At 40.2% G+C, this 72089-nt stretch overlaps 1 protein-coding gene, 1 long non-coding RNA gene and 1 pseudogene across 3 annotated transcripts in view; 2 read left to right on the top strand and 1 right to left on the bottom strand.

Moving 5' to 3' along the window:
- LOC118709521 overlaps nt 1–9257 on the top strand; it is a 10219-nt gene extending 962 nt beyond the window's left edge. Inside the window, exons 2-3 of the long non-coding RNA XR_004985030.1 lie at nt 8101–8106; nt 9247–9257. This is a non-coding gene — a long non-coding RNA (uncharacterized LOC118709521). The remainder of the gene's footprint in view (nt 1–8100; nt 8107–9246) is intronic.
- A 23622-nt stretch (nt 9258–32879) lies between these two features.
- Nucleotides 32880–60788, bottom strand: INSIG2 (insulin induced gene 2). 2 transcript variants are annotated; one of them, XM_036421508.2, is made up of 6 exons: nt 60721–60788; nt 50948–51336; nt 41299–41423; nt 36370–36536; nt 36106–36205; nt 32880–35040 (listed from the first exon to the last, which is right to left on the bottom strand). In XM_036421508.2, the coding sequence occupies exons 2-6, from the start codon at nt 51189–51191 to the stop codon at nt 34999–35001; spliced, it is 678 nt and encodes a 225-aa protein (XP_036277401.1). In that variant the 5' UTR covers nt 51192–51336; nt 60721–60788; the 3' UTR covers nt 32880–34998. The 2 variants fall into 2 exon arrangements, with proteins under 2 accessions (XP_036277401.1, XP_036277402.1); XM_036421509.2 differs by lacking the exon at nt 60721–60788 and adding an exon at nt 60525–60546.
- Nucleotides 43546–43643, top strand: LOC118710066 (annotated as a pseudogene).
- Nucleotides 60789–72089: the final 11301 nt, after the last annotated feature.

The raw sequence follows: 72089 nt of genomic DNA, 5'->3' as shown, positions 1-72089 counted from the left end.
GAGGGAAGTCATATAATCTATTGGCATAATATACCTTTTCAAGAGAAGTATTCCATTTTAATAAAAAAGTGTGCCACCATATTTAATCAATCAGGCTGATTGACAACAGCAATATGCAGCAGATGCTTCTGCTACCTCATTCTTATTCCAGTTTCATTTCTCAATCAAATCCATGTGTAAAAAACATAATGTGCTGCCAACACAATGTAATAAAACCTCAACTGAAATACACACCAGCACGACAGAAACTGATAACTCCAAGTATGGGAAAAGTTAACTTCAGAAAAATCACTTCTGACACCCAAGTATTCAAGTTTTATGGACAAGTGATGCATCGTCTCACTATAGCTAACATTAAGGGGCCAAATTCATGGGTTTGTCCTGAAACAGAAAATAATAATCTCCAAAGCAACCTTTTCCAAAAGCTGGCAGAAGAAGCCTTTTTAAAAGCCCAGAAATCATCCTAAAATTGGCTGAGTTTGTTTGAGATGCACCATTTGTGTCACGGAGCAATAAATTAGTACTTGAACAGTATTTTTTCATGGTGATGCACACTGGTTAAAGATGATGTATCACTGGTTGTCACGGGTCGAACCAGCAGTTTTTAAAGTTAATGACTCAGAGAGGAATAAAGGTAACCTAATTATAGCAGTACCAGGGACAGAACCCAGTTACTGTACTCACATTCTGAACTCCTCCAAATTTCAGACTTGGGGAATTGTAGGCACCTCTGTGGGACTTTATTCTTAGAAAGGCCCCAGTTAGGGAGCAGAAATAGGGGTGCCTGGAAAAGGAAATGGATCCAAAATCTCGCAAACTGTAAGCTCAATGGGTTGACTAGTGTACCCCCCAAATTCCTATCCACCCAGAACCTCCACATGTGACATTATTTGGAAATAGGGTCTTTGCAGATGTAATTAATTAAGAAGAGGTCAGACTGTATTAGAATGGGCTCTAGCTACATCCAATAACTGGTGCCCTCGTGGAAAAGTCATGTGAAAATATAGATGACACACACAGAGGAAGACAGACATGTGAAGATAGAGGCAGAAATTAGAATGATTCAGCTACAAGCCAAGTAATGCCAAGAATTCCCAACAACTATTGGAAGCTAGAAAGAAGCAAAAAATGAATTACACAATGCAATCATGCCAACATTTGAGCAATCACGTGGAAGAATTCCCTTCGAGGAGATCATTCATAATTGGGCTCAGAATGGTCAAATCATCCATGTTGCAAAAGGATTTGGCATCACAGAGTGGCTATAGGCACAGATAACATTTGGCAATGAAATACAGGAAGTCTTCAGGGGGGAAAAAAATATTTTTTAGTAATGATTGGAGATTTATAAGGTGGCACTCAACACAGGAGTTGCTCCAGCCAAAAGTAAGGAGAAGCCACAAAATTATTGCAGCAGGCCATGCACAGAAAGACCCTGTGTAGACAGTGATGCAGGCAGCTGCAAAGAAGATTCATTCAGCTCCACATATGCCTAGTGGGGCAATCACAGCAAATGCTCCAGGACACGGCTGTCCGCGAGGCACTCTCTATCCCCATCTCAAGCACTTGCAGCTGGGTGAGGAGCCTGTGCAGTCAGCATATAAACTTTTATGGAGGCCATGACCAGCCCATTGTGAACTGACCTGATTCCACATGGGACGATGTATTGTAGAAGAAAATTCAGGGGACGCACACTAAGAGTTATACAGGATTGAGTGAGATTCAGCGGCAGTTAACACCTGCTGTAGTCACTTTTGCATCCAGTCACTGCACATGTGTACTGTCTAAAGCCCATTGTTAGCAAGTTAGCCAGGGGTTTGTCTCCACTCAATATTTCTCTTAAGTTTATGAAGTCCTCAGAAAAGAAGCCTTTTAAATGTGGTGAAAGAAAAACAACTGGCCCGCAGTCCAGATGATAACCACCGTCAAGACACCCATGGTTCAAGCAAGCAGACCTTTGAATAGTGTGAGGAGTATAGGTGTTAGTTTCTCTTTGAATTTTTGCTAAAACTTCCCTATGAAGCCGTCTGGACCCTGGCTTTTGTTTGCTAGGAGTTTTGTTTTTGTTTTTGTTTTTTAACTGCTCTATTTCATCAGTTGATATTGGCCTATTCAGGTTTTCTGATTCTTCCTGATTCAGTTTTGGGAGATTGTATTTTTCTAGGAATTTGACCATTTCATCTACATTATCCAGCTCGTTGGCATATAATTGTTCATAGCATTTTCTTACAATCCTTGTATTTCTGTGATGTCAGTGGTTATTTCTCTGTTTTCGTTTCTGATTTTATTTATTTAGGTCCTCTCTCTTTGTTTATTGATGAGTATGGCTAACCATTCTTCAATCTTGTTTATCCTTTCAAAGAACCAGCTCTCTTAGTTTCATTAGTTATTTTTTTAGTCTCTCTGTCATTGATTTCTGCTCTAAAATTTATTATTTCCTTCCTTCTAGTTATCCTGAACTTTTCTTAATATTCTCTTTCTAGTTCTTTAAGTTGTAGGGTTAGATAACTTATTACCAGTTTTTTCTTGTTTTTGAGGTAGGCCTGTAGTGCTATGAACTTCCCTCTCCTGACTGCTTTTGCTGTGTCCCAGAGATTTGGGGTTGCTGTGTGTTCATTTTCATTTGTTTCCAGGAAGTTGTTGACTGCTTTCATGATCTCATTGGTAACCTATTCATTGTTTAATAACATGCTACTTAGCTCCATGTGTTTGAATGTTTGGGGGTGTTTTTACTGTAGTTGATTTCTAATTCCATTCACTGTGATCTAAGAAAATGCTTGATATGATTTCAATCTTCTTGAACTTGTAGAAACTTGTTTTGTGTCCTAACATGTGGTCTATATTTGTGAATGATCCATGTGCACTTGAGAAGAATGTGTATTCTGCAGCTTTGGGGTGAAATGTTCCATAAATGTCAATTAAATCCATCTGATCCAGTGTGTCCTTTAGAGTCACTGTTTCCTTGTTGAGTTTTTGTCTGGAAGATCTTCCAGTGAAGTCAGCAGGGTGTTAAAGTCCCCTACTATGACTGTATTGTCTTCGATCTCTCCCTTAAAGCCCTACAGAAGTATTTTTGTATATTTAGGTGCTCCTATATTGGGTGTATATATGTTTACCAGGGTTGGATCTTGTTGGATCTATCCCTTTAGTATTATGTAGTGATCTTTTATGTGCCTAATACTTAGAGGCTGGTTCTTGGAGGACCTGAACCCAACACAACTCAAGACAAGAATCTTAAATAGTGTCTCAAAGATATGGGAACACATAGTCCAGAACATGGAAAACTCTTGGACTAATTTTGTATGACGGGCCCAGTGTTCTGTTTTAACTGAATCAAAGTGCCTTTATGTGCTCTACCCTAACCCATCATTTGCTATGAGTGTACATTCATACCAAATAAGTTGTCATATGACCTGCCTGGCACATGCAAATATTTCAACTTGGAATCTCTAACTTAATGCCTTTATTTGCTGAGGCAGTAAGAAGTCATGCTAGATCAGCCACAGCTTTTCTGAAACCTAGTCCAGAGACCCACTGACTCCTACTCTTTACCCCACTAATCTACCCAGATGTAGAGACCATCATTTCCTAAGCAACTTATTAGCCCCGGTTTCCTTTTGCTCTCTTCATTGGGCCTACTTGTCAGCTCTTTTGTCATTTTAGAGATTATCTTTTGAGAGGCCTCAAAATGCCCCTTACCTCTATGAAATTATGCCCTCAGAACTCAAGTCCCCAGTGCACATCTTTTCAGTGTCCAAGCACTAAATACATCATTCCTGCGGATCTTCCCCTCTCTTCTTCTCACCTCGTCCCATCCACGTTGCCTATCTTAAGTTACCTTATTGATCCGCCCCTTCAAGGAGCACTTGCCAACTTCCCTTACCACATCATGGCCATCTTGTACCTCTTCAGCCCTTAGTATGAACCCTAACAGTCTGCCTGCATTCTTATATCAGTAATCTTTAAGGCCTTTTGCAGGGTTGGAATGATCACATGTGCTAGAGCTTGGATATCATATTAAGCAACATTGAATCATGTGAGAAAACAATTTCTTTTTCAATTTTACCATTATTCTTTCAAACATTCTTTGCCTTTTTATCTGCTTTCCTTTCTTTCTCTCCCACAGTATATATGTAGGTCTGCTTGATGTTGTCCTGCACGTCCCTTCACCTGTGTTCACTCTTCTTTGGTATTTTTTATTTCTGTTCCTCAGACTCAAAAATGGAAAACTAATATTAATTTAGTGTGATTATGTGCTAGTCATTGTGTTGGGTGCTTTAATCTGTCATCCTAGTTGATACTCACAACAATCATGGGTTAAATACTTTTTACTCCAATTAGAAATTAAGCAACAGAGGTTCAGAGAGTTTAATTTTATTAGGGCCACTCAGCAACTAGCCAGACTAGGCTAATCTCCAGGTTGATTAATGGCCAAACTCATGCTATTAGGCAGCTAAGATTGAGATCAGTGGTAAAATAGGATGAAAACATCAATGTGAATATGGTTTATAACATTTTAGGTCCTATGAAGGGCATTCAAGAGGAATTTATGAACAAAGGGAGAATTATGTAAACAAAGTTGGTACACAGCACAATTTCACTAATAACAATATTCCCACAAAACTTCAAAGAGTGACAGTAACTAATTAAATCTGACATTGTTTGCTGGAGACTAATAGACAAAGAATTTATAATAATTTTTTTCCCAAATGAATAGTGAGATACATGATATGTAACATGTTGGATAAGAAAAGTATTTGATGCCTTATTTTAGTTAACATTGATCTTTAACACTAATTATATGATAGTCCTTCAAATATAAATAGCAAGTGAGGGATAGGAGAGAACAGACAAGAAAAATCCTGATTAGTTGTACAGAGACTAGGGTAATTTGTTGATCTAAAAGAGGAACTCTTTTACATGTACTTTCTTTCTATTGCTATTTATCACCTGGGAATACTTCTTTAATCACAAAGCTTATTTGAAAATCTGACTTTTTACAAACAAGATTTCATACCAAAAGGACCGATCCTATAAACACACTTATGGTGAACTATTCATAAAGAACTACTCATGCCCAACCAGCCTGTGGGTTCTCAATCCCATTATTATTCCCAGTGATATGACACATGGTATCAGGTATCATGTAACTATTATTGTGTAACAACAACAACAAAAGAACACTAAACCTCAGAAGCTAAAACAACAAACATTGATTTCCTCACACATCTGCAGGGCCCAGCAATGATCCAAACTGGGCTTGGCAGGACAGCTTTGATGCTCTCAGCTGGAATCTCAGCTTGGTTAGGGTCTGGTGGATCAAGGCTGCCTTTGAGTGACTCAGCTCTGCTTCATGTGTCTCTCATCCTCCTCTGGAATCAGTGGGGCTGGCTCAGGCATGCCCTCAGAATGAAAGAAGCAGTACCGGAGGAAAAGTGAAACATGCAAAGGGTCTTGAGCTCCAGTCTCAGAAATAGCACACTATGCCTTGGCCAAAATAAGTCACAAAACTGAGCTCAGAGTCAGAGATGTGTGGCGATGAGCATAGATATAGCGGGAAGATGGGAACCATTAATACAGTCCACCATGAGCCCCAATCACACTGATCTGCCAAAGACTCGGCTCTCAGTTTGACTGAAAAGAGGTTCCTTGAGGGCAATAACCATATCCATTTTCATCATTTTGTCTTTACAATTACTCTGCAAAACATTAATAGGGTCTTTATTTTATAGATAAGGATATCAAGGCTCAAAAAGATTAGTTGATACAGTTTCCAAAACTGCTTAAAATGATCTGTCCATTCTCATCAGATAGCCCTGGGAAACTGAATTCTTAGCACCAGTGTCAATTGCTAACACTCTGCAACCATGACAGGAAAGCACCAGTGCCTCATTTGTGATCCACAGCCTCATGATTGTCCTGAGTGAGATGCTGCTGACTGAGGTCACTGAGACTTGTAATCTATGGAGAGCCAGACTTTGAGGAGGAGAAAATATTATGAATACAAAGCATTTCTTTGTTTCCTGAAGATAAATCATATCATGGAGTTTGAAGACATACATTTAGCATGAAGGCTCAAAAGGGTTTTCTAGCCTTTTGAAAGGACAAAGCACATTTTTCTTTTCTTTACTCTTTTGGAAAGATGGGGGTGAAGGAGCTGCACAGACAGCTGCTCATGGTTACCTACAGCAAACCTACCTCAAGCCTGCAGATCTTCTCATGGAGGTGGAGCCAGGATGGTGCTAGAAGGTGGGAAGTGGGGCTGTGTCTAGCTCTCCCCAGAGGTGCCACCGATGTCTCACTGGGGAAGGTTGAGATACGAGGGTGGAGTCCTGCCCAGCCCCCACATCCACAGTACACCTGTACCTATGGTCCACATCATATGCCGCCCTGTTAGCACACCACATGCTGAAGAAACCAAGTTTCAGGTAATTTTAGTCCCATCACCTTCACAGGCCAGTGCCATGCTAGGCATGGGAGATACTGATATAAATCATAAATGGCCCTGCCTATAAAGAGCTCACAGAGTGCTGAATACACCAGAAAATGAGAGAAATGCCATGGGTGGCACAGATCACACCATTGGGACAGCAGGCAAGGGTCAGGAAGGCAGAGACTTTGAAGCTGAAAATTAAAGTACAAGCATGAGTTTGCCAACCAACATCTGGAAAAGGAACTTCTAGACCACATGTGTCAAACACAAGGCCCGTGGGCCAAATCCGTCCCGCCAGGCCTTGCAATGTGGCCTGCACCAAGCTGTCATCACTGCACTCCACTGCGTTTCCATCACAATGACAGTTTATGACTGTTCAGTAAACCATTCGGCCCGCGATTTAGGCTGGATTTTAGATTTTGGCCCCTTCTCTGATTGAGTTCGACACCCCTATTCTAGACTAAGAAGATGCTGACCAAACTCTCAGCCATTGAAACCCCCAAATTCCAAAAGCATGAGTATTAAAGTCAGAACAACTGGTTTGAATTTATCTCCACTGTTTACTCTTCCAACAAACTGGTCATCAGGTCAGCACCAGGGCTTAGTATGGAGATGGAGGATTCAGAGGTGACTAAAGCAGAGCCTTGCCCTCAAGCGATCACAGTCGAATAATAATGGGTAACACTGCAAGGGCAGTCGTGCACCACACTCTGTCCCCAGACCACTTCATGAGCTCATTTTATCCACACCACAACCTGAGAAGCAGGCACCATGATCACTCTCTCATTTTGCAGGTGGGGAAAATGAAGCACAGAGGAAATAAGAAACTTGTACCAGGCCCCATAGCTAATGGGTGGTAACATCAGCACATGACATGTGAGGTGGCTTTGGAGCCCCCACTTTTCAGCATTACCTCATACAGGGAGCTGGACAGTTAGGTAACCATAACCCGATGTCATAAGTGTTATGAGTGTTATGATACTGTTAGTGTACTTGATGTTTGGGGGCAATAAAGAAGAGTAAATTGAGTGAGGGGTGAGGTGTTGTCAGCAAAGGTTTCTTAGAGATGGTCCCTGAGCTGAGTTCTGGTAAGGAGGTGGGGGAAGGTGTGCCCAGCAAGAGGAGCATGTGGGAAAAGATGCTGAGGGATGAGAGCAGAGCTTTGGTCCTGCAGTGTGGGAGGGTCAGGGAGAGAAAAATGGGAGGTAGCAGGATATGGTTGGAAAGGTGAATAAGATACAGGTCCTGAAGGGCCTTGGGCACCATGCCTCAGGGCCCTGACTGTTATCTGAGGGTAGCAGAGACTGTGTTGAAAGGGTCACGCTGACTGCAGGGTGAAGGATGTATTGGGAAAGGGATGGGTGGTAGTTAAGAGCAGAGAGACATTTGGGGGCCACCAGGAAGTCTAGCTGCGGTTACTAGTGTCTGAAAGTAGACTGAGCCAGGGGGGATGGAAAGTCTGATAACTACCGGTATTAAGATTCAGGGGAATGAAAGAGAAAGAAGAGGAATCAAGAGTGACTACTGGGTCCTGGTCTGGATGGCGGTGGGTCAGGGTGGATGCAGCAGACCCTGAGGAGGAAGATCTGGAAGGCGCCAACATTTACAAAAGGGCATAGGAAGCAGAGCCCAGAGGCACTGACAAAGGTGAGCAGAGAGGAAGGAAGAAAACAGTGAGAGTCTGCCCAAGGAGTCAAAGCAAGTTGAAGCTTAAGGTTTTGGGTCAGACACCAGGAATTTCCTCCCAACAGAGTCCCGAGTCCTTAAACCCAGGCTTTGATATCTAAATGGCAGTGCTGTCCCTTGCGACTTGGTTGTATTTTTTCCAGCCTTCATTTTCCAAGATTTCCATTTCACTGCCCACTCATTTAGTATGTTCAATTAATTTCTCAATATCTTTGTTTACTCATCACTGCTCCCTGCACACATAGACATAATAGAATGAAGGAGGAGGCTCTGCTGATTGGTATTTGTAATGTGCTGAGGCTGAGGAATGAGCCAATAAGCGCACCATCACCATCACCAATAATAATAACAACCACTATTATGAAATGAGAGTCTCCTCTCTTGTTTATTGAGCAGCTATTGTGTACCAGGTGTTGTGTTATGAGTTTTACACACATGGCCAATAAACAGAGTAGAAATGACATTTCTCTTTTATAGAGGGAGAAACTAAGGCCTGAGAAGTTCAGCGAGCAGCTGGAGATCAGGCAGTAAGTAAATAGCAATGGGGCTTATGCGTACTACCCGCCAAGAGGAGAATCTCCAGGCAGCCCTTTGAAGTGTGTTTGCACCTAAACAACCACTCCCTTGATATCCTTGCTATGGTTTATGGGGAGAGGAGAAGTTCTGTGTGGGGAGTGAAGAGCAGAGAGGAAGCAGAGCAAAGAAAACAAAAATAATTAAGTGGACTCAGGTCAGGGCATTACTGTTTCCAAGTATTTTAAGGTTAGTCTTGCCCTCAAACACTCTGCCCCACATAGTCCCTTTCAGAAATGAATAAGCACATGAATGGTTTTCTTGCTTGCCAGAGAGATTTATCCCAAGAAAGAGGACACGCTGAGGCAAAACTTCCTGGCCAGCTTTCCTTAAAAAACATAACTTACAACTCATTTATTCACTTGAGAAATATTTACCAAGCAACAACTGGATGCCAAGGAATGGGCAAAGTCCCAGGGGTGCATGGCGGACACCATGAAGCACACCAGTCTGTGTGGGACAGAAGGGCAGAGGGTGCCCTCCCTGACTTGTCTTTGTGGAGGGGACTTGAGGGCTAGAGGGGTTGGAGAGGGGGTGGAGGGCCTTTCCAGCAGAAAGGAGACTTGAGCCAAGGCCTCTTGCTCTCACTCTGAGTTCTCTTTGCCTTGCAGCTCCAACTTCCCCATAAAAACTTGGTAAGGCTTGGCTGGCTGGAGCTCCCTGGCTGCGTCTTTCTGTGACTTTTGTGTGTGTCTGCAGGAGCAGGTATTAGTAGGTAGCCCAGCCTGTGTCCCCTTCTAGGCTGAGTTCTCTGCAGGAAGGGGAAGAATCATTTAGCTCTGTGTCCCTGGTGCCAGGACAAAGTAGGTCTTTGATGAATGAGGGGCAATGCCTGTAGCATGCTGGAGTGGGTTTCCAAGGACCCTTTCTATAGTCCTGAGCAACACGGCCCATTTAACCACTTCACTGTTCCTTTCTAGGAAGGTAGCTACATGTAATAGAAAGATTGCCACACGGGAGAATGTATTTGCCAATGTTATATCCAATAAGGGCCTAATCTCCAAAATTTATAGGAACTCATACATCTTAACAAAAGGAAGATAAACAATCCAATTAAAAAATGGGCAAAGGACTTAAATAGACACTTATTGAAAGTGGACATACAGAAGGCCAAGAGATATGTATAAATATGCTCAAAGTCACTAATCATCTGAGAGATGCAAATCAAAACGACAACGAGGTACCATCTCACACCTGTCAGAATGGCTATCATCAACAAATCGACAAACGACAAGTGCTAGTGAGGATGCAGAGAAAAAGGAACCCTCATGCATTGCTGGTGGGAATGAAGATTGGTGCAGCCACTGCGGAAGACAGTATGGAATTTCCTCAAAATATTAAAAATGGAACTCCCATTTGACTTTTAGGAATACATCCCAAGAAATCAGAAAGGACATATGCACTCTTATATTCATAGCAGCACAATTTACAATACCTAAGATTTGGAAACAGCCATCAGCAGTGAGTGGATTAAAAAGCTGTGGTACATCTACACAATGGAATACTACACTGCTGTAAAAAAAGAAAGAACTCCTACTATTTGCAATAGCATGGATGGACCTAGAGAGCATTATGCTAAGCAAAATAAGCCAGTGAGAGAAAGATAAATATCACATGATCTCACTCATTTGTGGAATATAATGAACAAAATAACTGATGAACCAAAATAGAGCCAGAACCAGAGAACCTCTGAACAGACCATCAAACTTCAGAAGGAAGAAATGGGGGAGGGAAAGGGGGGGGGGGTAGTAAGAGACCAACCAAAAGATTTGTATGAATGCCTATAAGCATCACCAAGGAACACAGACACTAGGGGGGTGAGAGCATGTGCTGGGGGGTGGGGGTGGCCGGGAAGAGGTCAATGGGGGGAAAAGGAGACATATGTACTAGTAATACTATATGCAATGCTTTAAGCAATAAAGATTTTTTTTTAAATGATTGGAGGCCAGGCTGTGCCAGAATGACTTGAGTATATCCTTTAGGGCTTTGTATTCCTCTCATCAAAGGCAGAGAGACCAGCATTGTGGGCTTGGGACTTATCAAAGCCCATGAGCAGGATAGTTTGTGCTAAAGCAAGAACAAGATCAGCATACATCCTATGGTCAAGATGGCACAGAGAGACAGTTTAGGAGAGTGACAAGCACATTTGGTCTTTATTTTGGTGACCTCTGACCTACAAGGGATTCACTGGAAGCTTCATTTTTCAGCAAAAACACAGTTCAAAGTGCCTGGCATAGAATTCAATGGTAGCAAAAATAATAATATTTGTCAGTTTCAAAGAGCTCTAATTTTCAAATGGCTAAAAGGATCACATGGCTCTAAAGAAAAGCGATATAAGGTACATTGAGAAACTTGCCCACTCGTGCTTGCCTCTGCCCCATTGCCTTCTCCCGCTCTCTGCCCCATGACCACCCATTTCATTAGTTTCTCAACTGTCCTCCGAGTGTTTCTTTATGCAAATACAAGCTTGTGTGGAATTTTGTCAAATTCATCTTCAGTATCTATAGAGGTGATCATATGATTTTTCTCCTTAGGTCTATTTTGATTAACTGTCTTTTGTTCTTAGAATAAGCGGCACTTGATCATGAAGTATTATTCTGTTAGTGTGCTGCTGCATTCTGATTGCTAATATTTTACTTGGGATTTATGCATCAATATTCATGTGTGAGATTCATTCATCGTTGCTTCTTTGTACAGCATCAGTTATCAGTGCTATCTTTGCTGGATGAAAAGAATTTGGAAGCTGTTCTTCATTGTCTGTGTTCTAGAACAATTTAAATAATGAGCTCATCCACTCTTTAAGCTTTGTTTCAATTGCCTGGGAAACTTCTAGCCATGGTACTTCTTAAAAATTAATTCCTTTACAATTTTCTCATCCTTTTTCTATGAAAATTAGCTTATTTAGATAATCTGGAATTGGTTCCTGTAAATAATATTCTAGAAAAGTATCCACTTCTTTCAAATAAAGTTATGCAAACTTGTTTTTAAAATTTCTTTGCTTCTTGCATTATTTCCTTCTTGTTATTTATTTAGTTACTAATTTGTTGCATTTGTTCTCTCTTTCTTGGTTTCTGAGAATGCTTACCTATCTTACTGATTTTGCTCCAAAGATCCAAGAATTCATTTATTTACTCTGTCAACCCCAACTCCTAACATCCAATTCATTATTCCTTTTATTTATTTATTTTTTTGTTCATTTTGCTTTCCTTGGATTTTTCTTTTTTTGCTAATTTTTGAGGTGATTCTCAGTTTCATTCCTTTCATACCTTGTATAACTATTTCTTTTCTATTTTAGCCCATGACATTTTCTGTAAGTGTTGCTTTAGTTCTAGCCTCTAGATACAGAACATATTATGTAGTCTTTTCATTATCAATTTAATTTACTGATTTTTAAAATTCTGTGATTTGGATTTGTACTTTCCCTTTAACCCAGAAGTTGTTTACATGACAACTTTCTTAAAATTCTGGTTTTTAATTTATTTTTAAGTTTACTGTATTCTGAAAAGAAAATGACCTCTAGTTTTGAAATTTATTGTGGTTTCCTTTGTTTATTGTGGTTGTTCCATGGCACTTAAAGCAAAAATATATTCCCTACCTTCAGGGCACATCGTTTGATTTCTATTCATCACCTATACCTTTATGTTGATGTTGATGTTGTCTATTGTGTCCTTAGTTAATTTAGGTTTAGCTGGTCTCAGAGAATGTGTTGCCATCGCCTGAGATGTGGAGAGGCTGAGCAGGGGCCAGTGCCAGGGGAAGGGGGTGTGGAGAAGTCATAAGGTCTGTTGGTACCCATTAGATCGCCTCCAACCAAAATTCACTCTTACCGTAAGAAAGGGCTCCCTTAATTTGACCAAAGTCTATACATTTTTTATTTTTATTAGTATTACTTGAAAGGAGGAAGAATAAACTTTTAATCAGATAATGTTGTAGTTTCTAACTTTTTCAGGCATAGATGTGGTTTCTGAAACCATGTTGGAAAAGCCAGTCCTTTTATATATTTCCATGGTTGGCAGGGCAAGGTCCTTTCACAGGTTGGAGGGGTTTTAGATGGTGATGTTGCTAAATAACATTTTAACACTTACTGTGAGCTAAGATCTCTTCTAGGTGCTTAGATTATATAATGTCTTAGATTATTTAATCCTCACATCAGCTCATAATATCCTCATTTTTATGGGTCAAACAACAAGGCAAGTAGAGATAAAGAACTTGCCCACATTCAACCTGCAATTGAATAGCACAGGCAGGATCCCAACCTTAGTCATAATGCTCTGTTGCTCTTTTAGAGACCGGCTTATCCAGTGGTTTTATGTTAGAAATGAATTTAAGTTGCTGAGTCAGCCAGCAAACTACCAGCAAAGCTAAAAATAAAACTATGTCCCTGATATTTGGACCTTTATTTAGAGCCTTCCCACCATATGTAACTGCCCCTCATTATGCATAGAAGCAATATCTTGTAATTTGCTGGATGATACGGACTAATCACTAAGTACCAACTCCTGTCCGCCTAACTTCATAGGGCTGCAGGGCTAACACCACAGTCAATGTAGAGATGTTTTAATCTAGTGCTACCTAAATAGTTGTATTCATTTTTTAAAATAATTTATTTTTATTTTTCAATTAGAGTTGACATACATTGGTTTCAGGTGTCCATCCCAGTGAGTAGATAAATCTCATACCCATCTGACACCATACATAGTTACTGGAATGTTACAGACTACTAGGGGCTCAGTGCATGAACTCATGCACCTTAAAAGGAACTGTGGATGGCGAGGCTGTGGTGTGCACAGGGGCAGTTCTAATACTCCATACCCCACCAGGCCCTCCCACTGCGGCCCCCATTCCTCTGTCTGCCAGCAGCCCCACTCACGCTACCACTCCCATACACAGATGGTGCAGGCCCTACTCACACCTGCTGATGGTGCAGAGTGATTGGAGCTAGTGCCAGCAGCAGGTAAAGTGGGCCAGCGCTGTCAGTGGGTGCGAGTGGTGGCTACTGCCCTGATTGCACGGGGAAGTGGAGAAGCCCTCAGGGGCAATCAGGGCTGGCAGCCACCACTCACATCCACTGATGGTGCTGAGCCATAGGACCAGCTATGGGCACCAGTAATGGGTGCGAGCAGCGGCTCCAGCACCAGGTGCAGGTGCATGTGGGGCCAGTGCTGGCAGCAGGTGTGAACACCAGGCAGGATCATGGCACATGGGAGCAAAAAAATTTCAGTAATCACCAGAGGCTTGCGATGATGACAGCAACTGGTGCCCCCCCTTGATATGGTATCCCCACTCATCTGCTCCACCATCTCACCTCAGCTGATGCCCGCCATGTTATGTGCTCTGCTGCCTGCTGCCAATGCCCTCCATGTTCCACATGCACCCTCTGGTGGTCAGCGCACATCACAGTGACCAGTGTTCAGTTGTTCGGTTGTTCTGCCATTCAGTCTATTTGCATATTAGGGTTTTACATACAGTGGTGCCTCACACAACGAACTTAATTCGTTCCAGGAGCAAGTTTGTTATGCGAAAAGTTCGTTATGTGAAACGCGTTTTCCCATAACAATACATGTTAAAAAAAATAATTCGTTCTGTAGCATAAAATATGCTAAGATGACATAAAAAAGATAAATTTTTTGTTATTATTTTTATTTAGATACATCATGATATAAAAAAAATATTGAGTTTAACTTAAAAGGACGACTGCCGTGATACGTGCGTGATTTAATTCGTAATGAAGAACGATTGCCGAGATACGTGCTTAAGTTAAGTGCAGTGACTAACGACTGCCTGCAGTGCCTGCGCGGAAGGATGCAATACATTGGCAGCGATCGTGGAAGCTCGGGCGAAGCAGTCGTGGAAGCTCGGGCGACTTCGTTGTGTGAAACGAAGTTCATTGAATGAATCATGAAATGAAGTTCGTTGTGTGCAGCGTTCGCTGTGCGAGGCGTTCTTTATGCGAGGCACCACTGTATATACAAATATTCCTTATGCTGAACCTTACATCCCCATAACTATTATGCTTACTACCAATATGTACTTCCTAATCCCTTCACCCTTTTCACCCAAATCCTCATCTGGCACCATGAAAATATTCTCTCTATCTCCCAGATGGCATGGCTCAGTGGTTGAGTGTTGACCTATGAACCAGGAGGTCATGGTTCATGTCAGGGCTCAATTTTCAGTGTAAGGTGTGCAGGACACAGCCAATCAATGATTCTCTCTCATCATTAATGTTTCTATCTCTCTCTCCCTTTCCCTTCCTCTCTGAAATCAATAAAAATATATTTTTAAATGTTCTATCTATGAGTCTGTTTCAGTTCTGCTTGCTCATTTATTTTGCTTTTCAGATTCAATTTTTGATAGATATGTATTTATTGTCATTTTATTGTTCATATTATTTGATCTTTCTTTTTTTTCCTTCTTTTTCTTAAAGAAAATCCTTTAACATCTCATGGAATACTGATTTGGTGGTGATGAACTGCTTTTAGCTTTTTCTTGTCAGAAAAGCTCCTCATTTGTCCTTCAATTATAAATGATAGCTTTGCTGGGTAGAGCAATCTTCATTGTAGGTTCTTCATTATTATTGCTTTGAATATTTCCTGTCAATCCCTTCTGGTCTGCAAACTTTGAGAAAGTTTGAGAAACTTTGTAGGTATCTAACTGCTTTTCTCTTGCTGCTTTTAAGATTGTCTGTTTGTCTTTAACTTTTTACATTTTAACTATAATGTATCTTGGTGTGGGCCTCTGAGTTCAACTTGCTTGGGACTTTCTATGCTTCCAGATTTGAATATCTATTTCCTTCACTAGGTTAGAGAAGTTCTCTGTCATTACTTTTTTAATTGATTTTCAATTTCTTGCTCTCTCACTTCTCCACCTGGCACCCATTGCTAATGTTGGCACACTTAAAGTTGTCCCAGAGGCTCCTTACACTATCTTAATTTTTAAAATTCTTTCATTGTTGTTGTTCTGATTGGGTGTTTTTTTGCTTTCTTATATTCCACATTGCTGATTTGATTCTCAGCTACATCTACACTACTGTTGATTCCAAGTAAATTATTCTTCATTCCAGTTAGTGTATCCTTCATTTCTGACTGGTTATTTTTTATGGGTTCTGTAGGAAGTGGCAATAAGGTCAAGCCTCAGACTGACCTGTGGTGGGGCCACAAACAAGTCCCAGCTTGGAGGGCAGAGCCTTCCTGTATAATTAAGCTCGACCTTATACTCCTCCCTTGTTCCTTCCTAGGTAGCTAATGGGCTGCCTGAGGTGCAGCAAGTGCTGCCAAAACAAGGTGAAATTTGCAAGAACATTGTAAACATGTTGATCACTTCCCTTGTTTTGCTTTGTGTGCTCTGACTATAAAATAAAGCTTCAGCTTACAGGCTTGGTCTGTGTCCTCATCCAGGCACAAGTGATCCACCTAGCCCCAACTATATTCTATTGTCTGTCTTCTTTAATCCTTCATCACCCCTCCTCAGGTTCACCGCTGGCTGTGCTGGATGTGTTTCAGAATTCCATAACTTTTTTATGCTGATGAAGTTCTCACTAAGTTCCTTCAAATTTCACAAGTTCCTTGAACATCCTTACAATCATTGTTTTTGTCCTTTTAAAATATATTTTTATTGATTTCAGAGAGGAAGTGAAAGGGATAGATAGAAACATCAATGATGAGAATCATTGATGGGCTGCTTCCTTCATGCCCCCTACTGACAATCGAGCCTGCAAACTGGGCATGTGTGCCATGACCAGGAATCAAACCATTACCTCCTAGTCAATAGGTCACAATACTCAACCACTGAGTCATACCAGCTTGGCCATAACCATTGTTTTGAAGTCACTATCTGGTAGTTTGCTTGCCTCCATTTCGTTTGGTTCTTTTTCTGGATATTTATCCTGTTCATTTGTTTGGAACCTGTTTCTTTGTGTCTGCATTTTGGCTGCTTCCCTATGTTTGTTCCTAAATATTCAGTAGACCTGCTACATCTCCCAGATGTGGAAGAGTGGCTTTGTGTAGTATGTGTCTTACAGGGCCCAGTGGCACAGCCTCTCCATTCACCCAAGCTGGGCACTCCAGGTGCATTCCCTTGTGTGGGCTATGTGCACCAGCCTCTTGTAGTTAATCTTGGATTACTATTGGCATGTTAATGAGACAGATTGACCTAAGGCCATTGGGTTGCAAGGACTGGCTGCAACCACTGTGGAGGATCAGCTGTGCAGAGGCCGATCCCATGGAGTAGGACTTATTTCAGCGGGTCTTTGGTGCCCACTGAGTCTGCCCCATGAGTGTGTTGCTTGTGGAGGTGCTTGGGTAGTGTTTTAATGTGATCTGAAGCTGTCCACCAGGTGCACGGGCTTTGGGGCCTTTCAGGAGGTACAGGCCAAAGACAACCACCCTTTGTGTTCTGCCCAGGACCACCTGGCACGATCTACAAAGCCATCTATAAATGGCTGCTACTAGGTGCCCAGGAGAGGCCAAGCTGCAAACCAAGACTGGCTTCCACTAGGCTGGATCTGGGGTCACTTAGGGAGGCTACAGGACACATCAAGGCCAGAGCCTGCTTGTTTGAGAGATTTGAGGAAAGTCTGAAGCATGAGCCAAGACAGGCCGTTAGTATGGAGAAGCCACTGGAAACAGCTTGGGTGGACCCCCAAGTTGATGGATCAGCGTCTCAGGAAATCACCAGAGTATGGATAGCAGTTGCTAAAGACTCAAATATGGTGCCCATCTGCTTACTTTGTAGGAGAAGGGGCTCAGAAGAGAACCAATGGCCCCTGCCAGCACTTCTGTCTGGGAGAAAGCTGCCCCTCCAGCTCTCTCCCTGATACTGATCAGACATTTCAGTATCTTCCTATATGTCCCCTTTGAGATGCTTCCCCAGTACTGGAACTCAGGGAGTGAGTCTGAATAAGCCCATGAGTGTGAGCCTTTTAAGAAGAATGCTTGTGACTCCAGCAGCCTCCATCTTCCTCAGCCACAATCACTGTTATTTTTATTATTATTGGTTTATTTCAGAGAGAGAGAGAGAGAGAGAGAGAGAAATAGCAATTTGTTGTTCCACTTATTTATGCATTCATTAGTTGCTTCTTTTATGGGCCCTGACTGGGGATAGAACTCACAACCTTGGTGTATCATGAGAACACTCCAACCAACTGAACTACCCAACCAAGCAGGGGAGGTCTTTTCCTGGCACTGAAACACTGGGATGAGGGGCCTGATGTGGGACGGGGAGCCCTCACTCCTCAGGGGGTACCTCCACAGATGAAATATCCCTTCCAATTTTTATCTACCACAGGTGGGTGTAGGACCAGCCTGTTCAGCATCTACACCCCCTCCTACCTGTCTCCATGTGGCTTCTTATTTATATCTTTAGTTGTAGTACTTCCATTCAGCTAGATTTCAGGTGGTTCTGAATGATGGTTGTTCTGTAGTTAAGTTGTATTTTTATGTAGTTGAAGGATGATATAAGTACCACATTTACCTATGCTGCCATTTTGACTGGAAGCCAATAAGGTATACTTTTTAATTCCCGAATAAACCATGCAGCTAGAGAATAAGTTCACTTTTAATAAGATTAAGATATTAAAATGACAGAAAACTAAAATTCTACATGGGATTAATCTTTCTTGGAGGATGTATTTTAATAGGCATCCCCCATGCACATGACCTTCATTCTTTGTTTATGGGTCATGGGTGTCAGGCGTGGAAACAGGCACTTTCCCAGGACAAGTTGAAACTAAAGATAGCCAATGGAAAAGAATACTAATCAATCCTTAGGGGAGAAGATAATCATTAAAAATCAACACATAAAGGGGTGAGTTTCACATATTTCTTACATCTAAGCCCAGTTCTGAGAGCCTTTCTCTCTTGCCAAAAGTGATCTAACATCTCCCTACAAAGCTTGGCTTCAGATGGCAAGATTTTTTTTCTTCATTCCATACTTATTCCAGTAATTATGAAAAGAGAAAGTAGTTTTTGACATTTGGAGGGAGCCTGACCCAATGTATCAACTTTACTAAGAAAGGACATAATGGTGTTGGCAAGATAAGAGAATTTCATTCTGAAATTGTAAAGATGTCTTATCCCAGTGAAATTATTTGGCTTGCCAAAAATCAAAGTTATATAACTGGCTAGGGTAGGGACCTAAGTCAAATGAGTAGATGTGGTATTCCTGAACAACTCCACACAGAGGCTTTTGAAAACTCAGGTTAGGGAACCTGATTCTGATGCTAGAGTTAGTGTTGTTCCACAGGTTTCATTCATGATGAGCCAGCAAGATGGGGTCAATAAGCAGCCCTGGAAACCTCTCCTCTAGTTGTACAGAATCTCTATGGAGAATGAGAACAGAAACACTGATCTTTCTCTCAATCAGAGCATCAGGAAAAGATTTGTCCCACAAACTGCCTCTTTGGGGTCTGCAGCTGAAACTGCATAAAATGCATTCCTAGCCGAAACCGGTTTGGCTCAATGGATAGAGCGTCGGCTTGGGGACTGAAGGGTCCCTGGTTCGATTCTGGTCAAGGACATGTACCTTGGTTGCAGGCATATCCCCAGTAGGGGGTGTGCAAGAGGCAGCTGATCAATGACTCTCTCATCGATGTTTCTAACTCTCTATCTCTCTCCCTTCCTCTCTGTACAAAATCAATAAAATATATATTTTTTAAATAAATAAATAAATAAAATAAAATAAAATAAAATGCATTCCTAGCATCTTAATGAGCAAATGGATCTTCCAAGCTTTCCAACCTAGAATTTGGTAAATTCCAAATAAGGATAATTGCAGGTGAAAAATTGGAGAATTTCTCACCTTTCTTAATTTTCCTAGTTTTCAAGAGATGGAAATGATTTGGTTGTTGCCTAGCTCAGGTTCAAGGGAATTGTTCTAATAGTGTCTCTGGGCCCACTGACTATATATTCTTATTTGCAAAAAAAGAATATAGTTAGAAGGAGGTGTGAGCAATTCATGCTTTACAACACAGGTTATCAGCAGCCTTCTCTCCTACCAAGTGAGAAAATTGAGCTGGGAATTGTCTCACTTGGTTTAAATTCAAGTCATAAATGACAAGGTATCTGATAAAAGTGATGGAAGTATTAAAAAGGGTGAATTTTGCATGAAACTGAGTGTAGATATATTCTGAGAACCAAACACCCTCAGAACTGCAGGTTTCCTGGGTCCTCCAAGATCATTTAGTTCAAACCATGTATCAAATTGCTCCAAATAATATTTGGGTGCTTTAAACAGGCTTCTCTTACTATTGATGAACACAGGTTATCTGTAGGGCATCTGTAATTTACATATTACTCAGAATCCATCCTGATGCAGTAGAGGGAAAACTACCAAACTATCTTAGTTTTGGTTATTTAGTTAAAAGAAGAGAAAAACAGTGAGTGTAAATCCTTTTTTATGAGGTTTATTGGAGCGAAAGCATAGGTTTCATGGGAAGTAGGAAGACATCAGATGGTTTTTCTCTCTCTTCTCTTTCCTTATAGTCTCTGATTCTCTCCATAATTAACAACTTTCTCCTGCTTTTGCAGCTTCCACTTCAATATTATTTTTTGGCTCTGATAGAGGACACTTTTTTATATAGATATTTACCCTCATTTTTGTCATTATATCCTATCTTCTTTGTGGAGAACCAGCCATGGTGATGGATTTGGCATTGGACCTGACCTGACCAGAGCCAATAGATATGATGAGACTTTTGCAGAGACTACTGGGAGATAGATGTGGATGGGAGAGCATCTGAGTTGGAGCTGCCTGCACCATCCTGCCTCTGTGAAGCCCAGACAAATGCCAATACAGTAAATAGAGCAAAGGGATGAAAAGAAGCTGAATCCTGATGTCTGTTTTTGCAAACTGAATCCTAACTATAATGTGAAGCCAATCCTGCTCTTCAGTTTCATGAGCCAATAACTTTCTTTCTTGCTTAAGTCATTTTTGAACCAGGGATTCTGTCATGCATAACCCCTAAGATCCCAACTGATAGAGGTACGACAAGTCAGCAGGCTTCCCACTGAGCCAGCTAACCCCATCCCTCCACATGGCCTGTGCCTCCAGTCTCCTTATTGGCCTAGTTAGGAAGGGCGTGGCTAGGGAGGAGTGAAGTTTCATGTGGTATGTAGGACTATCCTTTTCAAATATAATTGTAGGGCAGAGGGAGAGGAAATAATTAACCTCTTGCATTTATATTCATTAATTAGAGTCCCCATTCTGATAATTAGCCTAATCATATTTTTTTCTGTCTTGCCTTCCTTCATAAAGGTCATGAATTTTAAAATATAATGAATAATATGCAGCAATTACTTCCAATTTCATCAATAATATTTGTGATGTTTTTTTCATATGCAATTCTAATGAGAATTTATAAAACAATGCATCTATTTCATTATTATTTTCTTATGGACATGCTGACAACATTTTAATGTTTTATCTATGCCAACTTCAATTTTAAAATTGAAGAAGACAGAGTGGCTTGGAGGTTCATATTTAAGTTATAAATGAAAATGTATCTGCTGCTTTACATCCTACTTCTTCATTATGAAAACAACCCAGTTCCTTGATTTTAAAATATCTCCACTTTAATCTCATGATGCAAATAATCATTCCCCACATCTCTCTTTTAAGACATCCAACTTATTTCAGCAAAAAATAGTGATTCTCGGGCTCAGAACCTGTTGTTTAGCCAAGAGTTGTACAGTTGTTCATCGCTCCAAATGAAATTTAAAGTTGCTTAGGAAGGGCAAGGCATGATTTCCACATTATGTTTAAGCTCCACATCCCATTTCATAGGAATCAGCCAGGATCCACCAACGCACTCCTGTGCTGACCTCACAAGCAGCGCAGGTGCAGCCTGGGACAGTGCGGGCCGGCTCCTCCCGCAGCTGTGTTCTCCTGGGTGACGTCGGCACATTACGTTTGATCTCTGTAGTTCTGTTTCTTTCCATAGAAAGGACTGACTTTATATCTTTATAATCATATTTACCCCATGGTTTAAATGGGTTATTAAGCCAGGTGGTATATGTAAAGCATATAATAGATATTCAATGTTATTTACTAGTTGTAACTTAAGGTAACAAATCATTGTCCTTCATAATAGAAACATTCATAATTCATGAGTGTTCATTGCCTACCAGTTGTCAACATTGTTGTAAATCTTCCATAGTTATAAAATTAAGTCTACCTTGTTCATGAATTGAAATGTTGGTGCCCGGTTAAAGTGACTAAAATGTCTCTTTCTGCCACTAATTGGCTCAGTGACCAGGGACGAGCACTCAACCGATGCCATTTGCAAAATGACAAGACTGGGGCACCCTGCATGAATTTAGGGTCCCTTCCAGCTCCACCAGTCTTCTCTGTGACCCTTACAATTCATTATGTGACAGATATGAATCGGTGTAGGATCACGTCATCCTGACACTAAATGAATCCATAGTCTTCTTAGAAGAAAAGCTGCTGCTCTTTAAAACCAGTCTCCCAAACAATTACCAGCCTCAGAAAAGAGAGAGAGGGAGAGGGAGAGGGAGTGAGGGAGAGGTGCTAGTTTAAGAATTCACATGTTCAGATTTCATAACTTTGAGAATCTCTAAAAATTATTTATCAAAATGTAAAGATGTGTTTTGTGACAGAGGTGTAGTTAAAGCAAAGTGCGCTGCAGAGCCTGGTCAACACTTACCCACTAGGTTTACAATCTGCTGTGCAGGGAAAGCTCCAAGCCCAAGTTGTCTCAGTTATCAGAAATCCCAATGACTGGTATATGTCTATTTTTCTGAAACTGCACAACAGACTTGTCTAATTAACTATTCCTTTGGAATTTATTTTGAAACCAACCGCACATTTCTTGGCCTCTTCACATACAAGTAACGCCAACTCCTACACAGTTCCATGGAATTCTTACTCAGTTCTCTGCCTAATTTTTTATCCTTCCCTCCGTTACCTCATAAATGGTGAATATTTTGGAAATGATGATCCCATTAGAAAGAGATGTCTACATGCTCCTCTGTAAGGCATTGGAGGAAAAATCCCAAAGATGCCTACACCCAACTGTAGGGGAAAGGGCGCACAATGCAGAGTCTAATGGACACAGTGACCGAAGACACTGCTGTGTGGGAAGACCAGGATTCTCTCTGCAGGGCCATGCGGTGCATGCTACTGGCTGGGCCGTTCTCGGGGGCTTGCTCCATTGCAAATGCAGAAACAATAAAACTGCTTATTGATCTCCAAAGAGATAATTAAGTATGACATTCCCACAGACAAAGGTTTACCAGGGCAGAACCACTGGAGTTAAGGGGTCTTATAATGGGATACTACTTAATTGATACAAATGTCATCCTTAGGTTGGCAAAACTTCAGGGCTCTGGCTTGTGTGTGTGTGTGTGTGTGTACACACATGTGCACAATTAGTTCTACAGTGCTAAGTGGCGTGTGCCCATTTGAAACTGTATCAAGCTTAGAAAGGCAAAGGTCGCCCCTTCCATTCCGCTGCCTTGGGTGAACAGGAAAAGTATCTGTCAAGACCCAGGTCTCACTACTAAGGCTGGAGTTGAGAAATGCCCTCCGAATGCCTTCAAGTCAACATTAGCTATGACAGAAGCAAGACTATTATTTAACGGTAGCAGCAAATGTCAAAAACAAACTGTGCCTGGCGTTTTGACAAGGCGCTATTGAAAGAGAAGCACTTCTCCCGCAATGTGTAACCGGGGAGACCGTGACAATTACTATCCTGAGGTCTGGTAATGGGAAGCACGGGCTGCTCCGTGGTTTCCTTCTGATGCAGATGAAAGGGGTAGGCAGGTGGCGGACATGGGCAAAGGAATCCGAGCCGCTGAGGCCTGGAGGAGAGAGGTGATGCGTTAGAAACCGGGTACCTTAAGGCTAATTAAAATGTAACTCTTCCTCAGGACACTGCGCTCTCACGGTGGTGACATCGTAAAGCAGGAGGACAGAGCCATCATCTCTCGTCAAAAAAAAAGATGCTGACAAAACCTATCTACTCTTCCCCACTCCTTCCTTCCCTCTGGTGCCTTCCTGCCATCGGTGGCACCTTGTCTTCCCCTCCCGGGAAAACACCCGGTCCCTCCTGGCCAGCCCTCCAGCCCAGTTAGCGATTACGCAACACAAGGCCACCAGCGGCCCTCCCTGGCACCCACCTGAGGACAGCAGCTCGCGGGTGGCACAGGGCGCAGTGGATGGGCCCAGGCGCTGCACCACCTTTCACTGGGATGGAAACATCGGCAGGGTCCGCACAGAGGAAATGCCAACGTGCCATGCTCTGAAGTAAAGAAGCAGCGGCAGGAAAGGAACTAATATGTCACTGATGTCCATTTACATATTATCACAGTTACCGGTACAGCTCTCAGAGAAAGGTGACAGTGTGGCAGTGTGTCTCCATTTTACAGAGGAAACGCTAATGGTTAGAAAGCTGGGGAGACTCGCCCAAGTGACTCACCCGCTGTTCAGGTCTGGAGCCCGATGCCAGGGCCGACTCTCTCCCTGCTCTGCCCAACTTCCCATAACATCGATCACATCGGGATCAGCCGCTGGGCTCTTTCCCAGTCGCAGTCTGATATGTCGTTAATGGCAGGAATGCTGTGGAGTGTGGTCCCCCGGCGGCCCCCACTTGCAGGTCTCCTAAGGGAACCCCGGGCCGATCTGCATGCTGCCTAAGCAGAAGCACGTACAATTCTCATGGGAGCCAGTGAAATCCCCCAAGAGAAGTAAATCCCCTTGTAATTCCTGCCTCCCTCAGCCTCCCCTTTCTCCCCTGACATCTTCAGCCCTTCAGAGTGCGGCCACCTGTCTGTCTGTGTGGTTTCCTGTCCTTCCCACCCAAAGAGCAATGCCCTCACGTCCTCCCACTGAGTGGGACCCTCCCTCACAGCCGGTCAGCACCTGTGCCCAGCCTTTCGGAGGCCGGTCCTGACCAGTGTCTCACTCTTCCAGACCTCCACCCGCACGCCCCTCTGCATGGACCCCACAAGGCCAGCACTCGAGTCTTACGGGGCACATCCAAACTGTACCACCCGGCACTATAAATCAGACTCTCTCACACTGAACTTTCAAAAGGTCAGAAGTCAAAGCCTGTTTAAAAAATTTATCTCCTTCTATTCTGTCCGATTTCCATGTGGGGCTGTGCGTGTGGAGGTTGCAGCGGAACATCAGTAATGGGGAGGCAGGAGACCCACAGCCTGGCATTCACCAAGGCCTGGAGTTACTCGGCTTTCTAAGAATGCCGTCATTAATTTCTAAAACCCAGGCTCCATAGCATGTCTGCAGTCAGGGTGCATGTGTGTCATCAATGCCCACAGTGCCAAGTCTCTCAGTGACAGCCTTGGAAATGCGTTGGGATTGCATGTGAGAAACGGCTTGCAGGAACCTGCAGAGATGGTACAGTGTGGGGACAAGGGGGTACTGGGTCACTGCAGTGAGTCAAAGCACAGTTTGAAACCCTGTCCTGCCATTCAGAAAAACATCCACACTGGCAGCTGTAAACTGGCCAACGTCTGCAGCGTCTGCAGTGGGGTGAGGAGGGGAAATGTTCATAGGAGGCACCAAGGAAATGCTTGAATCATTCCTGCCCTCACTTCTTTCAGAGGTAAAAAGAAAAAAGGCGTGTGAGCCCCTTCCTTCCTTCCCACCACTCCACGACTGAAGTACAGTTTATAGTTTATGTAAAGACTGTAATTTTAATTTTACCACCTAAAACTATATTTTCTTATAGTTGTGTTCACAGCGAATCACTTAGGAAGAAACATATCCTCTTAAGAAAGAGAGCGCTACAAACACCACGCCAGGTGTGTGAGACATTACGTGGCTGCCATGGTGGTGCTCCTGTCTTGGGGAAGGCCTTACACATCCCTGTCCCCTTGCAGTGAGTTTGGGGCCAAAGGAGCAGCACTGTTTTAAAGATCACTAGTTTATTTTTTTCTGGGATAAACCACTGAACCTTCTCAACTTTGCTACATCCTATATAATAAAAGTCTAATATGCTAAGTGTCTGGTCGGCTATTCAACCAATCAAAGCATAATATGCTATGACATGCACTGACCACCAGGGGGGAAATGCTCCAACTAATAGGTTAGCTTGCTGCTGGGGCCTGGCCAATTGGGACTGAGCAAGACTGGCCAGATACGCCCTGGGGCCCTCCTGCGGTCCCTCCCTGGCTGGCCAGCCTCCTGTGTCCCTCCCCAGCCCCAAATTTGCACTGGTGGGGTCTCTCCGCCTGACCTGCACTTTCTCACAATCTGGGATCCCTCAGGGGATTTTGGAGCCAGTTTTGGCCAGAGCCCACAGGCCAGGCCAAGGGACCCCACTGCTGCATGAATTCATGCACCGAGCCTCTGGTGTTTTATATATAATTTGGAAAGAGTTGCTTCAACATATGCTAACCTGCTTTCTCTTATACAGGCATACTGACACACACTAGATCTCAGGCATAGAAAACTCCACAGGAATTTGTCTTTACACAGATCTTAAACACCCCCCCCCCCCTCCACGTGTCAGTCTGCAGGCTCCCCAAGCCTGGGAGCAGCCGCAGCCAGCTGCTCCGGGGAGATGGGGTGGGGAGGGGGCCGTTGTCTCTGTAACGCAATGCTGGGAAACCCCAAGCTTTTGGAGAAGCAGAAAGAATTGTTTTAAAACAGAACTGCCACTGTCACACTTTGGTCGAACAGACATTCCCAGAAGATCTAGGAGTGACATGTGATGAGTATAAAGGGAATAGAAAAGAGTTCCATTCAATGGCAGAAATTCCCAGGGAATGCATTTTAGAAACTTTTCTTCTAAAACAAACAGACTTAGCCCTTGAGTTCTTACTTTCCTCTGTCTACTCCATTGCTCATCGCAATGAATTGGTCCAGGATCACATACAAGCTTCTTCGAAAACTGTTTCTGGAAGAGACAAATCTTGCAAATGGAACAAGCTCATGGAAACAGTAGTGCTGGGTGAATTTGTCTTCAAAGCAGGAATAAAACAGGCTATTTTTTAAAGGCCGTGCTTTTCCTAAGTGCTCATTACATTTAAAGCCCCCTCCCCAGGCCCCGAGAAGCCTCAGCACCTGAGCAGCTACAAGCCCAGCCATGAGAAAGCCGAACAGGACACAGTGGCACTGGCACATGGTTTCAGTTTGGAATCAAAACTGCCCCTTGTTTGTGGAAATGCTCCCAGAGGCAGCGGCAGAGGCACAGAGAAAGGGAAACCACACACACTAGAACATGGCAATCAGTTTTGACATGGGTTTCATCAATAGCCCAGGCTTTCCCAGGCACATCATTATCTATCTGATCTGCCAAATCTGATGCTTAACAACATTGTCTTCAGAACAGTTGACATACCCTGGAAAGTCTGTCTTGTAAATCACAAAGAAAGATGACAGGTCTCACAGATTTCATCAGTGATCAAAAAGAAGAGAGGCATACAGAACAGGCACTAGTTTACTTACACTTCCTGGCACAATGAATGCAGTGAGCTAACCGTATTTGGGGGGGGGGGGGAGTGGAGAGGATCAATGCCTCAATTTTTATTGAAACCAAGTAAGAGACCACTGACTTCACCTATTAAACTCGGCTCGCAACTAAATGGACTTTTAGAAATGTAAAGAAATATGAACAGGCAGATGGCATGGTCCTGTGGTATAAAGAAGTGGTGGGGAAGGCTGAGTCAGGGCAGAAGACTCATCAAGCTGTGGCTCCTTTCCCCTATCCTAAATCCATAGAATGAGTAGGGAAATGCATTTTTATTTTTTTTTAAGAAAAGAAATCCACATCTATTCTGCCAAATGAGAAGAATCCTCCATAGATTAGACACAAGAACTTCCTGAAAGCAAGAAAACATTGAGAGCAGATAGATGGGGAGAAACTGCAGCTCAAAACACTCAGGAGAAGGCTTGCTGAAATTGAACAGGGACATTCGAAGCTCAAGATGGTTGGTGCCAGGGGCCAGAAATGTCGAGGACAAATGATCTGGCAGGTTTGAGCAGGCTCCTGCAGAAGCGGCTCTCTGGCCAACCCTCTGCATTTCTACTGACCCACCTCCAACTAGGCAGACAGCACCGTGTCTCCCCGCCAATGCGAGAGGAAGTGTGAGCACTAAGGTCAGAGGGGCAGGGCAGTGTGCCCAAGGCAATGCTGGGCACACACAGAGTCAAGGCCAGGCAGGTTCATCCTCCCCATGCCGGCAATGGTTCTTTAAAGAAGAGTTTAGAACTGTAGAATGAATATCCTCACAAAATACAAGAATGACAACACACTTATCCACACACAAAAGAGATCTTGAAAATTAAAACTGTGATGGCTGAAGTTAAATTCAACTGACGGTCTGAACACTGGATGGATACAGTTGCAGAGCAACTCATGGAGCCAGAAGATCCACTTAAGCAATTCTTCCAGAATGTCGCACAACAGAGAAAAAGTAAGGGATACACGGAAAACAGAAACAAAAGATCAAAGATCCCTTAAAGAAATTTTAGTCCTAGCCATTTTGGCTCAGTGGATAGAGCATCAGCCTGCAGACCAAGGTCCCGGGTCTGATTCTGGTGAAGAGCATGTACCTCGGTTGCAGGCTCGCCCTGGTCAGGGCTCATGCAGGAGGCAACAAATCAATGTGTTTCTCTCACATGGATGTTTCTCTCTGTCTTTCCCTCTCTTCCACTCTCCCTAAAAAAAAAAAGAAGAAAAAAAAATCAATGGAAAAAAATTCCTCTGGTGAAGATTAACAAAAAACAAAAACAAGCATTTTAGAAACAAAAAATAGAGAAAGTAAACAAAGGAATAAAAATATTGCCCAGAATTAAAGAGATGATGTTTTACTGAACAGTATTAATAGAAAAAGACCCACTCCTAAACTTTCCGTGATGAAATTTCAGAACACCTAGCACAGGGCTAAAAGACTAAAAGTAAATAAATAAAAGGAGGATTAAAAAAAAAACCTCTTATTAAAACATCAATGCAGGCGACCTCCTTAGATTGAGCTTTACTTTATGGCGCTTCACAGATATTGCATTTTCATCCATACTGAGGCAGGACCTTCCACCAACAAAAGGATTATGATTTGCTGAAAATTCAGATGATGGGTAGCATTTTTTAAGCAATAAGTATATTTTAATTAAGGCATTTATATTGACTTTTCAGACATAATGCTATTGCACACGTAGTAGATTACAAGGTAGTGTAAACATAACTTATATGCACTGAGAAAGAAAAAATATTCACGTAACACACTTTGTCATACTGGCTTTATTGTGGTGGTCGGGAACAGATCCCGCACTACCTCCAAGGTCTGCCTGTACAATCAGAGCATCTGGGTATTTCACTTACAGGTCATGAGACTACAGACAAGCCCTCCCTTTCCACCTGACCTGAGTCATTCCAAGAAACACTGACACTAGTATTAACAGTCACCCAGGCCCTGGCTCTCTCCTCCACTGCTGTCCATCTCCACCCACTTCAGTGAACTCTGTAAACATGGTTGTTAAGATCACACCCTGGATCTCAAGATCTGGAAATGTTGCACTGAATTCCTCTCTATGAGCTCCAAACTTGTCAACCCTCCCATTAAAGAGGGTTTTAACCTCCTTAAGACTTGCCCTCCATTTACCTCACCCTGTTCTTTTGTGCCATCAGGTCAGCTCTGCTGATTCAACTTCCTTCTCTGATTTGCCTGGGTCCCATGATAAATCTCTTGATCTATCATGGAATGCAACATTAATTTTTCACATAGCCTTGTCCCATGTCTACCAGTGAAACCCCAACTAGAATCAATTTATTTCATCACAATTTGCTTAAATTTCTGGGCTACTGAGCCCACTTAGATGGGCACAACCATGCCAATTGGTTCCAAATTTATCTGATCTCTAATTTCACCTGGGTCCTCAATGACCTCAAAACTGTCTAACAATTCTTCATCTCTAGTCATTTCCTGTGTCCATTCTTCATAGATGTTTTTCAAATCTCCACCATTCTTTCAAGATCTCTAGCTGCCCCCAGTTCCTGTCACTTACAATAAATGTCTTACTATATGATCAGGCTTTTCTGAAATATATTTTGTATGTTATGTGTATACAATGAAAATAAATTCTTAAGATAAAATAGGTTAGAAAAAGCATTTTTCAACATAAGATCTCACCTCTGTTCTCTAAGGTAATTATTCCTTCTAACTGCATTTCATACTACCAGTTGGGCTTTGCATAAAACACCTTCCTGCCTTGGCTTTATCCATACCATTCTTCTGTTCTCCCTCCTACTTCTGACCACACCCCCTTTATTTCCTCCACTGGTTCCACTGCCAGCATGCCAGTGTGCCTCAGACCTCCTCTTTTCACTGTAACATGCTCCCTGGGTGACCTCATAAACTCCACTCCCACAGCTTCATTTATTACTGCCACATGCTGATGACGCCCTCATTTATATCCAACAACCCTGACTCAAATATCCCACTCTTTATGAGTCATCTTTCCCAGATGTCCCCTCCATATCTCAACTTCAATATACATCCAACTCATTATCTTTACCCATTCACCTACTTGTCTGCATACTTCTTTAGGCTTTCTTTCTTGGGAAAGAAAGAAAAATTAGGTTACCTTTAATACTTCTTCTTCCTTAACCTTTACACTCTAGTCACTAAGTTCAGATGATTTAATCCAAAATTTAACTGAATGTGTCCATCACTCTTCATTTTCAAAGTCACCATTCATCTCCTCTCTCTAACCCTCCACCTTATTTTATATGCATTACACCAGTCATCAGAAACCTGGGTGCACATTAGAATTACCTGGGGAATTATAGAAAATCCTAATGCTTAGGGCACACTTCAGACCAATTATATCAGACTCTGGGGATTGAAGCCAGGTATCAGCATATTTTATATGTTCCCATATTATTCCAATATGCAATCACATTTAAGAATCTTCCAAAACTGAAGACATGAGCCCACAGATTGAAAGTGCATACCAAACAATAAGCAAGAAAAATAAAAACAAATCTACAACTTAACAAATCAATATAAATAACCTTGAAGATAAAAAGAAAGTCATGTAACAGTTCCTGGAGAGAAATACAGATTATCTACAAAGGAAATTACACCAGTAGAAGACTTGTCATATTAGATGAGACAATGAATTAAAAATCTTCAGAGTCCTGGTTGGTTTGACTCAGTGAATAGAATGTTGGCTTTGTGGACTGAAGGGTCCTGGGTTCAATTCCGGTCAAGGGCACATGCCTGGGTTGTGGGCTAGATCTCCAGTTGAGGGCATGCAGGAGGCAGCCGATCAATGAGTCTCTCTCATCATTGATGTTTCTCTCTCTCCCTCTCCCTTCCTCTCTGAAACCAATATAATATATATATATATATATATATATATATATATATATATATATATATATATATATAATCTTCAAGGAGATGGGAGTAGGGAGAAAACTGTGAGCCTAGAATTCTATGCCCTGCTAAATTGTTCTTCAAGGATGAAATAGACTTTTTCAGACACACAAAGATAAAACTCTACTGTTCAAAGACCATTACTGAAAGAATTATCTTGCAAAGAATATACTCCATTATGCAGGTGAGCCAAGAAAACCAGAGAGGTATTTAATGATGCTGACTAAGTCTGGATGTGTGAAATGTATCCATCACTCAAAGATGTCAATGACCTTAAAGATGATAATGTAGTTCAGTGCAAACAAATTTTATAATGAAACTAGAGGCCCGTTGCACGATATGCCAGCAAGTCCCCTCTCCCCAGGAGCCAGCACATCCCCACTCCTGGGCCTCCCAGAGTCAGCATGTCCTGGCTTCTGTCTGAGGGACTTCTCCAGTAAGCTCCCTCCAAGCCCTCTTTGCCATCATAGCAGGCTTCACACCACTCTGTGCAAGCTTATGCAAATTAAACTAAATCTTTGTTGTGTTAATTTGCATACTCACTCTGATTGGCTGTGGGTGTAGTGATGGTTAATTTGCATGTTTCTCTTTTATTAGGTAATATTGTTAGCAGGGTTCTGGCTAATTTTAATTGTTTTCTTGTGTAGTCCCAGTTCAGCTCCTCAATTTCTGTAACTTTAGATAATAAAAGCAAGAAAGCAATGCAGTAGAGATCATTTCACCCAGGTGCTTGTGTCAATCTCAGCTCCAATTGGAGACCCGGGCAAAAACAGGTGGAGAAGACTCAAAACAGGATGGAGATTGCTTTTGGAGTAGCTGTGTGTAGAAAGTTGTATAGGACCTAAGACAATAATCCACCCAAAAGTACAAATCGTTGCAGAACGAGACCAACAGTGATTAGTGTAGTATATGCAGGATATAAATACGTAACAATATGCCTTTTCTTATTAAGGGCAGGCTTGTGTGTAACTAAAATGTGTGGCTAACATTTTATATAACAAAAGAAAAGTAAATCTGTAAATTTTCAGAAAAAAAATAAACATTTTATCTAAATTATAGAGGGCAGTTACAATGAAAAAACATGACTTTCCTAACTCAGGTTTATAAAATAAAGTCAACCTGTATTATGTTATGACCTGCTAAAAGAACATAAACACTTGGCCCTTTCAAAAGATAGTGATGAAAGACAAAATGTTGATGTCATGGCTTGTTCTTTGTTCTTAACTGGAGTTGAGTGTCCTTTCATAGTCTTCTGTAAGTGGTGGTAGTTTGGCAAGATTTTCATCAGGAAATCCAGCTGCAGTGCCCAGGGCTGTGATTGCTCAGTCTGCACCTGACAAAGGTAGTCTACACCATAGATCACTGTATTCTCAGGAATGACTTCACATGTATTTAGCTTACAACAAGTCCCAATAATGCAACCACTTGTCAATATTATGTTTTTGCCTACATGTGCTTTTGATTCAAGAACATTATTATCTCCTATTTTCAAGCCAACTTCTTAAGTTTGGGTTCTGGATATTCAGTGTTAGGAGTGATACTATCATGGTTAACTTTTTTTTTTTTTTGTAAACCTGAGTTAGAAAAGTGATAGTTTTTCATTGTAACTGCCCTCTATAATTTAGATTAAATGTTTATTTTCCTTTTCTGATAGTTTATAGATTTACTTTTCTTTTGTTATATAAAATGTTGACCACAAATCTTAGTTATACAAAAGCCTACCCTTAATAAAAAAAGGCATGCTGTTATGTATTTATATCCTGCCATATATTACTCTAAATAAAAATGTAGATGACAGGAAAAAAAAGAAAGCACTGCAAATATAACAATGTTAAAAAATGTTTACTACTTACTTTTATTGCAAAAAGAAGATGTAATTTATCTAAATACTTATCAAAATTTCAAATCAATTTTACTTTTGTCATATTTTTCATATTTTCTAGATGATTTGAAAATAATTTAAGAACACCAAAATGACATCATTCAATTACTGTAAAATTAAACTTAATTTCCTTTCATCATATCTTAGTAAAATCAACCATACATCTTAATTTTACTAAATTAATCCTCAGTACTATATTCTATGACTTAACACAAGAAAGAAAAAAAGACTCTTAACCGAGAATATAATTATGTATTTAATACATCTTGCTTTTAACAGCAATTTTCAAAGTAAACACATAATAGACCTTATAACTTATTAAAGATTTATAGTGCTTACAAAGTTGATTCTAAAAATATACTTTTTTTATTCTAAATGAATAACATTATCTGGAATATAGAATAATAAATTATAGTAGTATGTTAACCACCACTATAGTTAAGATTGTTTACATTTATTCAATATCAAATCCTCTTAGGATTTTAACACTTTCAGCCTTAAAATGTAAAAAGCATATTAAAATTTGGCATATAATATCTCAGTCTGACAGCAATGGTTTTATATCCATTTTTTTTTTTATTTCTAGTTAACATGTCAAAAGAGCATGGGCACATGCACATCCATATATGTACATACACACATTCTCTCTCTCTCAGTACAGCACATTCGCACACACACAAACGCAGAGTAAGCAGAAGATTTCATTCACCCTTGTGTATCAGAAAACTGCCATTAATTTCAAAACTAAAAATTGAGGGAAATATATTCAAGCCATATTTAAATGATGCTAGCTGTGTTAAAAAAAATATATATATATGCACAAAACTGTTATCAAGATTTCTAACATGCATAATATGCCATCTCAATACATTCTTAAACAGGTTTGAATTATTCACTAATGGGCATATGAGTAGATAGGAAATTATGTGCCCATCCATTCCCTAGATGACATTCCTCTGACAATGGCCCAGCACAAAGTAAGTGGTTTATTTTATACAGCCCAATAGATTATGGAACCTAAGAATGAACCCAAAAGAATAAGAAACTTCATTTAGATCTGTTTGGGATTTCTTAGGTGTTCCATGTGCAAAAGCAGCAGGATTCTATATTGCGAATGACAGTTAATATTACTCAACACTTTGTGGCATTTTGTATTTCTATAACGTACATTTATTCTAGGTAAATTCCCCAATGGCCTTACTTTTAATTACATATACACTTAGGTTTGGAGGAAAAAAAATTAATTCTGATAGCCTTTTCTGCTCATCACTTTTACTGCCAGTAAAATCTGCCAAAACAGAAAATTACTCTTTGGATTCTCTCCAGTAATACAGGTTTGAAAAATGTACTATGGAAGTTCATCTTCATTATATATTAAAAAAATCCTAAGTTCTCTGAAATGACATTAAAATACAGGGTTGGGCAAAAGTAGGTTTACAGTTGTATGTGAAATAGTTTATTCCTAGATTATTATTTATCAATTATTGTATTATTTTCCATATGAACAACTGTAAACCTACTTTTGTCCCACTGTATAGAAAGTAACTACACATTAGGACGCCCATAACTCAAACTGCTGTAATTAGAAAAATAAACAGGAACAATAGTAAGAGGAAGAGAATATACCAGTTTTCCATTTGTTTTTTGGCTTTCTTCTTATTTTATTACACTAAGTTTATAATTGTTCAAAGCATTCTTATACTCTGCATGACAGTAAGAGAATATTTTGGCACATCAACATTGTGATACAATATATGGTATATTTAAAAAATTAATTTAAAAATTTAATCTATTAATCAACATTTTTAATGTAGTGCATATATATCTTACAATTATTTAAGTCAAATACACAAGGTTTGTAGCTGATTTACAGAGGAAGCAATCACAGATTGCAGGAATATATGTGTGTGTATATATATACATGTATATACATATATATATATGACAATCACAGTAAAAACTGCATCCTGGCAATTTTATAGTCCGTAGTTTCATTGGTATATCTATCATTTACATGCCCTTTTCATCTTGTTTTTCTATACAAAAAATATATTTTTGCCTCTTCATTCCTGATGAGATTTTTCTGCGATCACTTTGCATTCATACTGCAAAATTGAAAAAGTTAAAAGATTAAAATGTAAAGGTTTATTTTGAAAAGCAACTTAAACAATCTAAAAATTAATTCTTTATTAATCTATGCACATTTTATTCCTCAAAGAATCTCAGAGTTAGACAACTATTAGGATTAAATTGCAAATGTGATAGGGGGAAAACTTCACATTCTAGAAGTGGAGGCACAGCCAAAAGCAGAGGAAAGATGAGGTTTTCTTATTACAAGCAAATAAGGACAGTATATGATTTAGATGAGTCCTAGAATATGAAAGAAAGCAAACGAGGTTTGTTTGAGTGCATAGTATAATAAGATGAACCAGCAAAGGAAAGGTCACAAACTTAAGGATAAGATTGACACTTTTGAATTAAGGTAATATTTCTTTCAAATCACTTTACAATTTAAAGAAAAATATATTACATTAGCAAAAACTTCTAGTCAAAACAATACCAGTATTTTAAAAGTACAATTATAAAAATGTACACTCACAATTCAAAATAAAGGAAACCAATGCACTTAGAATAATTGGGTAGATTATCAAAGAGACAGCTTCACAAACCACTCAATTCTCCTACTGATTAAAGTAGCAACCATTTGGTGAAACTGGTATGGTCTATAAATGTTACTCCAGGACCCTTGCCACATATGACTGGGGTTATCAACAATGTCCCTCCCTTCTTAACTAAAATGATCAAACATCTTGATTTGCTGAAGCTAATTCTAATGTGTCATTGTAGCAATGTCATTATTAATAAAACCTCTTTTCACTGTTAAAAGTGTTCCTTTTTGAAGAGCAGAAACCTACAAATTAATTTACAAAAAGGGTGGAAGATAAATCAGATCACCATAACACATTTTAGCTTTCCTATCCATCTTTGCTTCAACTTTTAATATTCTTATGATTAAATTCTTCCAAATGATTTATTTCAATGGCATCACAGAGAGAAATCAAAGAATGCTGTCTTCACAAATTGCTTTCCCTTAAAAAAGGAATGTCATTTGGAGAAAACTTATCTTACATCTCAATAACACAAAAGTGATTAAATAAGCAGGAGCTTACCATTGCCAGTTGTCGACCAATATTTCCCATTGTTATGCCTCCAGCAAAAAATATACATGGTAACCAAGAGCGAACATAGAGAAAATCTGGAGAAGTATATCTAAAATAATAGAAATGTTTTTAATGGTACAATACTTATTTAAATAATTATAATAGAAATAAATTGCTCTTCAGATTAACATGGCTAACCCAATTTTAAATCTCAATCTGAATTCAGTTGTCATTTATCTATTTTAGCAAACAAGCACCAAAAAGAACACTTACTGATAAACACCATTATAGACGAGCAGTTGAGTGACCAAGGTTGCCAAGAAAGCAATTCCTACTCCGAGGCCAAAACCAGTTCGAGATCTATCAAAAGTCCACCACAGTCCAATGGAGAGAGCAGCCAGTGTGAGAGACAACTGTATGTTGTTATCAAAGTCCACTTTCTGAGATCAGTGTTAAAGAATCATCTTAAAACTTATAACAAATAATACATCTGTTCATTTTTCTAAAATCAGATGTGCTACTATTAAAAAGGGAATTGCTTATTCTGCAGTGCATTCAGTCTTTTAATACAATGGATGAGATTAGATGGGATTAAAATTATCTCTGTTATTTACTAAAGACACATAGAAGGCATAATATTTCAATTAATACTACCAACCTGTAATTCCTAAAAACAAACAAACAAACAAACAAACACTTTATATACATTACCAATTATAAGATCGGACTCTTTAAATGAGAACTGCTTTCTTTGCTAAAAATGTTAATGGGAAGCCTCAGAACACAAGATTTACTACAGAAACACACTTTTAATAAAAAGAAAACCAATATTACTTCTCAAACAGGTTGAGAGTTAGTTGAGAGTCATACAGGAACTCGAAAATAGAAGAGCTGACAGCTATTTAACAGGGTGCACATTCTCTGCATGATTTACTGGCAGACACATTTTATAATAATGCAGTTCAGAAACAAGAGTACCAAGGACACAGTATCCCTTTCTATTATGTCAACTGTTCTAGTTTTAATTTGTTGAGGATAAAGCCTTGAAGTGAATATTATCTTGCAACCTGCCAAGCTATTTTGGTGCCCGAGACATTCTGGTATAGGACAGTTAGCACAAATGATATTTTATTTCCATCACCTACTTAAGCATCAATTCACAAATGTACAGCCCTTTTCTATTCTAAAATCTCTGAGCAAAACGCAGCTTTACACATTCAATTTTCCCATTTCTTTGCTAGAGGATTACACTAAACTTTAAGGAATGAATTTCAAGTATTATTAAAAGGACATTATCTATGTCCCAAAGGCCACATCCTGGCTCTATATCCAGCTCTCCAGAGGAGACTACATATCTCACCAAACTCGCCATGCAAGCAACTGGAGAGAAGAAAGCAGAAGTTCAAAAGACGATCTGAAACCATTTCCTATTCCCTTTAACACCCTGCTATTTACCCCCCCTCCCCCACTCCCCCATCCAACCAGCTGGTATCCTGAGCACAGTGTGCTTACTTCTCAGCTGTTAGAGGCCTCTCCTTCGAGGTCACTTCCTGTTGAGGCTAGATTTATCAAGAAACCTCGAGTAGCGTATGCTTTCTGAAAAAGTTTTGCTTATTCTTTAGCAGTCTTAATACCTCAAACTCCATGAAGGAAGCTTGTGAGCTCTGACTTCTCTATGCAAAAACATTCTTGTGAAGAGTAGACTTTGACATTAACTGAGTTCTGTCTTGCTAACTAAGTTTTAAACTTCATTAAGAACCAAAACAAAGTAAGGAGGCTTCTATGGTAAACAGGTAAAACATCAACCTTAATAACAGTACCATGTGATTTTATGAAGTCAAATTAATTTAAGTCTATGCTATAAATATGTGCTTAAAGGAGGTCCACCTAAGACTGCCATATTTAAGTATTTGATTGAGAGAGAAAGACCAAAGCAAAAAATTTAAATTAGATATATATACGTTTTTAAATTCTAGGAAAAGGCTATTTAAATTTCTCAACTTAAAAGTAGTTGAACTGAGATGAAAAGGTTTAGTCCACCATATACAGAGCATTTACACACTTGTGGAGATGCTGATAGAATGAGCATCCCCAGATTGGAGTCAGGATCTCTGGGGCCTGGTCTCAGCTGTAGGACAGACTTAGAGTATGGAAGACTTGGCACAGCATCTAACCTCGCCAGCTTTCACTTGTGTTATCTTAATACAGAAAATGTGAAACTAGGTAATTTCTAAGTTTTCTTCTAGATACAATATTCCATGAGTCTATCTTTTTAAACCCTCCTAATCATTGGGTTTGTTTGCTATAAAATCTTAAATGTCAAAAATTTTCCCCAAACAAAAAATGTTGGGAAATTTTTTAATACAAAAGGAAATGGAAAACCAATATAATATAACAGCCCACTGACAGCCTTCCAAACTCACAGATCTCCAAGGGCCAGAACACTGGGAACAGAAAGGCAGGTGCAATGTGTTTTTAGTTTAGAGGACCCTGCTCTTTTCTTGGTTCCTCTTCCCAAGCTTCTCCAAAACACCTCAATACTTTCTGCAAATGGCATAGCAATCTCACTGCCACATGACCACCCTCTCTCCAAACAACTACCAGCCCTAAGCCCAATGCAGTTACCAGAGGAAATGGTGGGCAGCGTGAGCCACACTCCCCGCTCTTCCCAATACCACAGGCTCCACCACAACCATCCTGCAAGCAACATCTTCTAAAAGAGGAAGACTCCACTAGCATTTCCCAGACCCTCTTCTACAAAGGGAAGTTGGGGTAGGCAGAAGAAAGGAGGGAGGATGACAGAATGAAAGCCTTAAGAGGGCAAAAACTTTTTCTCTGGGGGTAGACATTTTTTTCTGAGTGGTAGAAGGGAAAAAGGGAAATACTATTGATAAGTGTACCGGTTAATAATGTGGATTTTGTAATCAAAGAAAAAAAGATAATTTCAAGAGAAACATCAAAAGTGCTTTATTCAAAGTAATGTCCATCACTCACTACACATTTTCCCCATCTTTCAGGTAATTTGTGAATACTGTCCCAGTAGAACTTTTCTTGTTTTGAGGCAAACCATGCAGATACCCAATTTTCCACTTCTTTGTACATTTTGAAGTGCTGCTCAGAAAGTGCACATGCCATCGATCAAACAAGTGGTCATCTGAAAGAGCAAGGTCTGGTGAATATAGCAGGTGGGTTAATACTTTCCAGGCAAGATCTTTTAACGTGTCTTTAACTGGTTTTGAAGTGTGTGATGGTGCGTCATCATAAAGCAAAATTACTTTTCCATGTCTTCTAGTACATTCTGGTCATTTCACAATCAAAGCATGGTTCAAATTGATTATTTGCTGTGGATAGTGATCAGTAGTAATGGTTTCACCTGGTTTTAGAAGCTCATAATACACCACATCTTCCTGATCCCACCAAACGCAGAGCATTGTCTTCTTTCCAAAGCAATTTGGCCTTGCAGTCAATGTTGGTGGTTGACCTGGATCAACCCATGATTCTGTGCATTTGGAATTCTCAAAATAAATCCACTTTTTTTTTCTTTTTTTAAATATATTTTATTGATTTTGTACAGAGAGGAAGGGAGAGAGATAGAGAGTTAGAAACATTGATGAAAGAGAGTCATCCATCAGCTGCCTCTTGCACACCCCCTACTGGGGATTTGCCCGCAACCAAGGTACATGCCCTTGACCGGAATCGAACCCGGGACCCTTCAGTCCCGCCAAGCCGACGCTCTATCCATTGAGCCAAACGGGTCTCGGCAAAATAAATCCACTTTTCATCGCCAGTCACAATTCAATGCAAAAAAAGACTTTCTTTCATGTTGCTGAAGCAACATTTAACTGATGACTTTTTGGCTTTCCATTTGTCTTTTCTTCAGTTGATGTGGCACCCATTTTAATGCTTGTAATTGTTGGTCTCCAAACTTTTTCGGTTGACCTGTACATTCTTTGTCTTTCACATGGAAATCATCACTTTTAAAGCATTTAAACCAGCATTCAGAAGTATTTTGAGATAGAGCATGTTCACCATAAGCTGAAGTATATATACGATAACTTTTTCTTCAAAATAAAGTAATGAATTAAAACTTCCTGCAAATGCTCTTTTTTTAGCATGGAATTAGACATTTTTAAGCATAAAAATATCTCTGATGTTAACAACTTCAACAAATTTGACATGAAGTTTTGAAGCTTGTTGTCAATACAACAAAATAGCATACGTATCAAATAGCATATATATCAACATATGTGTAACTCCATCTATTGAAAAAATTCCGCATTATTAACTGGTACATCTAGTAGAAGCTATTTGTCCTTCTAGCTAGGACATTATAAAATGATCATTAATCACTAAATGAAATGTCAGAATTCTTAAATAATCAAATTGTAAAAATATATCCCTGGCCTGGCTGGGTGGCTCAATTGGTTGGAGTGTCATCCCATACACCAAAAGGTTGTAGGTTCAATTCCAGTTAGATCACATACCTAAACTGTGGGCTTGATCCCTGGTCTAGGAATGCATGGGAGGCAGCCAATCGATATTTCTCTCACACATTGAGGTTTCTCATTCTCTCCATCCCTTCCCCTCTCTTTAGATCAATAAACATATCCTCAGGTAAGGACTAAGAAAAGAATACACACACACACAAACACACACACATCTCTTCGGGGGGGAAAACATTCTTTTTGACCATGATCTAAGCCGTATTATTTCTATAATGCCACCTTTAAGAACATTTATGTGGTTTGCTGGTGTTTATCAAAACCAATAAATAACAGTCTTTTTTTAAAATTATAGGTTCCTGAAATTTAAAACAAAAAACCAACACCTGAAGCCACAAGACTTTACTGGCAAACCTTAAATGAAAAAAGAGGAAAGGGATCCTTTGAAAATTTACCTGTTTTAATCCTAGATTTACCAAAACTATATGTAAGTAATTTAGTAACCTAACTTAAGAAAAACATGTAAAAGTTTTAAACATGAAAATTTTCTAAGTTATATGGAAAGAATGGGACTTAAATGAAAGGCTAAATCCCACACATATAGATGCTACTGTGATGTTTTGACAATACGAAGCACATTCTTTTTATGACTCAGTGGGCATATCACAATTTGACAACAGTGAAGTTGCAAGGGGCCTTAACCTTTGGTTTGTAGGGAGCTGCTTTGTTATTATGCATTTCATTACGGCAAAAAGGATACAGCACTGGCATGATTTATACCAACAAAGACGGCTACGCACCGCATTACACTGGACCACTCTCTTTTAAATTTATGTGGTTCTCCTAGATGCCTGTCAATGCAGGGGTATAATAACCCAATCACCGCTGCAAAAAAAAAGAGAAAAAATTATGTTATCTCCAATGTGATACTGGCGAAACTTAAGAGTCACTACAACCACCATAAGCATTTGAAAGATTCTTTAAAAAAGCTCTTCAAGTTACTTAATGTCAATTGCTGATGTTTTAAACCTACCTCCCAAAAGAAAAATAAATGAGACCACCACTGAAACATTATAAATGATTGTAATATAATAGACAAAACACTACTTCAGTCTATGATTCACAATTTAGCAGAATGGACTAGATTCATGCTAATTTTCTAATACTAATGTTTCTGAGACCTGAGAAGCATCAAATAATTTGGCAGCTAAGCAATGTTCTCTCTAAGCTATATTATTACCATGAAACGTTCTATTAAACGCCACAAATCTTCAGAGAAGATAGGAAGTCACCACGTACAACTAGCTCACCATATACACAATATTCTGATGGCTATGGCTGACCCATTCCATAGGTCACCTCTGGCTTCTTGTCTCAGTCTGCTGCATCTACCGTTGATCTCACACTCCCTTCCACCCTGGCCCTCTAATGAGACTCTAGGTCTTGTTGGCAAAGCAGAATAACTCAAAGAAATCTACATATAAGACTCATTCTGCACATAAGAAAAATGGAGGAAACATAAAAATTACATATTTTTGGCAAAACTTTAAATTCACTACTAAAATATATAATTTTAGTACACTTCTTTTGTAAAACATCCTTGATTGCTAACTGTGTAATTAATAAATATATGTAAAATGTCCACAGTTGAGTATCAAAATATTCTCACACAATTTTTAACTTACTTGTTAAACCTCAACTAATTATTCATTTAGTTGAAGATTTGAAATGCTTAGTCATAAAAAAAAAGACTTTTAATGAACCCAAACTTTCTTTAACAAATTATAAGGAAAATGTATTTCTACCGATTAAAGTTACAAAAACAAAACTACTAGCTATTTCCTGTTAATCTTCCTAAAATCAGAATGCTAGTGCTTGCTAGGAAACAAAGACACAACTGTCACCATCAGTTGAAGAGCATGTTTAAAATGTCTTATACTACCTTTGGCTTAGCATGAAACTGTTGTACCAAAATCTCCATCCCCGAGGGTTGGAAGCTCTCCCTAGCCTGGTTGTGGCTACCTATACCTCACAAAAGATGCATTCGATCTTCAAGGAAAATGGAAATCAATTAGTTTCAAAACTCACAGGCCAGCAGAGCAGTAGAGCAGCATGAAGAAAAGGCTGCAATAATGCATGCATTTTCTAACCCACAAAACACTTAAAGGTTCCCTTTGAGGTAGGCCACCGGTTGACAAACTGCGGCTTGCGATCCACATGTGGCTCTTTGGCTCCTTGAGTTTTTAGCAAAGGTCAGCTTAGGAGTACCCTAACTATGTACCTACTATATAGTTTAAGTTTAAAAAAAATTGGCTCTCAAAAGAAATTTCTATTGTTGTACTGTTGATATTTGGCTCTGTTGACTAATGAGTTTGCCGACCACTGAGTTAGACATTTGCTGATTATAGATGGTTCATAGACCATCAACAGATTAGCAACAAACTTCAGTAATGCAGAGGTGCAAAAACTTCTAGTAAATTTAAAGGTTTTATATTATAACTGGGCCTTGAATACTGTCACTTCATTCACTGCCATTTCACTGTAACATTATAGAAGCTTAAACTCTTGTTTACATCAATTAGCCTATGATAGACTGAATTTGTTGTCTGTCATTCAATTAAAGTTGCAGAACTTATGAGGACTTCAAATGAGAACTTACTATATATTCTTATTTAAAAGGCTAGGCTATAAAATCCTATAATATTTTCAAATTGACAGCATTTTCAAGTTTTTACAAATTTAAAATGGCAGTAAGTATGCCTAAGAGTTGAAATGTATCTAAATGAATATTATCTTCTTTTTTTCCTTAAGGGGTCATGAAATTAACAGTTCAGATGTTACTCCTCACTCTCATTTTTGCTCTTTCTCCTCTCTTTGCCTATTGTTAAGTAAAATCAACTAAGATTAGGCATTCCAAGTCAATTTTCCTCAGCAACTGATGCCATAGGTAAAGAATTATCACACAGAGAAGACAGATATAAGTGCAAAGATATAAATAAATAGATTAATCGCTTCTCGGCCTTTTGGCTAAGATCAAGTGTAGTATCTGTTCTTATCAGTTTAATAAATAGATTATATTTTTATGCATGTGATGTCAGATTCACAAGTGAGAGAGAATTGGGGAGAGAGAGCAAAAACACAAAAGGAATTTAAACCACCATGCTGCCAACCTTGGGACCTGGCAGTACAAATCAAATCCATTGAGTATGCATGGTTTTCCATTGCTCACTGAGAGGGAGAATTCAGGGAAGCTTGTCACTTCCCATTACATATCTTCTTTCTTCCCTTTAAATAAAGGCATGGCAGAGTCTGATAGCAATGGCTACAGCACAGTGAACCTCACTGTGTAAGAGCTCTGCAAAGGTACATCTGGTCTTCTTTCCCTCTTTCTCTACTTTCTTATTTCAACAAAAACTATTTTATAAATATGATTATGTAAAATCATAGGCAAACAAGTCCTGGTTAACCAGATGGTTCTCTAATGCAAACCCTATTTCTTGAGATAGCAGGATGCCTCATTGTATTGGACTTTGCTTTATTGAGCTTTGGAGATTTTTTTTTTCCCATTGAAGGTAAGACCCTCCACCAGCAGAAAAAAGATTATAACTCACCTCAAGCAAAAATGATGTTTAGCATTTTTTAGTAATAAAGCATTTTAATTAAGGTATGTATATTGTTATTGTAGATATAATGCTGTTACACACTTAATAGAGTAATGTATAACATAAACATAACTTTTATATGGACTGGGAAACCCAAAAATTGATGTAACTTGCTTTATTGCAATATTTGCTTTATTTTGGTAATTTGGAACCAAACCTGCAAATCTCCAATGTATGTCTATATATTTATTTCCCAGTGACTAGTTATAGCCTATCAAGACTATAAACAAAAAGAGTTTGTAAAACACCAATATTATCATCACTTTTACATGGTAATGTGTTTAATGCAGTGATACATTAAAAGGAATAGTTAAATCAGACATTTTTCAAAGAAATGGGGCTAAAAAAAAAAAAAGAAAACCACTGATATACTTTCATGGAAAATGATTATAGGATAGGCAATGTTTTCATGGAACAAATAAGCTCCTACACTGAATCTGGTTCTTGGTATTTGCTGGGGATTTAAAAAGAAAAGAAAAAAGAGGAGAACCAAGATGGCAGTGTACACAAACACCTGTACTCTCCGCCTCCCATAACTACATCAAAATTACAACTAAAATGCAGTACAATCATCACTCAGAACTGCCTGAAACATGGCTGAATGGAAGTCCTGCAACTAGAGAAGTGAAGAAAGCACATTGAGACTGGTAGGAGGGGCAAAGGCATGGACTAGGCTGGTCTGACACCTATATGTGGAGTTTTTTCATGGGAGGGATATCTCTAAGGCCTCCCATAAGAAGCAGGGGGTCCCAGCCACAAACCAGACCCCCATCCCAGGGTTCCACAGCTAGGAAGAGAAGTCCCATAACTTTGAGCTATAAAAACCAGTGGGGATGGTGGCTGAGTGACATGGTGGCTGAGTGACATGGAGGCTGCTGGAGTCACAGGTGCTCCTCTTAAAGGGCCCACACACAAACTTACATGGTCTCACTTCCTCTGAGCTCCAGTGCCAGATGGCAGCATTGGGGGGAATCCAAGGACATCCGGGGAAGAACTAGACTGCCTGGTATAGGAGGAGGAACTCAGGATGGCTTTCTCCCAGACAGGGGTGCTTACAGGGGTCATTGTTACTATGCTGGGAGCTCCCTGTTGCAGAGCTGACTAGCAGCCACATCTGAGTTTCCATCAGTATGACCCACACTGTTCCCTCTGCCCTGGTGATTCCCTAAGATGCTGCCCCATCCAATTTACAGCCTCACCCAAGCTGTTTGTAGCTGCTTTGTTATATGAATGGCCTGTCCTAGCACAGGCTTCAGACTTTGCTAAAATCTCTTAAACAAGCAGCAGCTGGAGTCAACATGTCTCAAACCAACCAATAAAAGGCCCAATACTTGGCTCCAGCACCAGCCTGCCTTGATTCACAGCCAAGCCTCACCTGGGCACTTCCTAGCCCAATACAAGTAGCACCCGTCTGTAGAGCTCTCATAGCTCCTGGTGAGTGGCCCCAGGTATTGGCTGGCTTTGCACCTCCCAGGAGGCCCCTAAGCCAGTGCCACCGGTGGATAGCTTCAGACCATACCAGGCTACAACTCTACACATTCACAAGCAACACACTCAAGGGGCAGACTCAGTGGGCATCAAAGCCATACTAGAGCAAGTCCTGCTCCACAGGGCTGTCTCCTGCACAGCAACTTGGCCTGAGGGTCAATTCCTCCCAGTAAGCCAATAGCAAACAAGGTTAAACTACAAGTCTGTGCACACAGCCCACACAGCCCAGCTCAGGTAACTGGGGAGACTGAGCCACTGGGCCCTACAGGACACTAATACACAAGGCCTCTCTACCAATTCCAGAAAACATAACAGCTCTACCTAATATATAGAAACAAATACAGGAAAGCAGCCAAAATGTGGAGACAAAGAAACATGTTACAAATGAAAGAAATGGAAGCAAGTAAACTATTGAATACAGAGTTCAAAACAATGGTTACAAGGTTACTCAAGGATCTTAATAAGAGCTTCAAAAGACTTAATGAGAGCTTCAAGAGAATAATGAGAACATCAAGGGACTTAGTGAGACTTTCAAGGATCTTAGTGAGAATGTCAAAGACATGAAAAAGAATGAAACAGAAATTAAGCATACATTTACTGAAATAAAGAATTCTTTCATAGGGATTCAACAATAGAAATAAGGATTCTGAAAAGCAAATTAACAATTTGGAATATGAAGGAAAAAAATATCCAATCAGAAGAGCAAAAAAAAAAAAAAGAAGAAAGAAAGAATCCAAAAATATGAAGATAGTGTAAGGAGCCTCTGGGACAACTTTGAACTTAACAACATTTGCATCATGAGGGTGTCAGAAGGAAAAGAGAGAGGAAGATATTGAAAACCTATTTGAAAAAATAACAACCAAAAATTTCCTCTGCCTGGTGAAAGAAATAAACTTACAAGTCCAAGAAGTGCAAAGAGTCCTAAACAAGAGGGACCCAAAGAGAAACACCAACACAAATCATAATTAAATTGCTGAAAGTTAAAGACAAAGAGAGAGACTCTTAAAAGCAGCAAGAGAAAAGCAATTAGTTATCTATAAGGGAGTGCCCACACAACTGTCAGCTGACTACTTACAGAAACTTTGCAAGTCAGAAGGGAGTAGCAAGAAATACTCAAAGTGATGAATAGCAAGGACCTACAACCAAGAATAATCTACCTAGTAATGCTATCATTTAGAATTAAAGGTCAGATAAAGAGCTTCACAGACCAGAAAAACTAAATGAGTTCACACCATCAAACCAGTATTACATGAAATGTTGAAGGGTATTTTTTAAGAAGAGGAAAAAGAATAAGAAGAAATAGATTTCTTAAAATATGAACAATAAAATGGTAATAAATGCGTAACTATCAACAATTAATCTAAAAATTAAAATAAACAAACAAGAAATCTAATGAACAAAATAAACGAATAAGTAGAATTAGAGGCATGGAAACATGGAACAGACTGAGGAATCTCAGAGGGAAGGGGGGTGGGGAGGGCAGGAAGAAAGTAAGCAAAGATCTTATATGCATATAAGCATTACCTATGGACACAGAAAATAGGATGGTGATGGCCTGGGACCGGGCAGGAACTGGCTGAAGGAGGGGCAATGAGGGGTAGAGGGGACATCTGTAATATGCTCAACAATAAAGATTTAAATTTTAAAAAGAAAAGAAAAAGAAGAAAAAAAAACACATTAAGATATGACCACATTCCCAAAGTAACCAAAGCAACAATTAAACACAGTAATGTGTTTAGGGATAGCACTAATAGGGCCAGTGAGGTCTCAGTCTTCTCCTGGCATGTGCTGAGAGGAGGAGAGGTGTCAGGAATGCTAGGGTGGCAGGAAAGCTTCACAGAAGAGGTGATCCTTGAGGCAATAGCATTTTGCAGGTAAATGGTGTGAAAACAGCTTTCTAACCAAAGCATTTGAAAACACAAGTATCACCTGCAAACTATAGAGGTTAGGCAGAAAGGGAGCCCAGCATCCAGAAAGGCTCTGAGGAAGGTAAAAGTAATAAGGGCCATATCATAAGTCTTTACCCTGCAGATATGGGGAACCAGGAAAATAATGTCATCACACCTGTATCCAGGAGGGACTGAGGGATGATACAAAATTAGATACAGAAAAAGAAAAGACCTGAAAATGCCAAGCAGAGTGGTTGAAGGCTTCGCCCAAAAGAGAGAGGAAAGATATAAAACTTGGAAACTGGATGTGCCAGTTAAGAGAGAGAGGCAGGAGACTTGCAGGATTCTCCAGAAATTGGGCAACTGACTGCATGACTAAACAGGAAAGATATGTTTTTTTTCTTTTTAAATTAAACAATTAGTTTCATCAGTATGAACACAATCAGGTAACTTGTGATTTTTGAGTCAACTTCTCTACTTACTTTAACCACATAATTATAGTTGTCTTTTTTCTAGTTATTATTCAAAAAGATTCCTCTATGATCCTCAATAATGTTGAAGAATTTTCTAACTCCAATTCTAACGCACATAAAGAAGTGAATCAACTCCAAACCCTAATCATTATTAAACACTAATCATTATTAAGCAATTTACCAGAGTTCTCTACTAGTTGGCCCTCCAGAAGCACTAGTAGCAATTTCTCAGCCCTATGTGTTATACAGAAAGGTAGAAATAACCAGGGACCCTTCTGCTTACATGTAAAGAATGGAGATTGCAGAGACCCTCATTCTGTGAATACTAGTTGGACAGGAAAATCAAAGGACAATAATCAGGTTTGTTTTTTGTTTTTTTTATTTAAGATAGGGAGAGCTTAGAGAGCTTTGAAAATGCATACCAACACATACACAAAATACATGCATGCTACGTACACATGCAGAGTCATACACATGATATTTCTTACATCATTTACTTTTTCGTAACATTCTTCCTAAAATTGGGGCCAGGAGGAGGCAGCAATTATGTAAGAATTCATTTTCCAATTTTGGCAACTTCTCCAAATCTGATATCTTACCCAACAAAACCAGTTGCAGAGGTGACTGAAATCTACATTTCCTAATGCCTCTGCTTTCTTTTGCCTGGGTGCCTCACAGAATGCACTGTTTTCAGAAGAAACAATTAAGCAAGAAATGCAAATCCCCAAATGAAAAGGTGTGATGTTGAGTTTGTTACTGGCTAGGAAAAGAAAGGAAAGCAGGGACAAAGTGAATGAAATGCAGTATTAACATTTAGAAATTTCCTTCCTAAGTGTGAGTTTGTGGCAGAAGTGCCCCATCACCCTGTTCTCCATAACAGAGATACAATAAAACCTTAGTTAAGTTTTCCTGCCCAAGCCAGAAGGTGCAACACACACCAGTGCATTCCACTCAAGCTTCCCACTGAAGAGGCTGGAGGCTTTGAAAAAGGCACCCAGAGTAGAGGAGGCTTGGGACATTTGACCTAGCTGCACCAGTCACTGGTTCTGCAATCCTGGGTCCCTTAACATCCTCTTATCATTCAGCTTCCTCACCCCCCCAAAATAGGCACAACGCTCCCAAAGTTGGCCTGTTGGTCCTTGGGGTGGAAGCATGTGCCTGGCACATTAGTAGACATTCAGTAACTATTTCCCTCCTCTGATTTCCCACTTGTCTATTCCTAAAAGTCATGTTCTTCCAAGTCACCAAAAGCTTCTGTTGGTGGCCAGACAGCAGTTCCATGATAGTAGAAAATAACAAAGAATTAGTAAAAATTGTTAGGGACATTTTTTCTCTTTTCAGAATTTTTACATGATACAACAGAGAATGATGAAATATAATTTATGCTGTCTTCTCTTTGTTTAAACTATTTTACCTATTCTTTCAGAGAATAATAATAACCCTATGGAAACGAAGAACCATCACCTTTACAACTTCTCTTTTTATGTGAATGCTGTCATAGTGAGATGTCAATAAATTAAGACAAATAAGCCTCACCATGACAACACCCTTCCACTCATGTAATGGAATTATGAAATTGTCTAGTTAGTTTCACCAGGACATTCAAAATGCCTTATACCTAACTTCGTACCCTTCAACCTCCAGTTTTGGATGAAAGTCAAGAAGTATTTATATTACATTGTATTCATGTATATTAAGTATGTGACACCAAGCAGACATTCAAAAAAAGCAATTTTCTCCCTCATCACAATTCCCTTCTATTACATAATTATGGCTTCCATGACCTTATTATATAAAATATTATTAATCTATTAGAATTAGTCATTAGAAAAAGCTAAACAGCTACTCATTATGACAGATCAGCACCATCACTAAGGCTTCTGAAATGCTCCACTTTATCCATTATACACTGTCCACCAAACAAAACATACAACATGAAGCTTTTAACTTGAACAAAACTATTCTGTCAGGTTTTTATCTACTTAAAAAAAAAAAACAAAAAAAACAATAACATACCCTTCAAACCAACAGTGGTGATCATCATCAAAATAACCTAAAATAAGACTTACATGAGATGGGTTGAGATAGGAAAAAAATTAAGAGGTTGAAAGCTCATCCTGAAGGGAATAGGGTTTTTAAGATGACATTTTTAAGACACAGGATAGATAGAAATCAGACCCAAAAAGTGCATATGCTCGATGATTCCTTTTACATTTTATAACAGGCAAAAATAACCTAGTCATGGAAAGATCAGTGGAAGCCTGAGGCTGGGGGTGGGAAGTGACTCCAAGATGGCACAAGAGAATGTGTGGGGAAAGGCAATGTTCTCCACAAATTCAAATAACTGGTAGTTACATGAATGCATGCATTTGTCTAAACTCACCACACTGTTCACTTAAAATGGGTACATTTATTATATTTAAACTAGAGGCCTGGCGCATGAAATTCATGCACAGGTACTGTCCCTAGGCCTGGCCTATGATCAGGGCCATCTTCCCGAGCTGCTCACAGCCAGCCGTGCCCCCTACCACCACCCACCCCCGGTTCCCCATCTGATATAGGGTGATTGGTGCCTGACAACTGGGGGAAGGGACCGAGAGGTTGGCTGTTCCTGCCCACTCCTCCTCCTCCCCCATCCCTCCCTCTCCTCGGGTGGCCATTACGTGACCAGAGACTGCGGCTGGAGAAAGGGACCAAGAAGTGATCAGCGTGCCTCATAGTAACTGGTCCAGCTGTCATTTTGGTAGTTCTGCTATTAGGATCAATTTGCATATTACCCTTTTATTATATAGGATTACACCCCAATAAAGTTGAATTTTTAAAAAATATTGCTCAGACAAAGTCCACACTCATTCATCCCATTTTCTTCCCAAGCGTTACAGAAATACTGCACATACCTGAGGCCGTGCCACAGCACGGCGGCACCCACCATGCTGAGGAAAAGATGCTTGCAATCACATCAGGTGGGAAAAGTGTCACGTTCCTCTGAATCTGAAGTAAGTTTAACACTAATGCCAGAAATACTCCAATGAAAAACAGCACCACTCCTCGAATCATCAAATTTACACTCCAGCTGGTTACAGATGAGATGTAAGGACCATGCTTTTTGGGCCCAGGTGACTCTGTCTCTCCTTCTGCCATGGTTTCATAAATTCAGTACGCCAGCAGGAAAAAAAAAACAACCAAAAAAAAAACTTCCCAGCTGAAACGAATTGTCTGTGAATCAAAGCAGATTGGAGTTTCAACAGAACCACATCTTGCCCTGAAATAGGACCTACCAGAAATCCTGCAAGAGAAAAAAAATTATTATGATCTAATAAATAATTATATAATTGTCCTGATTTCAACAGCAATTAATGTAAAAGGACAAACAATGAAATAACAATATTATGTATTTATTTAAATTATTTACTGAATAAAAAAGGTTTAAAAGACATTTTTATATGAATTAAGTAATTTTTTTATAAAGTACAATACTTAACTAGCATAGAATATATAATGTAAGAGACTTAAAATTAAAATAATAATGACAGCTTGCTCCACATCAGAGAAAATGTTATATGGAATACTTCCATTAGAATCTGGAAGATCAAATCTATTTCTCCTACTTGAATATTTATACTTTACAAAAAATTCACTAACTTATATTTGACAGAAAATGAATACATTCTGACTGAAAATCTTGAACTGTTCACAATAAAATGTGACCTGTTCAAAAGGGCAACCTTCAGTGGGGAACAAAATGACACATCTTAAAGTTTAATGTTTATATATTTGAATTTCTGCACAAAGGTGTCTTAACAAAAGCAGACCACCACTCAGTCACCTACACACACACCAAGCACAGAAACTAGACCTGACCTTTCCCTCCAGAGCCACAGCTTGTCCCACCCCTGCCAGGAACCAATCCACCTTTCTTGCAAGCATGGGAGCTTTGGTGAGAAAGCTGGAGGAGGAAGCAGAAGGAAGGAAACTAAGAAAATGAAGAATGACCTAGATTCTAACGAAGAAGCTAGATTCTAATGAGTTTTATCCACATAGATCCTGACTCCTAAAACCTAGATCTTTGCTTACAATCAGTGTATTTGTTCACTCTAATCAAAGTTATCTTTCCTTTATATTTAAGACAACACTTGAGGCTTTCTATGAACTGCTCTAAGCACCCGACATATGGTCACTCATATAACTCTCACAATAACCTAAAAGGTAAGTACAATTATTATATCCATTTTACAGGTGAGGCAAAAAAGATGGTAAGTGACTTAACCAAGTTTATACCCCTAATAAGAGGGTGAGCTGGAATTCAAATCCATGCCATCTGGCTCCAAACCCTCATCTTAACCATGGTACTCAGCTTCTCAAAGTATTGCATATTCTTCTGTGTTTTCTATATTTTTTAATGGGAAAATACTATACAATTTTTATAACTTACTTTTATTCCATCCAACAATAATATATTCTGGGCATGATCAGAAGTCAGCACATAAATGATGTTTCCTTTGAGTCTCAAAGCAGTTTATTTAAAAGGTTAGGGTGACACTTAAGTAGCTACCTTATAATAATATATATAGCTGCTTTATGGGTTATAAACTTTTTATATGGGTCTTATTCACTACCAAGTCTCCAGTGTGTCTATATACCCAGAAAGGTGCCTGCCTAGCCCACAGTGGGAGCTCTACATATTCATTTTTGTTTAATGAAATTGGGTTAACTCTTTTTGCTTGTTTATTTGTTTATCCTCAACTGAGGATATTTTTTTCCATTGATTTTTGGAGACAGTGGAAGGGGTGGGGAGAGACAGAGAGAGAAGCATCAATGTGAGAGAGACACAATAACTGGTTGCCTCCCGCATTTGTCCCAACTGGGGACAGGGATTGAGCATACAACCGAGGTACGTATCTTTGACGGGACCGAACCTGTGACCCTTTAGTCTGTGGGCCGATGCTTTGACCACTGAGATAAGCCATTTAGGGCTGGATTAACTCCTTTTGAATCAAACTATTAGGTCTAGTAATAATTAATGTCGTTTTCTAATACTTTTTTTAAATCGAATTTATTTAAACAATACAACAAAATTTAATCAACAATATAGTTGCCGTTGTTTTCTACTACTTGTGCCCAACGCTCAGGAAGCATTTTAATCCCTCTGTTGTAAAATTCTTGTGATTTTGATGCAAAAAATTCGGTCAATGCATTTTTGAGGCATTCTTCATTATTAAATTTTTTTCCAAGAAGAAAGTTTTGCAAAGAACGAAACAAATGGTAATCGGAAGGGGCAATATCAGGAGAATGTGCAGGTTGAGGGAGAACTTCCCATTCCAACTGGCACAGTTTTTCAGCAGTGATTCTTGCAGTATGCGGTCGTGTGTTATCGTGGTGAAGAATTACGCCCTTCCGATTAATCAGCGCGGGTTCTTTTTCTCTTAAAGCTTGGGCTAACTTTTCCAATTGGGCACTATACACTGCACTTGTAATGGTTTGGTTAGATGGTAAAAGTTCATAATGAAGAATTCCTTTAAAATTCCACCAAACACACAACATCACTTTTTTCGCATGCAAGTCAGGTTTTGGCGTGGGCTGCGGAGCCTCATTTTTGTCCAACCATTGAGGCCGCCTTTTCAAATTAACATACAGCACCCATTCTTCATCTCCGGTAACAATTTGCTCTAAAAACGGCAAACGTTTTTGACGAGAGAGGAGCGAACTGCAAATTGTGTCTCTTTGATTACGGTTGTTGTCAGTCAACTCATGAGGAACCCATTTTCCAAACTTTTGGACTTTGCCAAGTGCACGCAATTGATTGGAAATTGTTTTTTGTGAACAATTTAAAGTTGTCGCAAGCTCTTGTTGGGTAATTTGAGGATTTTGCACCAAAAGAGCTTGAAGAGCTTCTTGATCAAAATTGGACACACGGCCTCGACCACTCTTGTCATCTAACGAAAAATTTCCTTCGCGAAATTTCTCAAACCAACGCTGGCATTTTCTGGCGCTAACTGCATCTTGACCAAGAGCACTACAGATGTTTTTTGCAGCCTCACTTGCTTTTCTTCCTAATTGGAACTCAAAAAGCATGCAGTGCCGAATATGCTCTTCATCCGCCATCTTCTTAGCCCTAGTTTTGCAACAAAAACCAAACCAAACACAAACTTTTTCAAGCAGAACTTGTTAATTGCACTTCACACGTTCTGTAGATACCACGTGTTTGAAGGTTATGTCAATACAAGTCAACGCCAAGCAAGATTTTAAACGAATGTTTAAAAACGACATTAATTATTACTAGACCCAATACATAGGGTTAAACAGGCCTTTTGAAAGGCAACTGAACAAATTACATAGGGTTAAACAGGCCTTTTGAAAGGCAACTAAACACATAATCATAATTTAAACTATTTAAATTTAAACTCGAGTTTCCAAGTTCCAATTTACCTTTGGAATAAAATTCATGTGTAAACTGAGGGGAAGGATACTGACTTTAGAAATAATCAGCGTGAAAATGAGAGTATTCGTAAGTACCAGCAACTTTCACCACTTACCAGGGTCATGTGATAAGCACAGACAACAGACTTTGTTTATTGAGCCTCTGCCACATCCAAAGCCTGTGCTCAACACTCAAGGGAAGAATTCTGTCCTCAAGCTGGTCCTCACAAATCTTAGTCTGCAGCATAACTTAGTTCTACAGCGTAGAGGACTAGAGCAAACAGTACATGTTACAGCTGATTCAAGGGAAAATAGACTCTAAACACCTGTTGATATTTATTGCCCAGAAATATCCCCTCCTGACCTGGTCTTGCCGACTAGTCCTTGCAGTAGTATGCAGCATGTCCACATGTCATATGTTCTAGTCACAAAATGTTCAGTAGCTACTAAATTCTTCTTCAACTTCATCATCATCATCATCATGACTACTGATATAGTATTCATTTATGAAGGGTCTACTCCATGACACAGAGAAACTCTAATCTTCAAAATAATCCTAAAAGTAGGTGTTACCATCCTCATTTTACAAATGAAGATATTAAGTCAAAGAGATTTAGCAACTTGCTTAGTTAGGGTCACCTATCATACCATATTAGAACTGGAATTTTTCCTTACATCTGACTGATTCCAAAACCCCTTCTCTTTCCTCTAACCTTGAGTCCCATTCTAGCCTAACTCCTCAGGCTTCTCTTTTGGCATCTGAATCTATAGAAGAGGATGACTGAAAAGATGGGTATGAGGCAAGATAGCAAGAAGCTAGGAAAATTCCTTGGCAAGTGGAATGGGGAAACTGAGACAGATGGGTGATTCAAACTGGCCTCATCCAGCATCCTAACCCACCTGTGTCCTCCTCCCTGGCACGACCACTCCGTTAAGCATTAAGTCCTCGGGGTAGTGAAATTCTGATTGTCTCAATAATCTTAGCAGCAAAGCCTTGGGTCTGCTGACCGCGTAGACAGAGTTTTGGTCAAACTAGAGATAATACCTAGGCCTCAGTTGTGTTTCAGCTACAGGCCCAGAAAAGCAGCAAAACCAGATGAAGCTATGCCATGACTGACATTTGGACCAAATGCAATGACTAATGAACCTCTACCCAAGCACTGACCCTAGAGACCAGATCCTGAAAGGACACGACTGGAAAGCTGATAAATATTCTACTGAGATCCTCCCTGAGAACTCCCCTAGAATGCCCACCTTTAGAAAACAGACACAAACCCTTAAGACAAAGAACCTAGTATGCTCTCTCTCTGGAGCATGCCTGAGCCTGCCCCCTCCTTCTTTCCCTCAGGTATGTACCTTTGCTTTCTTCCTCCTAAGCTCCAAGGCCTTTCTGTTGCCTCTATAAGTTGTTTCCTGATCCACACAACCCAGTTATCTCACTTCTTCTACCTCTTTGACTTCCTAAATAAACTTCCTATGCTGGAAGTACATTTAAATGTACTAGATTGAAGAGTAAAACAAATGTTTTAAGGGAAAAAATCATATTGCCAACTTAACATACTGCATTAGACTATTGGTTGGCAAACTCATTAGTCAACAGAGCCAAATATCAACAGTCAGTACAACCTGAAGTTTCTTTTGAGATCCAAATTTTTTAAACTTAAACTTCTTCTAACGTCACTTCTTCAAGAGACTCGCCAGGCCGTGGTATTTTGTGGAAGAGCCACACTCAAAGGGCCAAAGAGCTGCATGTGGCTCGAGAGCCGCAGTTTGTCAACCACGGCACTAGACCAACAGCTGACTCTTCACTTCATAAACTTCCAGTAGATACAGCAAACCCCCACTTTTGCTGTTAGAACAGCTACTAGAGGACAAAGAATATTCAGTGGACTCTTGAACAATGTGGGGGATAGGGGTGCTGATGCCCTTGCAGTTGAAAATCTGTAACTTCTGCCCCTGCCCCAAAAACTTAACTAAATTAATTAGCATAGTATCTTGGAGGGACTTGTTCCAGGACTGCCCAAAGATATCAAAATCCACAGATGTTCAAGCTCCTTATACAAAACTAGAGGCCCAGTGTACAAAATTCATACACGGGGGGGGGGGGGGGGGGGTAGATTCCCTCAGCCCGGCCTGCACCCTCTCACAATCTGGGACCCCTCGGGGGATGTCCGACTGCCAGTTTAGGACTGATGCCACAGAGATCTCTCTGGGATCAGTCCTAAACTGGCAGTCGAACATCCCTCTTGCAATCCAAGACTGCTGGCTCCTTACCGCTCGCCTGCCTGATTGCCCCTAACCACTCTGTCTGCCTGCCTCATCGCCCCAACCATTCTTCCTGCCTACCTCATTGCCCCTAACCACTCTGCCTGCCTGCCTGCCTGCCTGATCGCCCCTAATCACTCACCTGCCTGCCTGATCGTCCTTAACCACCTCTGCCTCGGCCCCCACTGCTTTGGCTTCATCCAGGAGGACAGTCAGAATGATGTCTGGAAGATGGTTCGGCTGTCCGGTCTAATTAGCATATTAAGCTTTTATTATTATAGATGGCATAGAACAATGCATAGTTGGTCCCTACATATGTGGATTCCCAACCATGGATTGGAAATTCATGGTAGGCTGAATTCGTGGATTCAAAAGCAGAAGTACCAAGGACAGTTGTATTTATTGGGGGGTTGGGGAGAATTCCGCATATAAGTGGACCCATGCAGTCCAATCCCATGTTGTTCAAAGTTGATCTGTACGTACATTTTTAACTGCTCTAGTAAATCATTTGTTTATATTCATAATTTTTTTTTTCCAAAAGGGAATGACTGGCAAAGGACGTTTCATGTACAATAAATAATGTTTTTAAGAGAGCAAAATAACTAGTTTTAAAACTTATTTCAGTTGTGGTAGGCCCCATCTCACAGTCACTCCCCAGGGGTTGTCAGAGCTTAAGCATTTGGGACTGGACAATTCCTTGCTGTGTGGACCTGCCCTAAGCATTGCAAAACACTTCCCTGGCTCATGCCCACTAAATGCCACTACATGCTCTCTCCCTAATTTGAGACAATTAAAAATGCCCCTCCACATTTCCACATGCCCCCAGAGAGACAATGCTCTCCCTGAGAGCCGCTGATTGTTGGAGACTCTTTCATTCTCTGTCAAGGCTGCCTTAGACTTTCTAAACTGTTTACCTTACGCTACCACAGCTGTTTATTCAAGCTTTCCTGGTAGTGCTGGTTTATAGCTTCCTATTTCACCCCAATAGTTCTCTTTAAAAATAACATGACATTTGTTTGATGTTTATTTGAATGAGTTTTTTAAGCTAATTTTTACAAGTCCAAAAATCTAAATTTGTGACTACATAATAATACAATAGTACATATTTACTATAGGCAAAAATAAAAGTTAAAGTGCTTGAGAATCACAGTATCCTAAAATTTAAAAAATGGCAGGGAAATTGGAGATCATCTCTTCCCAGGGATATGTGAACCTAATGCAAAAAAAATAAAAAAAAGTGTGCATATGTGTATTTTCTGGGAAGAGAGTTCCACAGTGTACATCAAGTACTCAAAATGTCCACGAACCAAAAAAAGTTAAGAGGCAGTGAGTGATCTAGCTGTTCTCTCCTCTTACTGGAGAAGCAAATGACACCCAGTGTGGGCAAGTGAAGTGCAAGATCAAGACTGTTCCCATGGCCGGGACCGGTTTGGCTCAATGGATAGAGCGTCGGCTTGGGGACTGAAGGGTCCTGGGTTCGATTCCAGTCAAGGGCATGTACCTTGGTTGCGGGCATTCTAGTAAGTGGGGGGTGTGCAGGAGGCAGCTGATCGATGACTCTCTCTCTCATTGATGTTTCTGGCTCTCTATCTCTCTCCCTTTCTCTCTGTATAAAAATCAATAAAATATATTTTAAAAAAAAAAGACTGTTCCCCTGGATCCTGCTACCATAAACACGTAAAGTGAACTCGTGGAAATGGCCAGACTCTTCAAAGCATAAGAAATTCCACTAGACCATTCATTCCCTACTGTGGAACACTTAAAATTACTAAAAAGGCATTTGATTATAATATTAACCATACACTAGGGGAATGGGTTGTTTTAAAGTGAAAGCTCATGTAATAAGTATCCCCAGCACTTCTCAGTTCACTCCAAGGCCTCCATCTACAAACGCTATACACGAATAACTAAGTGCCACAGAAGATACATTTCTTAGAGTCATGTTGATAAACTGTTAATACCAAAATAAGCTTTTTATTTCAACAACTGACAAAGAAAAAAACTTCCAAAGGACATGAACAACATAATGCAAATATTTTTGGATAGATAAATAACAAGTCATCAAAACTGAAAAGACATACGACTACCTGTTAGTGGATTAATATTACTTCTAGATGAATAAAAGAGGATTAGAAGTGATCCTGGGCTTTGTGAACGAAAATCAAAGTTGATTATTTGCCACTGAAACAGTTTCGGGCAATAGGCAACTGAAAACACACACACAAATAAAATCTCCTAGAGACCTTAAGAGCCATTTTCATTCTCACAATTACAACCAAACAAGGCCATTCATCACCCAATCAGACAGCATGTTTGCTTCCTCTGATTAACCTGTGGCTTCAGGTGCTTAGGTCACACAGGCTACTAAATAATAAACTCAATTATAATACCTCCTCACATCTTTGTTATTCATCTGTTCTCTTACTTAGAATGGCATTCTCAACATAGAATAAACATTTACATTAAGAAAAACACACTTAAATCAATGAAAAAGTTTAACTCTCCTTAAATATAAGCACACACTTATATTTAAATATAAATATAAGAGTCATTAGCTGAAGTCTTCCAGGAAGAAAACCATTTGCCTTGAAAACACTTAGAAACTCACCTTTCCTCTCAACATTAAAACCCAAACACAGGAACTATTAAGCAAGCAGCATTCACATCCCATTACTGCTTTTAAATGTCAAATCTCAGTCTCTAAAAAGGCCTGCTGATTATAATGTTCTAATAACAATAAACACAAGTTGTCCTTAAACTACTGAATCACGTTGTATCCTTTCCTTTTCAGCCCACCATATGGAACAGCAACAGTTGTCAGTTTAAAAAGAATCAACCTGTACCCAAATGTACAAGATTCACAGCTTGGTCACTTTATATCAGATATCTACTGGGAACTCGAACAAAACACACTACACAACACAAAGTCCAGAAAATAGAAAGAATAATGGCTACTTTTTCTTCTGTGGGAACCCCATTAGCGGCCGAACTCTCTTCGTTCATTTTCACAAAGTGGTTTGCTATCAAGGCCAAACCCAGAAGCCGGAGAACACAGTCTAGCCTCGGCTTGGCCGCCTTCATTCCTCCTGCACCCAGGACGGGGGAGTCTCTTCCGAGCAATCCTCCGCTGCCCTGCAGTGTTGATCCTGGCCAGTTACCGCTGCCAAGTCCATCCATTCCTTCCAAAGCATTTCTTCATCAAGCCTACACCACAGCAAGCTCTTCAAGGTATATTTTCCTAGACTATCTGGCTAACACCATACTTCAGTAACTTTTTGTTCCAACACTAACAGGACGTGGGTCCTGGTCACTTTTTTAGCACCACCTCCCTGCCCCCCGTCATCCACACCGCTTTCCTTTTCCGGATTGCTAAACCCCATTGACCAACTCTTACACCCCGCGGTGAGAGTTACCACCAACGACTTCCAGGTCTGGACAAGAGTTCTCTGGCATACCCACACACCATCTCCAAAGGCTTCCGATTCCAGCCCAGATGCTCAAGTCCCACTCCTCCATCCAAATCAACACAGCTTCTTGTGACTTCTACACTTCCTGCCATGCCCACCTTTTGGGACCCACCACCCTCCCACGCCTGGGTCTCCGTGGTTACAAGCCTCCCCAATCCTGACAGCTCCATGCTGGACAGCTCGCCGACCTCCGCCCCCGTCGGCTCTCCAGGGTCGCCTGTCCCGCCGTCCTCCAGCCTTCTTCCCTCTCGAACAGTCTCCCAGTGTCAGGAGGGCCTCGGCCTCTCCTAAGACCCCTCCGCGACCCCGCCGTCCCCTTCCGGACCTCGCCAACCCTTCTTCAGGTGAGCGGAACCCCTCGCCCTTCAGGCCCCATCCGCAGTCCTGGCTCCCGCACTTGCCGGCAGGGTTCCTAGGATGCAGAATCACCAGCACTTCCTCTTCCCGAAGGCCACCCACTTCCTCAGACCACTTTCCTCAGCACCGAGGCACGGGCGCTTCGCAGGGGGACCCCAACTCACCCCCGCCTCCGCCATCTTCTGGGACGGCCCCGCCCCCCTCCGCCTCTTCCTTTTCCCCTCCCACAACTCGTCCTGAGCTCCACTGCGCCTGTGCGGCCGGCGATGACGCGACCGAAGATCGGGGCAGAGGAGCTTCCGGTTGTGACCAGCGTAGTAAGTAGACCCGCGAGTAGGGGCAAAAGGGCTTCCGGTCTGCCTGAAACTAGCGGCTGTTTGTAGGCGTGGACAGTCTAGTAAGTGGGAGGGTGCCAGATCAGCTGTTGTTTGCTGACCAGGCGATCAAGGGTTGTGACGAGTGCCCAGACCCTGCGGGCGGTGTTAAAGATTCGTGCGCTGACACACGCACACTTTTTCGAAGGAGCAGCTGTCAGCTTGCCCCTCTCCTCGCAGCCGAACCCGGAGGGCTCTGGAGCCAGGCCGCCGGCTTCTCTCGCCGTGGATGCTGACTGGACCTTTGTGCTTTTGCTGGGCTTTACTCATGACCTTTTTTCCTTCCCTACTGTCATCATTTCTTTTAGGAGTACACAATTGATACTTTTTTCATCTCCATTCCACAGTACTTGATGCGGTTTTCATTGATAATCATTCACCAGGTTGGACCACGTAACACGTTTTCTTAGAAAGAGCTTGAGAGGTTTACAGCAAAGTAGAGAAAACACAGAACCGTACAACTTAGCAGAAGCAGTATTAAAATATGGATGTGGTCAGATTACAGTGGTCTTGGGGAAAGTTTTCAATGAAATTTGGGCCTAGAGTAATTGCTTAAGAGCTTTGCAGAGGATTGTCAATTGGTCAAATCTCTTTTTTGTTTTTTTTTACTTTGAACTGGTAAATGATAAAGTGATTTTTATGTTTCTGATATTTTCCTGTCGGTACATTTATTTATGAAAATTGGAGGAGGAATTTAAATTGCAACAAAATGAATCCAGGCAAGTATTTATATGACCTTTCTTGTTTTCTCTAATGTTTCCTATAGCTCTTAAATTTATCTCTGTAGGTTCTTACACTACAAATAATGTGTGTGTGTGTGTGTGTGTGTGTGTGTGCACGCGCGCGCTATATCTGGGCCAATTATACTGAATAGATGAGGACTTTAAAAAATAAAAGAGAAAAATCACCCAGAAAAGACAAAATGTCCTGAAACCAAGGCTCTCTATAAAGCAATTCATCCCACTCATGTCTGTCTCTTTATCCTAGCTTTTTCAAACACTTAGCAACTGCCTCAAGAAAAACCTTATGGAAAATTTAGCCTCAATGGGCATTTGTTTTAGTTTAAATATCTATTGATTGCAAGGAGGGACAAGAGCCAAAAAAGTTAGAACTATGTGGCACTGGTTCCCAAGTTTCTTACATCCAGTGCAGTCATTCCTACTGCAGTGTAAGGCAGAGTACAAAATCCTTAGGAGAAATACAAAGAGCTATTGTCCTCTTCTGGTTAAGTTTGAGGACAGTTCTGGTGCAAGATGTAGCTTTCAGTAGACATTTAGGGTAAGTAAGCAGATATTAAGGAGGAAGTGCATTCTGATAGGAGCTCAGAGTTGGAGAAACATTGTGTGTAGACCCTGGAGTATGGAAGGATGTATGGTGAGACATGAGATCTGCATGTCAAGTTTATGAAATTGTACTAAATGTTTGTTATCATGAAAACATTAAAATCTCAAATTAATTGATTCCAGAAAATGAATTGTCTAAGAACTTTGAGAAACCAGAACAATTTGGGTTACTTTGAAGTTGGTGTAATGTAGTCAATATAACACTGGTGAAACCTGGGGCTATGACAGCAAGTGCATATTCACGTCCAATAAATTTGTTTCTTAAGCCTATTTACTCATTTGTAAAATAAGGGGTTGGTCTAGAATATTTCTAAGCTCTTTTACATAGGGAAAAATATCAATAATTTGATAAATCTGTGACTTCAGAGAAAAGTTTCTTCCACTAACCTTATATGTTTGGTCTCCCTGAATGGGCCAAGAGGTAAACTACAAAACAAACAGAAACTCTTTTCTTAGCTAATAAACACCCACAAGTTCATTTGCCTTGTTGAAGTGAGATAATGTTAGATTAACAAAGTTGCCCAAGAGTTAATTACTAAGCCTTTAGTAAGTTTTTGAGAACCTTGGACTTGGATGCTTTCCCAAATTAAAAACATCCAGAAAAAAGAAAGTATGGAGATGTTCATCATCTTTGTAGCACTTGTCTCTATTTAAAATCGTATCATATAAAATTGCATATTAATCGTATATATTGTATGTTGACTGTCTGTTTCCCCAACTAGACTGCAAACTTCACAAGAGCAGGAACCTTGTTTTGCTTTCCTCCTGAGGTCCAGTGCCAAGTGGGATGTGCTAGATGTGCAGGTGATGGCTGTTAAGGGATCAGTAGATTAATAAATGATCCATCCTGTAATCTCAAAAAGGCAAAATTTCTTCACCTTTTGTGTCCCTCACTCTATGTATGCCCTCATCAGAGTATCACAACAAAGACCAAAAACAAAAAAGTAGGATTGTCTCTAGTGTTTGGGGTACTACCATGCTTACAAAAGTATTTTTATGAAACCTTCTTGTATAGCTAATATTTATCCTGAAGTATCATACAGAAGTTTGTCTGAGAATCTGCACTGTCCACTATGGCAGGCACTAGCCACATGCAGTTATTTAAATTAATTAGAACAAAATTAATTAAAAATTCAATTTCTCAATCCCACTGGCTACATATCAAGTGTATAATAGTCCCACATGGCAGTTCTATCATCGCATGAAGGATTATTGGAAAGAACTGTATTATCGATAGTTGATATATATAAATTTAGCTTTCTCAAAATACTGACAAGGTAAGAAAAAGAATCACGAAATAGAAGTGAAATAGAATCATTACCTACCAACAATTTGGGCACCTAAAATTTGTAAGGTCTTTTAGCCGGCTGGAGGCAGAATAGGGTAATGCAAAGGAACCCAGTGACTTGAGGTTTACTTTAGGAGCAGTGTGTGTTATGGCAATCTGAGCCTTCCCCTTACCAACCTCTTCCAGAGGGCCGTGTCCATTTCAAAAGCCAATTTGGTTTTTTGGCAAGAATCATAAGAGGCTTGTGGGAAGTCTATAGCATGTTTTGTAGGCCAGGTTATAAAGAAACTTTATTTCCTGCTGAGAACAAAGTGTTTGTTGGAATATAATTGAAGTATCATCAAAGAGCTGAAAAACTAAAGAGAGATTGCCAGGCCAAGTTTTCAGGGAAAGTAGGGCCCTAGAGAAGTATGTGTAGGAAAGAAGCCACTCTTGCCCTGAAATTTTTTCCTGATTGGAAAATTTTGAAATTCTGTTTTGATAGGTTTTTTTAGACAAGAAGACAAACATAAAATCTTTGGGCTTGCTAAACTTTGGAGTCAGAGGCCTCAAATTTAAAAGGTGGGACCCCAAAGAACAGTACTATTAGCATAAGAATAATATGAAGCAATACTACTCCACAACCATAAGTGGGAATGAGCAAAACAGAGGGAACTAAAAACTTAAAAAAATAAGTACCTATGAAAATGTACCACAAGCTGGCCCTCCAGCAAATTCGCATTTCAAATTCAACCCATCTCAGTAAATACAAAGACTTCCTGTTTTTAGTTTGTTTAAAATGGCCTCATATTTGACAGAGTCCAAAATGCCTGTGAAGTGAATCCTTCTAAACGTTGTATCCAGTCTTATACAAATACCTAGCCCACATTTATTATAATACATCTGTGTGTTTCTTTAGTAACATTCACCTTAACCAAGTCCCCAGCACTTTTCACTTATTTGTCACAGACATAAAGCTGCCCTTTTATATTTTCATTTCATCAATTTACAAATTTCATATTACATTATGTCATTACAAGAACCCAACTGGCAAAATCACAACAAACTCCTAGTGGACAAACACCTAATTGCTGGGCCAGACGTGCATGGGGCAGCTAGCCCAGGAATGGAGTGGGCTCTCCCAGGGCAAAGAGGCTGCCCTTTTCCTTTAGGTGCAGGGTCTTCTTACCTTTTGTCAGTCTGTGAGATGGACGAGAGAGGCTCACAGACAGGATGGATTTGCCTAATGTTTACTGATAGTTGGGTCAAAATAGATATCACATCTTTTGATTCCTAATCCAGTGCTTTTTTTCATTCTTTTAAGCAGATCTAAGGACCATGCTTTAAATATTTTAGGTCATGGTAAAATACATTTTTTTCTACAGTATTAGTTTAAGACTCTGAAATGGTAATGGGTAATCCTTGGTATATTTGTAGATAAAGTTTATATACATTTTCTTGATAATATACCCATAATATTCAATTTAAGTTATTTATCATCTTGTAACTCATTATACTGAGGTCACCCACAATTCAGTAGGAGTTAACAGATGTGAGGGAGGGAGGGAGGAAGAACATGGCCAAAGAGGGAGGCTGGATAGGGAATAGGAAGATTGAGCCCCCACAGCCCTGAAATACCTTCTCTCCTTTAGTGAGAAGGGCATTCACCTTTTAGAGGTGACCTTGGTGTACACCTTTTGGGGTGCTTTTTGGGTCTGTAAGGCAACAGTGATGACTAAAGTCAATAAATTGAATATATATAAAGGCATGGTATGTATTGTCAGGCAGCAAATAAACTAAACAAGGCTCAAACAAGGTCACCATGGATGAGCAAGCAAACACAGAACAATTCAAAGACAGAGTCACCGAATTATGACACACCAGGGTGAGAAGACAACAAGAAAGATTATGGACTATAAAGTATTTGTGAGAGAGGCAATCATAGAGACCAAGAATGAAGAGGCAACACTAGTTATTACAAGGGCCCATACAATTTAAGGTAAAAAATGTTACCAGTGTCCTGGCTGTGTGGTTGAGTGTTGTCCCATATGCCAGAAGGTCATGGTTTCAATTCCTAGTCATGGCGCATACCTAGGTTGTGGGTTTGATCCCCCGTCAGGGCACCTGCCAGAGGCAACCAATCAATGTTTCTCTCTCACATTGATAGTTCTCTCTCCCTTCAAATTCTCTGCAAATCAATAAAACTTATCCTCAGGTGAGGAGTACAAGAAATAATCACAACAAGGTGTTCTCTAAGAGATTTCTCTCATGCTAATTTACCACACTGTTGTTGCAGGTCTGTGACACTCATTCTGATTTGCCCAATCGTGTGTGTGTGTGTGTGTGTGTGTGTGTGTGTGTGTGTGTGTGTATTTATGTAGAGAAAGAGAAAAAGAAAGAGGAAGGAAGGAAGGAAGGAAGGAAGGAAGGAAGGAAGGAAGGAAGGAAGGAAGGAAGGAAGGAAGGAAGGAAGGAAGGAGGCTTTCATCTGATAATAGATGAAGGGCACAAATGATCAGATAGTTGAAAACTTCCCAAGAGAAATGTGAATCAGGATAGGTAATGTGATAGTCATAAACACACTTATAGAAACTCTTCTGGGTTTATAGTTTAGATTTCTTCTGGGATTTGGATTTGCCAAAAACTAACTAATGAAAGCATTTTTCATAATAATAAAGACATTATTTTAAGTGACTTTAATTCCCTTGGTATTTGAGAATCATTGCTTTTAAATTTTATTTTTTACTTTTATTTTTTCCCATCACCATTTATCCTCTCTATGCCCTATTCTACCTTCACTGCCCCACCCCTCCCATGATCACCACACTGTTGTCCATGTTCATGAGTTCTCTCTCTTTTCCTCTTTTCTTTTATGCTTAAAACCTCCACCCCATCCCAATGTCCCCCTTGAGCTGGAAAAGCATTGTGTGTGTATATGCGTTTATTTTATTTATTTATTTTTGTTAATCCTCTCCTGAGAGTATTTTTTTCATTGATTTTGAGAGAGAGTGGAAAGGAGAGAGGGAGAGAGAGGGGGGGGGGCAGGCTTCAATGTGAGAGAGACATACTGATTGGTTGCCTCCTGCTTGCACTCCAACCAGGGATCAAACCTGCAGCCAAGGTATGCCCTTGACAGGGAATTGAACCCAAGATCCTTGGTCCATGGGTGGCCATGCTTTAACCACTGAGCACCACTGGCCAGGGTGAGCATTGCTTTCTTTAAATAAAGGCTAGGAATTAATACTGTAATAATGATTAGAGAGAATTAAAAGGACTTGGATTTTTCAAGAGCAGATCTTAAATTATTTTTAATATTGAAGTATGATAGAACCACACAAGGCATTCCAAACTGAGAAACAATATGTATAGCTCAATGGAGGCCTGGAGAGTCCTGGTGATGCTTAATATTCTCAGCGGGGCTGTCAGACACTTCAGCTCCACTAGACACTGTCGTTGCTGTTATTTTAAAGATCGATACAGCATCCTCTCAAAGCTCAGCTCTATTTTAAGAAGTCTGGGCAGTGGAAAAGCATGTGGCCTGTTTAAAATGAGGCAGAGCCCTAACCAGTTTGGTTCAGTGGGTAGAGCATTGGTCTGTGGACTCAAGGGTCCCAGGTTCGATTCCATTCAGGAGCATGTACCTTGGTTGCGGGCACATACCCATTAGGGAATGTGCAGGAGGCAGCTGATCAATGTTTCTAGCTCTCTATGCTTCTCCCTTTCTCTCTGTAAAAAAATCAATAAAATATTTAAAAAATAAAAATAAAATGAGGTATATCTGGGTTTCAAACCCTGCTCTTCATTATCCTCTGGAGACTCTTGGACAAGCTACTTGACTTCTCTGAGCTTTCATTTCCTCATCACTGAAGTACTTCCTATTGTAATGAATATGTCTGATAACATCATAAAAGGTTGTAGTTTTGTTGGTATTATTAATCGCTTTGCTCTTCTTCTGGACAAGTGAGCTTCCTATTTCTGTTGAATGCCTCCAGGATTAGGAATTCCTCACCTCTTGGGGGAGCTGCGTTCCTCTCTCCATAGCTCCAGGTATGAGAAGGTTCCCCAGGGTTTAGCTCTACTCAGCTTCTTTGCTGCACCCACCATTTGACTCCATTTCATGTGACAACCTTTACATTCTTTAATCCTCCTCCCACTCTGCGCTCACCACAGATTCTTGTCCTGGCTAAATATACCCCGTTTCTGTAGTCATTTTCTGTCTGACAGGTTCTCCACCCCCTGACCATAATTGTTGTTTTCTGCTTGACATACTTTAATCTGTCAGTACCCCTCCATAGGTCACTTCCAGAACAAACAGCAGAACTGCATCATCACATCCTTTGTTCTGGATCCTTCCTTTAGCACAACATCCCATCACAGTAGCATTCTTGGCAGCTTTAGCCCACTATTAAGTTGTATTGAGTTGTTAAATTTAAACAACTCTTAAATCCTTTTTATGTGCACAAACCCACATTTTCTCTATCCTGTTCTTTTACACTTGTGGGTAGAATCTGGGGGTGTTTGTATTTTTCCATTGAGTTTGAAGGCTGGAAATAAAAGGGTTTATGATTTTCCTGTTGAATTCCTTCATCTTAAACCATGTTCATAGTTACTATCGATTGAGATCTTTTAGGTGCAGATTCATTCCACCATTCAACACAATGATGAGCCCTTTGGGCTTGTGTTACCTGCAGCCTGCACCAGCATCCCATCATGCCCTCAAACTCTAATTCCAAGTCCTTAATAAACATTTTGGACAGTGCAGTGCCAAACACAGAGGCCTATGGTAGGCTCCAGAGGCAGTCCTGCCTTCTGGTTCACAGAAATCCGTTCATCAGAAAGAACTCTGTTTACAATACACCCAGCTCATCTTGAGTGATATCATTAGACTTTGATACACTCATGCAGAAATGCAAGCTAACCATTTCACGTTCACCAACCTATGCTGACTTCTTTGCCAGCTTGCAAATCATGTCTTCAATGATTTATTCTAGAATATTTCCCAGATATTAAGCCCATCTCCTAAAGTTCACAGAGCTCACCTTTATTTTGAGAATAAGACATTTGTCCATCTTCAATCTTCCTTTCTTCTCAAGATTCCTCAAAATTTGTTGACAGTAGTTCCTCTCTTTTATCCCAAAATTCAGTGTCCAAGAAATGTACCTCATCTAGGTCATGAAATTGACATGCAGTTTAACCACCCAGTGCTTTCTTACAGATTCCTCACCTACTTATTTAAGAAACAAAACAAACTAATGTTAGTGCCACTCTTCCCGTTCTGACAAACTTTCAGCTGGGCAAAAATGAAGGAATGAAAGCCCTGGCCTGTGTGGCTCGGTTGGTTGAGCAACAGTCTATACACCAAAGGTTGCCTGGTGTATCTAGCCTATGTTGCTGGCTAGATATCCAGTAAAAAGTGTGCAAGAGGCAGCCAATCAATGTTTCACTCTCACATGGATGTTTCTCTCTCTCTTCCTCCCTCTGTCTTTAAAAATCAATTAAAAAAAAAAAAACTCTTTTAAAAGTAGGAATAAAATAACTAAGGGGTTCTACTTTCCTCCTCTATCCTTTTAACGTTGAAGTATCAGGCTCCCTAAACTTTGGGCACATTTCTATGCCACCTGTGAACATGTACCTTGCATGATTCAGCACACGTCAGTCCCAAATCACTTCCATCGTTGTGTTCATAACTTCACCCTGAGTACTGGCACTCCACAGTCTGACCTGCATCCAGTCTGACTTTATGACTTGTTTTGTATCTTTTGATTCTACTTCCCTCCTTAGACCTGATACTTCTCCTTACTTTGACTTTTCTCCTTGCTCCTAAGCCTTGCCTATGTTCCTTTGTCCTCCTAATGATAAACGTCCCACCTCAGCGAATGGGCTCTTTCCTATGGGCGATACTCTTGAGTCTGACATTCTCACCAGGTGTGTGTCCTAGTTACCCATTGCTGAGCATCAAACCAGGTCGCAGCTGCATCACCTTTAAGTCACGTGGCATCGCGTCTACAGACTCTGGTAATAGTTGACCTCTAAGGTCAGCCCAGATTCAAAGAGAGGAGACTTAGTTGGCAGACATGTTTTTAAAACACCACCTGATTGGTGAAATCCAACTAGCCAAGCCCAGGCACCCTGCCACAAAGGCGTTTGCTACTTGTTCTTCCTTCTCAATGTAAGTGTACAAAGCCTTTTTTTAAAAAATTATTTTATTGATTTTTTTATAGAAAGGAAGGGAGAGGGATAGAGAGCCAGAAACATTGATAAGAGAGAAACATCGACCAGCTGCCTCCTGCACACCCTCTACTGAGATGATATCACTCAAGATGAGCTGGGACTATAGTAATGTACATGCCCTTGACCAAAATCGAACCTGGGACCTTTCAGTCCGCAGACCGACACTTTATCCACTGAGCCAAACTGATTTGGGCTGTACAAAGCCTTCTTGAATGCTTATATTTTTCATTCAACTCCCTTCATTCTGGACATTAACATCTAACATGCTTACAGGCTTATATTACTGTTTTATCTCTGAACGTGATTACTTTTCTGTTTGCTGTTTGAATTCATCAAAGAGCGCCCTCTGAACCAAATTAGTTTATTAGGAGCTCTTCCATTGCCTCCACCCCACTGTATTGCCGAAAATTAAACTTTGAGAATATTACATTCCTTTCTTAGCTTCCTTATAAACAGAACGCTACTGATCCTTTTCTTCTCTGTCCGCATAACACATTTTAATATACACAAATACACACAGTGGATGTTTGCCTCTTGCTGATGCTTGTCATCCCTTTCTTTGGGTGAATGACCTGATTAAGAGTCAGACAGAACTTAGGTTTTAATTCCCATTCTTCCTTACTAGTTATTGGTGTAATCTGAAAACATTGCTTTTACTTCTTTAAAAATTAGCTAATTTTAAGTGCTAAATAGGACATCAGTGGATTAAATGGCAGATTAAATAAAAAAGTGCATGTAAGAACTTAGCAGATAATAGGCACTCATTAAACAGTAGCTCTTAATATTATTCATCTTAATCCTTTTAGCTGAAAACTGCAACAATCTCCTCCATTTTGTACTCTAATTCTTCATAAAACATCACCTGTCTATCTGTATACCAGGTGACTTCATAACATCAAATGTTCTTTGTGAGCTGCTGCCTGCATTTCTGCCTGGTTTTATCAGCAAGTTTAGTAAGATCCACTAGAGTCATGGCATCACCTATTTTTCTCTTCTTTTGAAACCTGTCTAGCCCTTACGAAGGCCAGAGGTGCACCAAGATGACATAAACTGTCCCTATGCTGGACAGTTGAATGTCAGAGCCAGGACATGCCCCAAATTTCTCTCCACAAATAACTTTAAGACACCTTCCTACAGAGAACCCAGTGTGGAGGAATGCTGCTTGTCCAGGTGATTGCATTGCTTGCAGGTGTATAATTAGTCACCAGTCTGTGTGTAAATACTCTGTCAATTGCTTTATTTGTGAATGTGAAAAGCTCCATAGGAATACACAGTATTACAGGAACCAGGCTGAACACAGGAGATAAGGCATTGTGGAGAGAGAACAAGTGAGTGAGGTATCAGCGTGTGTCATGTATCCCTCTGAGGGACAAAGCTTATAGGTTCTCCCCCCCCCCCCCCCCCCCCCCGCCTCCTGCGCTTTCTAAGAACACTGGCTCCCCTGGGTGAATAATTTAAAGGACAAATTACCACTCTTCTGGGTACCAAAGCCAGCCGTAAGCTGAAATTAAATTAAATCATAAAGCCCTACAAGAAACTGAGGAAAGAGTCAGAAATAAAAACCAAGGGAATCCAGAGCTAAGCATGAAATATTAGAGTCAGTGCAATGTCCTTGCCTTCCTGTGCTGATGAAGGGAAAACTGAAAACCACCCTGGAACAGACTTAAAGGACCACCATCAAATATCCATTGTTAAGTACTTGGCAGTGGCTATTGCAATGATTTCAATTCCAATGGGGTATTGGAGGGAGGTAGGAGAGAGAACACTAGATCAACTTCAAGTCCTTGTACTTCAGCTAAGTAGCTGGGTGACCTTGAGCCAGTCACTACCTAATTTGGGTCTTAGTTTCCTTTATCTATAAATTGAAAAAGGTAAAATCAGAGTTTGGGTTTCTAAAATACTTTTCCAAAATATTTATATTAGCTCAAAAGTCATAGTGCTTCTGTTAAAACATGTATCAAGTTTGCCAGCTACAATTCAGAAAGCTCATCTTTTTTTCATAGCACCAGCCCTCATATCACCATTAAAATTCCCTTATGCTGAAACTGGTTTGGCTCAGTGGATAGAATGTCAGCCTACGGACTAAAAGGTCCTGGGTTTGATTCCGGTCAAGGGCTTGTACCTTGGTTGCGGGCACATCCCCAGTGAAGGGTGTGCAAGAGGCAGCTGACCAATGATTCTCATCGATGTTTCTAACCCTCTATCCCTCTCTCTTTCTCTCTGTAAAAAATCAATAAAAATATATTTTTTAAAAAATTCCCTTATACTCCTTAGTAAGGGGCCAGGAGACATGGGGAGCAACTTGAGAAATATCTAAG

The sequence above is a fragment of the Pipistrellus kuhlii genome, unplaced genomic scaffold (genome assembly GCF_014108245.1).
Source record: "Pipistrellus kuhlii isolate mPipKuh1 unplaced genomic scaffold, mPipKuh1.p scaffold_m20_p_7, whole genome shotgun sequence".
NCBI lineage: Eukaryota > Metazoa > Chordata > Mammalia > Chiroptera > Vespertilionidae > Pipistrellus > Pipistrellus kuhlii.
The sequence above is the reverse complement of the archived record's forward strand: the minus strand, read 5'-3'. Positions and strand labels throughout refer to the sequence as shown.

Coding starts and splice junctions, on each gene's coding strand:
- INSIG2 (XM_036421508.2), bottom strand. CDS start 51,191: ATGGCAGAAGGAGAGACAGAGTCACCTGGGCCCAAAAAGCATGGTCCT. Junction 41,424..50,947: donor GTGCTGTGGCACGGCCTCAG/GTATGTGCAGTA, acceptor TTTTTTTTGCAG/CGGTGATTGGGTTATTATAC. Junction 36,537..41,298: donor GTATAAATCATGCCAGTGCT/GTATCCTTTTTG, acceptor CACTGATCTCAG/AAAGTGGACTTTGATAACAA.